The 60948-nt window shown below is 38.8% G+C and overlaps 1 protein-coding gene, 1 non-coding gene and 1 pseudogene across 2 annotated transcripts; 1 reads left to right on the forward strand and 2 right to left on the reverse strand.

Moving 5' to 3' along the window:
* LOC138078644 (lysozyme C-2-like) overlaps window positions 1-22485 on the reverse strand; it is a 53509-nt pseudogene extending 31024 nt beyond the window's left edge.
* A 9852-nt stretch (window positions 22486-32337) lies between these two features.
* On the forward strand, window positions 32338-32440 carry LOC138079357 (U6 spliceosomal RNA). The gene has a single exon (XR_011144841.1). It is a non-coding gene; the product is annotated as a U6 spliceosomal RNA (small nuclear RNA).
* Window positions 32441-34249: 1809 nt separating this feature from the next.
* LOC138077589 (lysozyme C, kidney isozyme-like) lies at window positions 34250-59520 on the reverse strand. The gene is made up of 5 exons (XM_068969673.1): window positions 59425-59520; window positions 40060-40398; window positions 38293-38457; window positions 36377-36455; window positions 34250-35149 (listed from the first exon to the last, which is right to left on the reverse strand). The coding sequence occupies exons 2-5, from the start codon at window positions 40193-40195 to the stop codon at window positions 35083-35085; spliced, it is 447 nt and encodes a 148-aa protein (XP_068825774.1). The 5' UTR covers window positions 40196-40398; window positions 59425-59520; the 3' UTR covers window positions 34250-35082.
* Window positions 59521-60948: the final 1428 nt, after the last annotated feature.

Here is a 60948-nt window from a genome sequence, read left to right on the forward strand (position 1 = left end):
TAAAGGTCCTAGAAGGTAAAGAGAGAGAGAGAGGATATGTGAAAATATTTGAAGAGATAACAGCTGAAAACTTCCCTCACGTGGGAAAGGAAATGGTCAACCACATCCAGGAAGCACGGAGAGTTCCAGGCAAGATAAACCCAAGGAGAACACACGGAGACACACAGTAATCAAACTGAAAAACTTAAGGATAAAATATTAAAAGAAACAAGGGGAAAATGACAACATACAAGGGAACTACGACAACATTATCAGCTGGTTTTGCAACAGAAACTCTACAAGCAAGAAGGGAATGGCACGATATATTTAAAGTGATGAAAGAGAAGACACTACAACCAAGAATACTCTACCCAACAAGACTCCTGTTTAGATTTGATGGAGAAATCAAAAGCTTTCCCAGACAAGCACAAGTTAAGAGAATTCAGCATCACCAAACCAGTTTTACAACAAATGCTAAAAGGACTTTTCTAGGCCGGAAACACAAGAGAAGGAAAAGACCTACACAAAATAAACCCCAAACAATAAAGAATGTGGTAATAGGATCATGCATATCAATAATTACCTTAAATGTGAATGGATTAAATGTACCAACCAAAAGACATTTCATGTACACATTTCCATTTATAACATCACTCTACTTACCTCCCCAAATTGTATGTAATTATTTTATACTGTTAGGTTAATCATGTTTCCATTATGGCTTGCAATTGTAATTCTCTTTTATTTTTTGTCTGGCTATTGCTTGTAGAAACTGATAGGCATTTTTACTATTGTGGTTATGTAATTATTCACTTAATACCACTGTATCATGATTGGTCTACAGAAAATAATAGAATTCTATATCACTAAAACTACCATTTAATAGAAAAATCTGTAATAACTTTTGAAAATCCAGGTGCATATCAGAATTATCTTGGAATTTTTGAAAAATATAAATGTCCAGTTAAAGTTTTTTTTCTCCAAAACTCCAGATATGTTTCTAATGAGCAGCCATGTTTAAAAACAACTGGGCTATATGATAATGTTTTACTTGTATCTAGTTTGTTTCACTTTTTAAATTTCATATTCAGTGCTCTCATTTCATTTAGCTTATGTTTTCCAATATCTCCCATCTCATCTTTATCTTTATCAATGTTCTTTCTCAAGCCTTTATCAAGTGTAGTAGAAAAGCTTTTGTAAACATATTATATAAATAGTATTTATAATATACATTTTTTAAAGTTGTAAATGTTTACCTAGCTAAAAAATTTACAACATTTGATTTCACTTGTTTGACTTAGTATGAATAGAATGCTAAATTTCTAATTAAAAAACAAATGCACAACAAGCAACATAGTTTTACTGTATAGAACAGGGAACTATAGTCAATATCTTGTAATAACCTATAATGGAAAATAATCTGAAAAGTAATATATGTATATATGTATGACTAAATCACCTTACTGTATACTTGAAACATTGTAAGTCAACTATACTTCAATAAAATATATATATTAAAAGGAAAAAAAGTTTAAAAATGTATTATGTAAGCAAAAGATATAAAAGATACACATCAGAGTGTTTACAATGATTATCTATGAATATGCCTCAGAATTTTTATTTAATTTGTATATTTTGGCATTTTCCAAGTTTTATTCTTTCAGCATATATTACTTTTGCAATTAGCAAAATAATAAATAATTACACATACAGAGAAGAGTGTGCAGAATCACTAAAAATAGAGTGATTTTTTTTTGAAGTCCTCAACATTCCTCTGTGTATATGAACTCAGCTATATTGGTAGAATTATTCTGCCATTTAACTTTAAAATTAACCTTCTCTTATGTAGTTCATCTGTATCCAAATCAGTGGTCTCTTAAGCTTCAATGGAAAGGAGCTTCCTTTGTTTATTATTATTATTCACTGAAATATTATTTTTCACTGAGCTTCATGAGCTGGATTAAAATGGCATGTAAGTTACATAAAAAGAAACATGAGAGACTATCTCAGAACAATGCTGTTTGGTTACGATCATTTTTATTGAATAGTTAATTTATTTAAAAGTCTAAAAATACTCTTGTAAGGATATAATTTATAATTCTTGGAGTGAAGGACATGTTGCCAAGCTTCTAGAACACTGTCCTATCCAGGCTTTCATTTGGGAGATTGTATCATTGAAGGAGGATAAGCTGGGGAGAATGATTTCCTAAGGCCAGGGATAACTGAAGAGGCAAATCTGGCAAGATCTAAGATGACAGTGGTAGCATCCTTGAAAAATGGGAGGACCCTGCATCCCACTCCCATGTGGGGTCCAGAGCGATGGCAAGACCCTACATGGGGTCTTGGATGGCGGGTAGCTGCTGGGGAAAGCGAACACGAATTGCCCCACTTGGGAATCAATGAAGATTTGAGAAGGAGTTTCTGTCTTCCAGTGAACCATGTCAACTGGGGTAATAACTATTGTATGAACATCTCAGTGATGGACCGAAACTCTAAGGTCTTCCTCAAGCTTTCTGTTCTTTCTTGAGATGCTGCAAGTTTCTGGGCAGGGGATTACCTAAAGAAGTTTCAAAAAACTATCGTTGACTCATCTTTTGGGGAAGTTGGGCTTAGAAACAAATTTTGTTTGATTTAGAGAAATAAAGCAAAGTGGTGGTTCTTGCACCCATTTGCTGCTGCTGCTGCTGCTGCTGCTAAGTCACGTCAGTCATGTCCGACTCTGTGAGACCCCATAGACAGCAGACCACCAGGCTCCTCTGTCCCTGGGATTCTCCAGGCAAGAACACTGGAGTGGGTTGCCATTTCCTTCTCCAATGCATGAAAGTGAAAAATGAAAATGAAGTCGTTTAGTCGTGTCCGACTCTTAGCAACCCCATGGACTGTAGCCTACCAGGCTCCTCCGTCTGTGGGATTCTCCAGGCAAGAGTCCTGGAGTGGGTTACCATTGCCTTCTCCCTTGCACCCATTTACAATATGGCAAATTTATGCCCTTTGCACTACTTGACCCAAACTTACCTTCTCTGAATGTAATGGGAGAAATGTGACTGGAGAATGTGACTGGAGAGTGGGAAGTGAAATGGTTTTTGGGTGCCTTAGAGATGAAACTATTTTCCTGAAAAAGGCTCTACCATTCCGTGATTCGGGCTACCATTGACTCTGGAGGTAAGCCTGGGTGTTTCTGTTTTCAGTGACTCAGACCTCTCTGTCTTGATCATCTAGTTGCACTATAATCTGTCCCATCACTTTTTTGTTGTTGTTCCTGCAGTCCTGTTTTTCTCTATGAGCACAAAATTAAAATCTATTTGGGTCAGTATATGAGGGACATGAAAAACTGTATGAAGATAGATAATCTCAGAAAATCACTGACACTAGTAAATTAAAATTGTTTTAATCCTTTGATTAAAACAAAGAAAAGAAAACCTTCCAAGAACACATCTGTTTCTGGGGGAGGGGCGCTGTGGGGCTCCTGGGCTTACCGGAAGAACCCTGTTCTCTTGCCTGGCTTGAAGAAAGAGGACCCAAGGGCTGGCTCAGCAGGCTGCCTCCTTTCCTGCTGAGATCCTCCTGGGGACCCCAGGGGGAGCCATGCCCCATCAGCTTCCCAGCAGGCTCTGGGAAGATAAGTTCAAACCTTTGAGTAGACGGAACTTGCCAGCAAGTGATGTCTCTGCTTTTTCTTAAATTAAAATCTATGTGTGTCAACATATGAAGGACATGAAAAACTATATGAAAATAGCATAACCTCAGAAAGTATTAATAACTGACACTGGTAAGTTAATAGACTGTATTAATGAAAAGAAGCATTGGAATGAGTTTTGTCAAAGACTGTAAATAGTCATTTGCTATGAAGCAGTGCCATTTTCTTGAAGCCATGATGGACCTTTGGAGACCATGGTCAGAGCAGCTGCACTCCTCTCATTACCCAGCTGACACTGTCCTTGTGTAGTTTGGCTCAGGGGTGCAGAGGACCTAGTCTCATCTCTGCTGTGGCAGCATGGCTGCTAGGAGAATTTGGAAGAGGCAGGGGAGATGGGAGGGCTGGCATGTGGGGTAAGGGACACAGCTGGACTCTCCCAGGGAGCCCAGATGCTGAAAGCTGAAGATGGAGTAATTTCTAATGGAGCTGTGTAATAGCCCTGTGAAACAGGACCAGCATCCAGCTGCTCCCAGCAAGTCCAGCATCCTAGCCACAGGTCAGAGTGGCTCTCTGTGGGGACATTCCCTGACTCAGGGCAGTGCTTCACCCCAATCCAAAGCTGGCATTCTGTTGACTAGGTACTGGGTCATTGAAAAATGGTAAATGATTTGGGTCTGCCTAATCCAAACCAGTGTATCCTTTTTGAGGATTAGTGACCACTTTCTGTTCTTTTAGCTCTCAATGTCTCTGCAATTTAAGTTTCCACTCTTTGCAAAATAGATCAAACAAGCAAGATGCTTTCCTACGTCTCCTGACACCACCCAAACTCCAGAAATCATCTAACTTTTGTACTTAATTTACTATGTAGTCTTGGTGTTTTTGTGTTTTGAGTCAAATACTCTTGGTTCATGGTCTTCTCAGGTGGCTCAGTGGTAAGGAATCTACCTGCCAAGCAGGAGATGTGGGTTTGATCCCTGGGTCAGGAACATCCCCTGGAGAAGGAAATGGACAGGGTATTTCCACTCTGAGTATTTATTTCCTCCAGTATTCTTGCCTGGGAAATCCCATGGACAGAGGAGCTTGGCAGGCTACAGTCTATAAGGTTGCACAAGAGTCAGACACGACTTAGCAACTAAACAACAACACTGTGTTCATATTGAGAAAAAAATATTACTACTTAATACACACAGGAGAAATTATTTCTACTATGGAGTCGATATTGTGCTATAAGAGTTACTGTGGTCTAGCACAGAGTTACTGACCCATGAATGATCTTTAAGCCTAAAACAGTACCAGCCTAGTAAATCTGCCAGGTACTTTACTGCTAATCACAGAGATTTTACCTTTCTTCGTATTAGCCATGCTTCCCCAGGGGCTTAGCGGTAAAGAATCCACCTGCAATGCAGGAGACATGGGTTTGATCCGCAGGTGGGGAAGATTCCCTGGAGGAAGTCATGGCAGCCCACTTCAGCATTCTTGCCTGGAGAATCCCATGGACAGAGGAGCCTTATGGGCTACAGTCCATAGGGTCTCAGAGTCGGACGTGGCTGAAGCAACTGAGCGCTCAAGCATACTTGCCATGCACTCACTCTCTTCTGCCTTCCTTGCTGTTGTCTCCTCAATGTGCTAGGCAAACAACGAAAAAACTATCAGGTTGTCTGGTGGCAAAGAGAACACTGGAGGGTGAGCAGAACCAGACTGGGAAGCTTAATCCCCAAAACAGTGGGGTTCAGCAATTAATCTCAAAGACAATGGAAACTACTCATGACTATTAAACTGGAGAGTAACTGGATCAAAATTTTTAAAAAACAAAACAAAATAACACTCTCAGTTGGATTCAGGGACTACTGCTAGAAAACTGACAAGTAATCCAGATGGCAGATGTAGCAGGGAATGGATAATAGAACTGGGGGGATTCAAGGGAAATTTAGGAGGTTTGAATAATCAAGACTGGAGATTATTTTGGGACACAGCAGAAAAGGAAAGGTAAAAATACTAGCTTTTTTTTTTTTTGTCAAATGCTTGCAGAGTGTTAGCCACTTAATAAACATTATTTATAATTCTTACAGGGGTCTTAAAGATAGGTATTATGTTCATTTTATAAATGAAAAACTATGCCTCCAGAGAAGAAAAGTCACCTGCCCAAAGACATATAGATAGTGAGTGGGAGAGCTGGGAGTTAGATTCAGGTCAGGTCCATGGTCTTTTCAGTTTTCCTCGTTACCTTGAAGTTCAAATGAACGGGAAGAAATTCCAATGCAACACTATTCTCAGCCCTTAACACACTATGACTTCTTTGTCTACCTCTTGCTGATTTTAGTTCCTAATATAGTTGTGCCAACTCATTTTATGTTTTTTTTTTTTTAAGTCTGATTTTCCTCTAAGAGTTTCATCTAACTTCAGGCAATACCATTAAACAATCAGAGACTATTTAAAAATCAGTATTCTTTTTTTTTTCTTAATCAGAGATGTTTCTTATTTATTTATTTCAGGCTGTTCTGGGTCTTAACTGCTACATGTGGCCTTTCTCTACTTGCAGTGAGTGGGGGCTACTCCCTAGTTGTGATGCTTGGGCCTCTCGTTGACATGGCTTCTCTTGTACCACATGGTTCTAGGAACTCTGGTTTCAGTAGCTGCAGCTTCTAGGCTCTAGTGTGTGGGCTCAGTAGTTGTGGCGCAGGGGTTTAGTTGCTCAGTGGCATGTGGGATCCTCCCAGACCAGGGATCCAACACATGTCCCCTGCATTGACAGGCAGATTTTTAACCCCTGGACCACTAAGTTCAGTTCAGTTCAGTCGCTCAGTCGTGTCCGACTCTTTGTGACCCCATGAATCGCAGCATGCCAGGCCTCCCTGTCCATCACCAACTCCCAGAGTTTACCCAAACTCATGTCCATCCAGCCATCTCATCCTCTGTCATCCCCTTCTCCTCCTGCCCTCAATCCCTCCCAGCATCAGAGTCTTTTCCAATGAGTCAACTCTTCGCATGAGGTAGACAAAATATTGGAGTTTCAGCTTCAGCATCAGTCCTTCCAATGAACACCCAGGACTGATCTCCTTTAGGATGGACTGGTTGGATCTCCTTGCAGTCCAAGGGACTAAGAATCTTCTCCAACACCACAGTTCAAAAGCATCAATTCTTTGGCGCTCAGCTTTATACCACTAAAGGAGCCCCTTAAAATCAATATTCTTAATGTATCTACAACTGACAATTATGGAAAGCTTTTGATTTCTTTGTGCATACTTCCTGTGCACTATTATATCTGTTGTATTTAAATTTCCAGTGAAGGTTGCTCAGTCGTGTCCGACTCTTGGCGACTCCATGGACTATAGAGTCCATGGAATTCTCTAGGCCAGAATACTATATAGTCTTTCCCTTTCCCAAGAGATCTTCCCAACCCAGGAATTGAACCCAGGCCTCCCACATTGCAGGAAGATTCCTTACTATCTGAGCCACAAGGGAAGCCCAAGAATTCTGGAGTAGGTAGCCTATCCCTTTTCCAGCAGATCTTCCCAACCCAGGAATTGAACTGGGGTCTCCTGCATTGCAGGTGGATTCTTTACCATCTGAGCTATGAGGGAAGCCCTTAAATTTCCAGGGTCAATGCAATCAGAACTTAGGGTGGATTTCACTTCTTTTCACATTGTGAACAAATATTTCCCTTTCCATATGTGTCGGGTTACAAAAATCATTTCTCAATTTGCACAAAAAGTGGGCGTTCATCATTGAGAAACTATCATGAAATAGGTAACCAATTTTTCAAACATGTGATAAAACATAATCCTATTTACAAAGAGATGGAAATGTTCCTGTTTTAGTTTCCTCTTTCTATAAGAGTATTCTGATTTCATTTCTCTATTAAGTATGACTTTTGGGTTTAAGGATTGGTTTGATCCTTTTATATATGTCAGTGCAACGGCAAGATCATTAAATTTCTCTCACTGAACTAGAAAGCAGTGATTTCAATCTATAAATCAGCTCTGGTAACATCACAAAGTGTTGGGAGAGAGAATAAATTGTTGCAAATAGGGGAATAAGTTCATGTACTTGGGTTGTATTTTTGTCCCACTCAGCAAACAAACATTTTATTTCTCCCCTTAGGAAGCAAATAAGATAATATGCTAATCTTATTAACAACAATTTATCTGTACACACTGAATTAAAGATGATTCTGTTCTCCCTTTGACATCACTCCAACTTGTTTAAGATGCAGCCACACATTTTTCAGCCCAACCCCTCACCTCAAGTCAACTTCATACCTCTCTGAGTTGGCTGGTTGCTGGCATGTGAGTGGTCTATTTCCAACTCAGTCAAATAGGAACTGAACTCACAAACATAGGACCATTTTCACATGGTCTCACGTGACCTGACCCAAAGATGATAAGGGCTAGTATTGGTGCCTTACACTTTTATTTTGGGAAATAGTTTTCTTGATTGTCAATTCAAAAGGATCTTCAATTAAAGAATAACTTAGTAAATTAAAAATGCTATATGAACATATAGAATGATAAACTCTAACTTGCTTTTTATTTTTTTATTTTTTTTTTAATATTTGAGAAATTTATTAGCATTTCATTCCTCTATTATAAATACCAGATTTTGAACAAAAATCTAGTTTTTCACATATTAAAAAATTGCTTCTGGGTTAGATAAACATCTAAGAATTTATTGTGTGATTTAACTCTTATACATTAAATGAATGAATCAGTGAACATCAAAATCTGTACTTTATCTTGTGCTATGTACCTTGCCATATTGAATAGCAGTTAAGAGCATGGGCTTAAGAATTACAGTGACCTGGGTTCAAATCCCAACTCAAGCACTTAGTAGCTGTGTGACCTTGGGCAAATTACTTCATGTGTAAGATGAGAATAACAAGAGTACCTATTCCATAAGGCTATTGAGAGAATAAAATGAGTTCAGTTCAGTTCAGTTCAGTTGCTCAGTCGTGTCCAACTCTTTGAGACCCCATGAAGTGCAGCACGCCAGACCTCCCTGTCCATCACCAACTCCTGGAGTTCACTCAGACTCACATCCATCGAGTCGTTGATGCCATCCAGCCATCTCATCCTCTGTCATCCCCTTTTCCTCCTGCCCCCAATCCCTCCCAGCATCAAAGTCTTTTCCAATGAGTTAACTCTTCGCATGAGGTGGTCAAAGTACCGGAGTTTCAGCTTTAGCATCAGTCCTTCCAAAGACCACCCAGGGCTGATCTCCTTCAGAATGGATTAGTTGGATCTCCTTGCAGTCCAAGGGACTCTCAAGAGTCTTCTCCAACACCATAGTTCAAAAGCATCAATTCTTTGGCGCTCAAGTTTCTTCACAGTCCAACTCTCTCATCCATACATGACCACTGGAAAAACCATATCCAAAAGTCAGCAAGCAATAAATGCTGGAGAGGATGTGGAGAAAAGGGAACCCTCTTACACTGTTGGTGGGAATGCAAACTAGTACAGCCACTATGGAAAACAGTGTGGAGATCCCTTAAAAAATTGCAAATAGAACTGCCTTATGACCCAGCAATCCCACTGCTGGGCATACACACCGAGGAAACCAGAATTGAAAGAGACACGTGTACCCCAATGTTCATCACAACACTGTTTATAATAGCCAAAACATGGAAACAACCTAGATGTCCATCAGCAGATGAATGGATAAGAAAGCAGTGGTACATATACACAATGGAGTATTACTCAGCCATTAAAAAGAACACATTTGAATCAGTTCTAATGAGATGGATGAAACTGGAGCCAATTATACAGAATGAACTAAGCCAGAAAGAAAAACACCAACACAGTATACTGACACATATATATGGAATTTAGAAAGATGGTAATGATGACCCTGTATGCGAGACAGCAAAAGAGACACAGATGTATAAAACAGACTTTTGGACTCTGAGGGAGAGGGAGAGGGTGGGATGATTTGGGAGAATTGCATTGAAACATGTATACTATCATGTAAGAAACAAAGTGCCAGTCTATGTTTGATACAGAATACAGGATGCTTGGGGCTGGTGCATGGGGATGATCCAGAGAGATGATATGGGGTGGGAGGTGGGAGGGGGATTCAGGGTCGGGAGCTTGTATACACCCGTGGTGGATTCATATCAATGTATGGCAAAACCAATACAGTATTGTAAAGTAAAATAAAGTAAAAATAAAATTAAAAAAAAAAAAGAGTGAATGGAGTGAGAAGGAAGAAAAACATGTGTAAAGATGTCTTTTAAAGAGTGTTGTTTTACATGCATTAACTCAGACGCTTACTCCTTGGAAGGAAAGTTATGACCAACCTAGATAGCATATTCAAAAGCAGAGACATTACTTTGCCAACAAAGGTCCGTCTAACTTGCTTTTTAAAAATGAATGAATGATGTAACATCTAGGAAGTTAGGATACTTCTACTTTTCCTCATATGTATGCATCTTCTAATGAGAAAATTTATACACACTCACATATGTACCCACATGACTAATTTTTGTGAAAAATAATGGGAATAAAATAAACCTAAATATAGAAAAATTACACTTAAAATTACCTTCCTCATGTAAAAAATTTAATCCACTGCAAGTCAAATATCCTCGATGTTATCTGGTTTAGATCTGAATTTCATGCCAGGACTACTGACTTGGCCTGACTTGGCTTTCTAAGTAGTCTCTTTCCCTCCAGTTTCTCTTCCCTCCAACCCACTCTTCGTCCAGAGTATGCCAACCTTGAGTTCAGAGAACACAGAGTTTGTGGCAGACATCTGTCAATCACGCATAATCTATGACTTTACTGTCTGTTCTGAGGTTTCCTGTCATGTTGTCCTCAGATTCATCATGATGAGGTGCTTGAGGTCTTATGCCCCTTTGAGGTTTCTCCTCCGCCCTCTCAGAAAGAAGGACATTCATGTGTATAGTGTAGACATTCAACAAAATTGGTAAATTCCTGTATATAAGTATACTCCACCTACAATTAAGGTGTTATTCTTCTCTCTTGATCACCTGCGTTACAATAATGTTTTGATATAACAAATGATACAGGGAAGTAATCCAAGCTTACAAATAAATACTAGCAACATACTACAGAATGATGTGCTTCTCCAACTTGAGGTAAAAATTACAAAAGGTAACCTAGAATTTCAAAGACAGAATCACTTTTTAAATAAAGAGTCAACTTAGGTCTCCAGAATAATTAGAAATAAGGCCATATGTTTGAGATAAAAGATTACTTATGCCAATATACTCAAGCCAATTTAGAAGGTATGATTTAACACTAAAGTTAGTAAGAGAAAAAATTTTCTACTTCAATTGTCAAGAAATTATGGATGAAGAAAAAGAGATCAAAACACAAACACAGGAGTAGACACAGAACCAAGAGGGAGAACCACCAACACCCGAACCCACAGAATCCTAAAACAACACTTACACTGTGTTATTTACAAGACCAGAACAGGAAGACAAGTGGGAGAAGAGAAGAATGCTGCTGATGAGACCAAGGTTTCAGAACTTTGGAAATGAAGGACACATCAACTACTCTCATTTCTAGAGAACCCCTGACAGTTACAGACAGATAACACTTCCTCTTTTCAAGACCACCCTATTTTTCCTTAGTATCATATAATGTCCTCAATTCTTAGCAGAAACTGGAGCTGGCAATACCTACTTCTGCTTCTCAAACTGGAGTATCATTCTTTATGTACATTATATGTGTGTTTTAGGGCTTCTTGGGTGGCTCTAGTGGTAAAGAACCTGACTGCGAATGGAGGAGATGTGAGAGACAAGGGTTTTATTCCTGGATTGAGAAGATCCCCTGGAGGCGGGTATAGCAACCCACTCCAGTATTCTTGCCTGGAGAATCCCATGGACATAGGAGCCTGACATTATAACTGTATACAGTCCATGGGGTCACAAAGAGTCGGACACGACTGAAGCGACTTAGCATGCATGTAAGTTTTAAATAATCCTGACTCAGTATCTATTGTATATATATATCTTTTTAATGTCTAAGGAAATGTACAGCATAGTGCATTCCTTTTGTATCACACGTACACAATGGGGCATGTAGTCATGGTGAAGTCTCCAGAAGACTTCCAGTTACAGCCTTTGAAAACAGAGATTCCTGGAAATAACATTACTGATTATAAGCTAAACTTCTTTTGAAATTTACTAAAGATTAGGTCTGTGCTTGGTATCACTCCAAAATTGGTCACTTTCCTATTATGTACCACATGCTCAAAATAAAAAGCATTTGCTGGGCAGGGGGGGGGGGAGGGGGGAGGGGGGGCGGCGGGGAATTTACAGAATGTTCCAGTGTTCATGGGAAATTTTTCTTTCTAGCCCCCAATGGAGGTTGGAAGGAAGGTTTTTTCAGTAGCAGTAACCTCTTGTACTTCTGCTTTATTGACTACACCAAAGCCTTTGACTGTGTGGATCACAACAAACTGGAACATTCTTTAAGAGATGGGAATATCAGACTGCCTTACCTGCCTCCTGAGAAATCTGCATTCAGGTCAAGAAGCAAGAGTTAGAAATGGACATGGAACAACAGACTGGTTCCAAATGGGAAAGGAGTACATCAAGGCTGTACATTGTCACTCTGCTTATTTAACTTATTTGCAGAGTATATCATGCAAAATGCTGGGTTGGATGAAGCACAAGCTGGAATCAAGATTGCCAGGAGAAATATCAATAATCTCAGATACATAGATGACACCACCTTTATAGCAGAAAGTGAAGAACTAAAGAGCCTTTTGATGAAAGTGAGAAAGGAGAGTGAAACTCAACACTCAAAAAGCTAAGATCATAGCATCCGGTCCCATTACTTCAGGGCAAATATATGGGGAAACAATGGAAACAGTGATAGACTTTATTTTGGGGGGCTCCAAAATCACTGCAGATGGTAACTGCAGCCACGAAATTAAGATGCTCACTCTTTGGGAAAAAAAAAAAAAAAAACTATGACCAAACTAAACAGCATATTAAAAAGCAGAGACATTACTTTACCAACAAAGGTCCATCTAGTAAAAGTTATGGTTATTCCAGTAGTCATGTACGGATGTGAGAGTTGGACTATAAAGAAAGCTAAGGGCTGAAGAATTGATGCTGTTGAGTTGTGGTGTTGGAGAAGACTCTCTCAAGAGTCCCTTGGACTGCAAGGAGATCCAACCAGCCCATCCTAAAGGAAATCAGTCCTGAATATTCCTTGGAAGGACTGATACTGAAGCTGAAACTCCTATACTTTGGCCACCTGATGTGAAGAATGGACTCATTGAAAAAGACCCTGTTGCTGGGAAAGACTGAAGTCAGAAGAAGGGGACCACAGAGGATGAAACAGTTGGATGACATCACTGACTTGATGGACATGAGTTTGAGCAAGTTCTGGGAGGTGGTGATGGACAGGGAAGCCTGGTGTGCTGCAGTCCACGGGGTTGCAAGAGTCGGACTTTACTGAGTGACTGAACTGAGCCTCTCTTGTTGCGGAGCATGGGCTCTAGGGCACGTGTGCTTCAGTAGTGGCAGTGCTCATACTCGATTAGCTTTTTATCTGAATTTCTCCTTAGTTCATTTTTAAGAAAACAAACAACAACAACAAAAGAACTTCTCTTGTTGTCCAGTGGTTAAGAATCCACCTTGCCAAAAAAGAAGCAGACTCACAGAGAACAAAGTAGTGGTTACCAGTGGGGAGAGGGAAGGAGGAAGGGTAACACTGGAGTAGGGAATTTTAAAAAGGTTATTATGGGATTGTATGAAATGTGTGTGAAACTGCTGAAAATTGTAAAGCACTGTGAATTTTTTTAATAAAATAAAATACAAATTTTAATTAAAAAAAAATCCACCTTGCAATGTGGGGGACTCAGGTTCGATCTCTGGTCAGGGAACTAAGATCCCACCTGCTGCAGATCAATTAAGCCTACATGCCACAGCTAGGACCAAATGCAGCCAATTGAATAAGTAAACAAAAGAAAAAACCCAAGACTTTCCTTGTGGTTCAGTGGATAAGAATCTGCCTGCCAATGCAGAGGACATGGGTTCGATTCCTGGTGTGGGAAGATTTCACATCTGCTGGGCAACTAAGCCCAGGTACCACAACTACCGAGCCTGCATGCCTTGGGGACCAAGTGCCCTTACAGCCCATGTGGCACAGAGCCCTTGCTCCACGAGAGAAGTCCCTTCAGCGAGAAGCCTGACACTGCAACTGGAGAGTAACCCCCAGCTTGCTGCAACTATCGAAAGCCCAAGGACAGCAGCAAAGAACAAGCACAGCCAAAAGTAAAGAATAATTTTATTTTTAAAGAAATGTTTTAACAGTTTTATGGAGGTGTAAATAACATACAATAAACTACACATTTTTTAAAGCATACAATTTGATACATTTTTATGTATTCATACACTCATGAGGTCATCACCACAGTCAAAAGAATGAACATATTCTTCACTTCCAAAAGATTCCTCTTGTTCCTTCACCAGGCATGTGCTTTGAAAAGATTTTCTTCCAATCTTTTCATTATCTTAGCAGTGTTTTTCTTAAAGCATAAGTTTTATAAATTATGTTAAATATCAAGTTATTTATTTGTTGTTTTTTTTTATTGTGCTTTTGCTTTTGTATCTAAGAAATTTTTGCCTAACAGGTCACAAGATTTTCTCTTATTTTTCTTCTTAAAGTTCTACAGTTTTAGGTTTTTTATTTAGATCTAAAATCTGCCTTGAGTTATTTTCTGTATGCAGTGTGCAGTACTGATTCAAGTTCATTTTTTTTGCATACAGATGTCTAGTTGTTCCACCACCACTTGTTAAAAGGCTATCCTTTCTCCACTACCTTTAAATTGCCTTTGTGCCTTTAAAACATTTTTCTATACTTACAGAAAAGTTGCAAAAATAGTGCAAACAGTTCCATCACTAAGTTTCCCCAGTGTCAGTTTCTTAGTTTTGATAAACAGAGTTACATAAGATATAGACATTAATAGATTATTACTAACTAAACTCTAGGCTTTATTTAGATCCCACTAGTTTTCCCACTAATGTTCTTTTTCTGTTCCAGGATCCAATAGGGGCCATTACATTACATTCATTTTCTTGTCTTCTTATGTTTTCTTTTTTTTGGTTTACTCATAAATCAAATAAAAATGCCCTTAGACCAAAGTCTTAACACTGATCAAAAAAAGAACATTATTATTCTAAAGTGCTAATGGTTGCAGCTATTAAAATTTTAAAGCAAAAAGCACTTCCTTGGCAGTCCAGTGATTAAGACTCCGTGTTCCCAATTCAGGGGGCCCGAGTTTGATCCCTTGTCAAGGAACAAGCCTGCATGCCACAACTGAAGATACTGCAAGAAGAAACAGACTCATTGCAGCCAAATAAACTAAAAAAAAACAACAAAAAAAGGAAGCCAACTGTATTTTTAAAAAAGATTTTAAAGCAAAACTATTTTCTTTTAGAGTTCATAATGAACACTGGCATTCTTAAATAACAAATATTTCATAGGAATTATCAAAATAGCTGCTGCTTTCAATCCAGGAGCATTTGAGAAAATACTAAAATGAGAAAAGCTAATTTAACATTTATCCAAATCATGTTAATAAAAATTAATTTTAGAATCAGAAAACATGTATGAAATTAGGTGGTAAATAAGAGAAATTAGACAGCGAATAATAGCCCATTACTGGAGATGTTAAGATGTGACAGCCCTGCTCAGTGGTTGATTGCTGTGTAATATGGTTAATACAGAAACCCTTATGAGTGATTTTTAACTTCCTTATCAACTGAAAACCAGCTGTGGCTTTATTCAACAGAGTGGGGCAACTCCTGGGTGATTTGAACCTGTTGTTGAATGACATTTGTGATCAGTTTTATGATAAGAAAGCTATAGTGAAAGATGTGAAAAAGTATTCTTTTAAGACATGAACAAGTACACATGTGCTCTGTCTAGTTTCTTTAAATTCATTGAAGAAAATGTCACTTCTTCACTACTGGGATTTGTTGAGTTGGATTCAACATTTTGCAACTATTATTTGTGTTCTTTTCAGGTCCATCTGGCAGATGAAGTATTTTAAACATGCATGCCAACTTAGATGATCTACCCATGATAAAACTGTTCAAACATTGCAGCAGGAGTTCAAAAACATGCTAAGGTCTCTGAACTATATTTTCAAAGATTTGAAGAGAAAATTGACAATAAAGAAAGTGCAGTGTTAGAAAGTGATCTAGTTTCATTCTTTTACAAGTGGTTGACCAGTTTTCCCAGCACCACTTGTTAAAGAGATTGTTTTTACTCCATTGTATATTCTTGCCTCCTTTGTCAAAGATAAGGTGTCCATATGTGTGTGGATTTATCTCTGGGCTTTCTATTTTGTTCCATTGATCTATATGTCTGTCTTTGTGCCAGTACCATACTGTTTTGATGACTGTGGCTTTACACTAACACATATATATGGAATTTAGAAAGATGGCAATGACGACCCTGTATGCAAGACAGGAAAAAAGACACAGATGTGTATAACGGACTTTTGGACTCAGAGGGAGAGGGAGAGGGTGGGATGATTTTGGAGAATGGCATTCTATCATGTATACTATCATGTAAGAATTGAATCGCCAGTCCCTGTCTGATGCAGGATACAGCATGCTTGGGGTTGGTGCATGGGGATGACCCACTGAGATGTTATGGGGAGGGAGGTGGGAGGGGGGTTCATGTTTGGGAACACATGTAAGAATTAAAGATTTTAAAATTAAATAAATAAATAAATAAATAAATAAATAAATAAATTTCATCCATGGACCCAAAAAAAAAAAACAAAAAAAGAAAGTGCAACATGTTTTTTTCTAAAAGTTGATAAAGCTCAAATAAACAATTACAATTTTTAGACAAGCATAAATTTACAGGAAAGTTTAAAGAGAATATTATAAAGAACTATTTTTCCTGAATCATGTCAGAATGAATTGCTGAACTAATGTCCATTATATTCAGTTCAGTTCAGTTCAGTCGCTCAGTCGTGTCCAACTCTTTGCAACCCCATGAATCACAGCACACCAGGCCTCCCTGTTCATCACCGACCCCCGGAGTTTACCCAAACTCATGTCCATCGAGTTGGTGATGCCATCCAGCCATCTCATCCTCTGTCATCCCCTTCTCCTCCTGCCCTCAATCCCTCCCAGCATCAGAGTCTTTTCCAATGAGTCAGCTCTTCTCATGAGGTAGACAAAGTATTGGAGTTTCAGCTTCAGCATCATTCCTTCCAATGAACACCCAGGACTGATCTCCTTTAGAATGGACTGGTTGGATCTCCTTGCAGCCCAAGGGACTCTCAAGAGTCTTCTCCAACACCACAGTTCAAAAGCATCAATTCTTTGGCGCTCAGCCTTCTTCACAGTCCAACTCTCACATCCATACATGACCACTGGAAAAACCATAGCCTTGACTTTTGTTGGCAAAGTAATGTCTCTGCTTTTGCATATGCTATCTAGGTTGGTCATAACTTTTCTTCTAAGGAGTAAGCATCTTTTAATTCCATGGCTGCAATCACCATCTGCAGTGATTTTGGAGCCCAGAAAAAGAAAGTCTGACACTGTTTCGCCAACTACTTCCCATGAAGTGATGGTACCAGATGCCATGATCTTCGTTTTCTGAATGTTGAGCTTTAAGCCAACTTTTTCACTCTCCTCTTTCACTTTCATCAAGAGGCTTTTTAGTTCCTCTTCACTTTCTGCCATAAGGGTGGTGTCATCTGCCCATTATATTAGGTGTATTCTTATCAAATTATTTACTTTTAACGGAAGGATAATTGCTTTAGAGTATTGTGTTAGTTTCTGCCAAACATCAACATGAATCAGCTGTAGGTATACCAATGTCCCCTCCCTCTTGAACATCCCTCCCACCTCCTTCCCCATCCCACAACTCTAGGTTGTTACAGAGCCCTGGTTTGTGTTTCCTGAGCTGTATTCTTAGAAACAACAACATTCTCCTACATAACCACAATCAAAATTAGAGAACACTGATACTTTACTACCAACTCAAACCCAATTCAAGTGTTTATAATTATTATGTTTAGAGAAAAAGAATCCAATTTACTATTCACTATCTCACATTGACTTTGCCAATGTCTCTTTAGTCCATTCAGGCTATAACAGTTCCTAAGTATTTCTTGACTTTTATGACTTTGACAATTTTAAAATCACAGTAATTTATTTTGTAGAAATGTCCCTCAATTTCAGTTAGTCGACTTTTCCTCATGACTAGATTCAGGTTGTGTATCTTTGGCAGGAATATTACAGATACTAGGTTGTATTCTTTTCAATGAATCCTATCAATTAGCACATGGCTTTCATTTGTCCCATTACTGATGATAATCACTTTGATCGCTTCAATTAAGACAGTGTCTGTAAGGCACTTCCAATATAAAACTGTTTTCCCCTTGATCATTAGTAAGTACTTTGTGCAGAGATATTTGAAAGTATGCCAATAACCCATTCCTTCTCAGTTCACCCATAAATTCAGCTTATTTGTTTATATCTATGTAAGCTCATGCTTATTTTTACAGTGTGGTTCATAAAAGTTCATACAGTTCAGTTCAGTCACTCAGTCGTCTCTGACCATTTGTGACTTCATGGACAGCAGCATGACAGGCTTACCTGTCTATCACCAACTCCCGGAGCTTACTCAAACTCATGTCCATTGAGTCAGTGATGCTATCCAACCATCTCATCCTCTGTCGCCCCTTCTCCTCCCACCTTCAATCGTTCCCAGCATCACCGTCTTTTCAAATGAGTCAGTTCTTTGCATCAGGTGGCCAAAGTATTGGAGTTTCAACTTCAGTATCAGTCCTTCCAATTAATATTCAGGACTGATTTCCTTTAGGAAGGACTGGTTGGATCTCTTTACATCCAAGGGACTCAAAGAAAGAGTCTTCTCCAACACCACACTTCAAAAGCATCAATTCTTTGGCACCCAGCTTTCTTTATAGTCCAACTCTCACATCCATACACGGCTACTGGAAAACCCATAGCTTTGATTACACGAACCTTTGCTAGTAAAGTAATGTCTTTGCTTTTTAATATGCTGCCTAGGTTGGTCATAGTTTTTCTTCCAAGAAGCAAGCAGTCTTTTAATTTCATGGCTGCAATCACCATCTGCAGTGACTTTGAAGCCCAAGAAAGTAAAGTCTGCCACTGTATCCATTCTTTCCCCATCTATTTGCCATGAAGTGATGGGACCTGATGCCATGGTCTTAGTTTTCTGAATGTTGAGTTTTAATCCAACTTTTTCACTCTCCTCTTTCACTTTCATCAAGAGGCTCTTTAGTTCATTGCTTTCTGCCATAAGGGTGGTGTCATCTGCATATCTGAGGTTACTGATACTTCTCCCAGCAATCTCGATTCCAGCCTGTGCTTCACCAGCCTGGCATTTGACATGATGTACTCTGCATATAAGTTAAATAAACAGGGTGACAATATACAGCCTTGATGTACTCCTTTCCCGATTTTGAACCAATGTGTTGTTCCATGTCCAGCTCTGTTGTTTCCTGACCTGCATACGCATTTCTCAGGAAGCAGGTCAGGTGGTCTGATATTCCCATCTCTTGAAGAATTTTTCACAGTTTGTTGTGATCCACACAGTCAAAGGCTTTGGCATAGTTAATAAAGCCGAAGTAGATGTTTTTCTGGAACTCTCTTGCTGATTTGGTGATCCAGCGGATGTTGGCAATTTGATCTCTGGTTCCTCTACCTTTTCTAAAACCAGTTTGAACATCTGGAAGGTCACAGTTCACATCCTGTTGAAGCCTGGCTTGGAGAATTTGAGCATTTCTTTGCTAGCATGTGAGATGAGTGCAATTGTGTGGTGGTTTGAACATTCTTTGGCATTGCCTTTCTTTGGGATTGGAATGAAAACTGACCTTATCCAGTCCTGTGGCTACTGCTGAGTTTTCCAAATTTGCTGACACACTGAGTGCATCATGTTTTAGGATCTGAAATAGCTCAACTGGAATTCCATCACCTGCACTAGCTTTGTTCATAGTGATGCTTCCTAAGGCCCACTTGACTTCATATTCCAGGATGTCTGGCTCTAGGTGAGTGATCACACCATCATGGTTATCTGGGTCATGAAGATCTTTTTGGATAATCCTTCTGTGTATCCTTGCCACCTCTTCTTAATATCTTCTGCTTCTGTTAGATCCATACCATTTCTGTCCTTTATTGTGCTCATCTTTGCATGAAATATTCCCTTGGTATCTCTAATTTTCTTGAAGAGATCTCTATTCTTTCCATTCTTTTGTTTTCCTGTTTCTTTGCATTCCTCACTGAGGAAGGCTTTCTTATCTCTCTGTGCTATTCTTTAGAACTCTGCATTCAAATGGGTATATCTTTCCTTTTCTCCTTTGCCGTTCGGTTCTCTTCTTTTCTCAACTATTTGTAAGGCCTCCTCAGACAACTATTTTGCCTTTTTGCATTTCTTTTTCTTGGGGATGGTCTTGATCACTGCTGCCTGTACAATGTCATGAACCTCCACCAATGGCTCTTCAGATACTCTATCAGATCTAATCCCTTGAATCTATTTGTCACTTCCACTGTATAATCATAAGGAATTTGATTTAGGTCATATCTGAATGGTCTAGTGGTTTTCCCTGCTTTCTTCAATTTCAGTCTGAATTTGGTAATAAGGAGTTCATGATCTGAGCCACAGTCAGCTCCCAGTCTTGTTTTTGCTGACTGTATAGAGCTTCTCCATCTTTGGCTGCAAAGAATATAATCAATCTGATTTTGGTATTGACCATCTGGTGATGTCCATGTGTAGAGTCTTCTCTTGTGTTGTTGGAAGAGGGTGTTTGCTACGACCAGTGCATTCTCTTGACAAAACTCTGTTAGCTTTTGCCCTGCTTCATTTTGTACTCCAAGGACAAATTTGCCTGTTACTCCAGATATCTCTTGACTTGCATTCCAGTCCCCTATAAGGAAGAGTAAATCTTTTGGGGGTGTTAGTTCTAGAAGGTCTTGTAGGTCTTCATAGAACCATGCAACTTCAGCTTCTTCAGTAAAAGCATTACTGGCTGGGGCATAGACTTGCATTACTGTAATAGTGAATGGTTTGCCTTGGAAACAAACAGATTGATCTGTCGTTTTTGAGATTGCATCCAAGTACTGCATTTCAGACTCTTTTATTGACTCTGACAGCTACTCCATTTCTTCTAAGGATTCTTGCCCACAGTAGTAGATATAATGGTCACCTGAGTTAAATTCACCAATTCCGGTCCATTTTAGTTCGCTGATTCCCAAAATGTCAATGTTCACTCTTGACATCTCCTGTTTGACTACTTCCAATTTGCCTTGATTCATGGACCTGATATTGCAGGTTCCTATGCAATATTGCTATTTACAGCATCAGACTTTACTTCCATCACCAGTCACATCCACAACTGAGTGTTGTTTTTGCTTTGGCTCCGTCTCTGCATTCTTTCTGGAGTTATTTCTCCACCAATCTTCAGTAGCATGTTGGACGCCTACCGACCTGGGGAGTTCATCTTCCAGTGTCCTATCTTTTTGCCTTTTCATACTGTTCATGGGGTGCTCAAGGCAAGAATACTGACGTGGTTTGCCATCCCCTGCCCCAGTGGACCACATTTTGCCAGACCTCTCCATCATGACCTATCTGTCTTCCGTGGTCCTACACAGCATGGCTCATAGTTTCATTGAGTTAGACAAGGCTGTGGTCTATGTGATCAGTTTGATTAGTTTTCTCTGATTTTGGCTTTCATTCTGTTGACCTTCTAATGGATAAGGATAAGAAGCTTATGGAAGTTTCCTGATGGGAGAGACTGACTGAGGGGGAAACTGGGTCTTGTTCTGATGGGCAGAGCTATGCTCAGTAAATCTTTAATCCAATTTTCTGTTGATGGGTGGGGCTGTGTTCCCTCCCTGTTCTTTGACCTGAGGCCCAACTATGGTAACAATGAAGATAATGGCAATCTCCTTTAAAAGGTCCCATGCATGCATTGCTGCACTAAGTGCCCCCGATCCTGCAGCAGGCCACCACTGACCCATGCCTCTGCTGGAGATTCCTAGACACTCAAGAGCAAGTCTGGGTCAGACTCTTTGGGGATCTCTACTCCTTTCTCCTGGGTCCTAGTGCACACAAGGTTTTGTTTGTGCCCTCCAAGAGTCTGTTTCCCCAGTCCTGTGTAAGTTCTGGCAGCACTGTGGTGGGGTTAATAGCAACCTCCTCTAAGAGGGCTTATGTCATGCCCAGGTCTGCTGCACCCAGAGCCCCTGCCCCTGCAGCAGGCCACTGCTGACCTGTACCTCTGCAGGAGACACTCAAACACAATCTGGCTCAGTCTCTGTGAGGTCTCTGAGTCCTGGTGCACACAAGGTTTGTTTGAGCCCTCTGAATGTCTCTGGCAGATATGGGGTTTAACTCTAAATGCGACTTTGCCCCTCCTACTGTCTTGCTGGGGTTTCTCTTTTGCCCCTAGACATGAGGTATCTTTTTTTTTTTGGTGGGATCCAACATTCTCCTGTCAACAATTGTTCAGCAGCGAGTTGTAATTTTGAAGTTCTCAAATGAGAAGATGAGTGCACATCCTTCTACTCTGCCATCTTCCTCCACCATGGACACCTTGGCTGAAAGACTAGTGCAGAAAGTGTAGCAAGAGGAGGAAGTTTGGGGAGATCGATGGTGGGGCTCCAGGTCCAGGGAGGCGAGGAAAGGCACTGGAAGCCTGGTTGGCGGTCCTTCGCATACCCAGTCTCGTCCGCTCACTCACTCCACTGAGCAGGGGCCAAGCTTGGGGCCAGTGGCACCCAAGGCCACAGTAGAGGTGCCCAGCTGGCAGGTCGGCCAGCCAGCTGCCTCAGCCCACGATGGGGAGAGCTCAGGGCAGGAGCTGGATGAGCGGGTCATGCTTTCTCTCCCTCAGGAACTAGTAAAATCCTTTATTACCACTTTTTTTTTTTTTGCAACTAACTGTATCCACAACATTCATTGTTGTGCCATAGGTCTCTAGAACTTTTCATAAAAAAGTGAACTTCATATCCACCCAGAAACAACTTTCTATTTCCCTCTCCTGCAAGCTCCTGGCAACCAATAGAAACGACTTTCTGTTTCCATTATATTTATGGGAAATTTGGAATCATAAGTTTCACTGGGGACTAAACTAGATGTTTCATGAACGTGGAGTAATACAGTACTTTTCCTTTTGTGACTGGCTTATTTAACACAGAGTAACATCCTCAAGGTTTATTCATGTTGCACCATGACAGCATTTCCTTCTTTTTAAGACAGTAATATTCCATTGTTGTTTTTGTGGTGCACTGTTACAGCAGTGCTGGGAAACAAATACAGAATGTGTCTCCCCTGTCTCCTTGTTCCTTTCAGTTCAGTTCAGTCACTTAGCCGTGTCCGACTCTTTGCAATCCCATGGACTGTAGCCTGCCAGGCCTCCCTGTCCATCACCAACCCAGGAGCCTACTCAGCAACTCATGTCCATCATGTTGGTGATGCCATCCATCCAACCATCTCATCCTCTGTCATCCCCTTCTCCTCCTGCCTTCAATCTTTCCCAGCATCAGGGTCTTTTCCAAGGAATCAGTTCTTCACATCAGGTGGCCAAAGTATTGGAGTTTCAGCTTCAGCATCAGTCCTTCCAATGAATATTCAGGACTGATTTACTTTAGGATGGACTGGTTGAATCTCCTTGCAGTCCAAGGGACTCTCAAGAGTCTTGTCCAACACCACAGTTCAAAAGCATCAATTCTTCTGCACCCAGCTTTCTTTATAGTTCAACTCTCACATTGATACATGACCACTGGAAAAGCCTAGTAGCTTTGACTAGATGGACCTTTGTTGGCAAAGTAATGTCTCTGCTTTATAACATGCTATCTAGGTTGGTCATAGCTTTTCTTCCAAGGAGCAAGCATTTTTTAATTTCATGGTTGCAGTCACCTTCTGCAGTGACTTTGGAACCCCCCCAAAAAAAAAACAAAGTCTCTCACTGTTTCCATTGTTTCCCCATCTATTTGCTGGTTCTAAACGGAAGATAGAAGGCACTTTGGTTCTTTCAGTTATCAAGTTCATTGCCCAGTATAATTCTCTACTTCTACAAAGAAATTCTATCATTAGAACTACCTACATGATTTCCCAAAAAGAACTAGATTCTAATTCCATATGCTGACTCACAAATTATCCTGAATAAATAAATATATATAAGGAGTATATCTGTGTGCATGCTCAGTCATTCAGTTGTGTGTGACTCTGCAACCCCATGGCCTGTAGCCCACCAGGCTCCTTTGTGCATGGGATTTTTCAGGCAAGAAAAATGGAGTGGGTTGCCATTTCCTTTTCCAAGGGATCTTCTCCATCCAAGAAAATGGAGGCAAATCAACTTCTCCATAGTATAAGTATGACTGTAATATGTAAGACCAGAGTTATTGTGAGAGTTTGTGTCCCTGCCAAGTGCTTGCACTGTTACAAACATAAGCTCTTCTTAAGTAGATAGACACAAAATTCTAGTAAAAGTTCATTATGCCCTTCAAGTCCCCTATGAGGACACAGGCTTACTATGTGAGAACAAATGGAGGCTCCATTGTTATGTCTATGGAGTCTTGATGAGGTCATTATATGAAAACTTTATATACCCTCACTACTCCCTGACCAGTCGTAGCTCACTGGGAGGTGGATATCTTGTAAAACTTTGGGCTTCTTGTGGAGGCTTCAATTATATACAAGGTAACATGTGGATGATGACCTTTTAAATGTGGCTTGGCCATTCCTGAATACAACATGACAGTAAGTTTGTGTAAGACTCTCAACATACACTGAATAATAACATGCCCTTCTAGTTACTTCCCATTTCTTTGCTTTTTACAACACTACTCTTTTAAGAACTTTCTCTCCAACCATTTCCTCCTGAATTCACTCCAGTCATCAGTTTATCTTCAACATTCCATTAAAATCATTCCACTCAATGTCACCAGTGAATTAAAGATGTCAGACCAAAAGATCAATTCAGTCTTCATTTTATCAAAACCCTCAGTAGCATGTGACACACTTCACTCCCTATTTTGTGAAACTTGGTTTCTGAGACACCCAACTTTCCCTTCCCTCTACCTTCTTGCTTCCTCTACTTTCCTTCCTCTTTATCCCTCACTCTCTTTTTGTCCTCCTGGTTTCACCCTCATCCTTCTCTTCCTTCTCTCCTCCTTTCTTCTTAGGTTCTCTTACCTCACAAGTTGCTATCTCTGTCTTTTTGGTTGCATCATTCTATTTCACCTATTTCTAGGCATAGGAGTCCCCTATGGTTCAGGCTGCTGACCTTTTTTTACATAATTTGTCTTTCTCCTGGTGATCTCACCCAATCCCACTGCTTTAAATACTATTTAGACACTGATACCACACACAATTGTATCTCTAGCCATAAAATTGTCATGAATTCCAGATATGCACAAACAAATGAGTACTTGCTATGTCCACTTGGTAGTCTAATCATTTTCTCAAACTCAACATGCCCAGCACAAAACTTTTTATTCCTTCTCTCATGACAAAAACGTTCCCACCCTACCCTCCAGTCTTTATCTCAGTAGAATATGACTCCATTTTTTTTTTTTACTATAGAGATATTCTTGATTTCTCTCACATTCACTTTTTGTCCATCAACAAATGAAGTTGACTTTATCCTTAAAATATATTCAGTCTAACTGCTTTATCACTGCTATTACCTCAATCAAACCACTTTAATTTCTAACCTACACTAATGATGCAAAATCATTCCAATTGTTCTGCCTGCTCCCACACCTGCTCCCTAACAGCTTCTTCTTCAGATAGCAACCAGTGATGAAAGGGGGATTTTGTCCCTCCTCTATTCATACCCTTCCACGTTTCCTGGAACAGCATGAGTAAAAGCTAAAATCTTTACCATTCCCTATAAAGCCCTACCAATTCAAATACATCCCAAAATCCATTTCCAACCATTCTCCTCTTCCCTCATTCTACTATCCTTTGCTGCTTCAAGGCAATGCAAAAGAATGCTCAAACTACCACACAATTGCACTCATCTCACATGCTAGTAAAGAAATGCTCAAAATTCTCCAAGCCAGGCTTCAGCAATACATGAACCGTGAACTCCCTGATGTTCAAGCTGGTTTTAGAAAAGGCAGAGGAAACAGAGATCAAATTACCAACATCTGCTGGATCATTGAAAAAGCAAGAGAGTTCCAGAAAAACATCTATTTCTGTTTTATTGACTATGCCAAAGCCTTTGACTGTGTGGATCACAATAAACTGTGGAAAATTCTTCAAGAGACGGGAATACCAGACCACCTGACCTGCCTCTTGAGAAATCTGTATGCAGGTCAGGAAGCAACAGTTAGAACTGGATATGGAACAACAGACTGGTTCCAAATAGGAAAAGGAGTACGTCAAGGCTGTATATTGTCACCCTGCTTATTTAACTTATATGCAGAGTACATCATGAGAAACGCTGGACTGGAAGAAACACAAGCTGGAATCAAGATTGCCGGGAGAAATATCAATAACCTCAGATATACAGATGACACCACCCTTATGGCAGAAAGTGAAGAGGAACTAAAAAGACTTGATGAAAGTGAAAGAGGAAAGTGAAAAAGTTGGCTTAAAGCTCAACATTCAGAAAACTAAGATCATGGCATCCGGTCCCATCACTTCATGGGAAATAGATGGGGAAACAGTGGAAACAGTGTCAGACTTTATTTTTTGGGCTCCAAAATCACTGCAGATGGCGATTGCAGCCATGAAATTAAAAGACGCTTACTCCTTGGAAGAAAAGTTATGACCAACCTAGATAGTATATTAAAAAGCAGAGACATTACTTTGCCGACTAGTCAAAGCTAGTCAAGGCTATGGTTTTTCCTGTGGTCATGTATGGATGTGAGAGTTGGACTGTGAAGAAAGCTGAGTGCCGAAGAATTGATGCTTTTGAACTGTGGTGTTGGAGAAGACTCTTGAGAGTCCCTTGGGCTGCAAGGCGATCCAACCAGTCCATTATGAAGGAGATCAGCCCTGGGATTTCTTTGGAAGGAATGATGCTAAAGCTGAAACTTCAGTACTTTGGCCACTTCATGCGAAGAGTTGACTCATTGGAAAAGACTTTGATGCTGGGAAGGATTGGGGGCAGGAAGTGAAGGGGATGACAGAGGATGAGATGGCTAGATGGCATCATTGACTCAATGAACGTAAATCTGAGGGAACTCCGGGAGTTGGTGATGGACAGGGAGGCCTGGCGTGCTGTGATTCATGGGGTCACAAAGAGTCGGACACGACTGAGTGACTGAACTGAACTGAACCCCCATCTTGGCCTGCCCACCTAGTGGTAGGTGCTTCCAACATGCTAGGGCCCCATTCTCTCCCAAGAAGTCTTGTTCTGGTCATCTCCATCTTAGCTAATTTCTTCAAAAAGCAGATTCCAACTGAGGTCATCATTCCAAAATCTGGAATACGTTAACATGAATAGCTGTTTTTCACGACAGTTTTTGAAAAAAAGGATGTACCACATCACATAAAGAAGATAGAAATGGCTTGGCACAGGTATATTACTAAGTGCAGAACCTCACCCACAATGGCTCTAGAGGCAGAAAACTCCAGAACAGTCCGCTCAGTGAGGGAGGGTGACTATTCTGTCCACATCCATATACATTGATTGTATCGCCCACTGCATCCCATCTAAGAAAACGAATACACAGAATGTACTTTTGTGTAGCCTCACATGTAACTCAAATTTCAGAATGCTTATCTTGGTACTGACCATTGTTGGTAACTGCACTTCTCCCAACACCCACTCCATTGCCCTGGGACACTGCTGACCAGGCAGTCATCTTCCTTTAAGCCATACTGTATTTTAAGGCTGTTCTGAGAGAAAGTAGTGTCATAAGCTCACTTCTGATATATATAAACCTTATGTTTTACATTCATGTTATTTGAAAGTTTGAAATAAAACACATCAAAGCAATAGTAGTTTTAAAATATGCTTTTCCAAGCTACACATGCTTCTTTCCTTCTTGCTGACAATCTGATAGACCAGGAGACTGGTTATAACATTATCTATCTCTTACCGCCACAGCCTCAATGGACTATCTCCCCCTTCAAGTTAACTCATACTCAAACAAATCTTCAGATCTAAATATGAAATCAATTGTTTCAAAGTAGCACTTGTAATGTTTTTGAAGATATACCTTAAGTAGCTTAAACATTTGTTAGAAGCATTATCAAGTTATGATGGTAGCTTGATCTAGAATTCAGCTGGACTTATGTAACAATAGGCTATTTCTACCAAATTTTAATGTGTATTAAATATACCTAAAATGTACATTAACAGTTCAAACCATTCCCATTAACAAATACGATATGCCACCTTAGGAGCCTCCTGCGGCATTCTCCCTTCATCGCATTCCACTGCCTCCCTGCCTCCAGAACTACTATGCTAAGTGCTGTTCATGATTTCTTTGATCTTTTCTACTGTTTTCCTTACATGCTGCTGCTGCTGCTGCTGCTAAGTTGCATCAGTCGTGTCCAACTCTGGGCGACCCCAGAGACGGCAGCCCACCAGCCTCCCCCGTCCCTGGGATTCTCCGGGCAAGAACACTGGAGTGGGTTGCCATTTCCTTCTCCAATTGTGAAAGTGAAAAGTGAAAGAGAAGTCGCTCAGTTGTGTCCAACTCTTTGCGACCCCTGGACAGCAGCCCACCAGGCTCCTCCGCCCATGGGATTTTCCAGGCAAGAGTACTGGAGTGGGGTCCCATTGCCTTCTCCGATTTTCCTTACATAGGAATCTCTAATACACACTCAAAATTTTACCTGTTTTGGAACTTCAGACGAATAAAATAATACCGTGTGAATTCTTCTGTAACTTGCTTCTGTTGCCCATTTTTCTGTTGAATTTCTGTTCTCTTATAAATCTGTAGTTTATTATATATTCTTGATATTAATCCTTTGTCAGTTTTATGTTTCAAGTATCTTTGCCCACTTTGGGGCTTGCCTTTTCTCTGTCTTTGTGGTGTCTTTTAACAGAAGTTCTTAGTCTAATTTATTCACATTTTTCAGTATTTTCCTTTATGATTTGTACTTGCATCTTAAGAAATCTTTCTCTAAAAGAGAATTAATTTTTATAAAATAAATAATAATTTTATTCTCATAAAATTATTTTTCTGTGTTTCCTTCTTAATAGTCTAGCCTTGCCTCTCCCATTAAGTCCACATTTAATCTACTTAGAATTAATATTCATATGTAGTATTAGGTTAAGATCCCATTTTTCTATTCCTGTATAATTCATAGCAATTTCCATCTTAGCCTAAACTCTACTTTTCATATACATATGGTTTCTGATACCTCTATATTGTTCCATGGCCTATTTATTTATTCCTGTAGAAAATCTGCACTATCTTATTATAGGTATTCATATGCGATGGAGCAACTCTTCCCTTGTCTCTTTCTTGGTTATCATTTGCTTTTAATTCCATATAAAGTTTAGAATTAGACTGTCATATCCAGTAAGATGTGAAAAACCTCTTGGAATTTTAATAGGCTTTGCATTAATGCTAAGTCACTTTGGAGGGAATTGTCATACTTACTACATTAAACTTTCCTGTTCATGAACTTGATATGTCTGTTGACTTTGGGTCTATATTAGTGCCTTCCGTTAAAGTTTTAAAACTTTCTCCAAAAGGGCTTGCACATGTTGCATTAGATTTAATACTAGCTACTTTATATCTGGTTTCTGTACTGATGTTGATTCTGATACTTTATCTGTAGTCTTCACGCCGCCCGCCGTCTTCTGTATAAGTAATGGCCGCTAAGTCCCACTGTCACATGCTCTAGATCAGCTCTTCTGATCCTAAGTGGATTAGTGCTTTGCTACTGAATCTTCCTAAATTTATTTCCTCATCTGTAAAATGAGGAACACCAATGGAATTGATTTGATGCTTACATTAAAAATACCACATGGGAAAGTGGCCAGTATGCACTTGTCCTTTCAACTGCTTTCTTCCAAGACAACACATGGTTTTCTTTCTTTGTGTGCTCATGGAATTTTGCACATTGCAGTCATTTTCAGTAATCGTTGGGTATGTATTATCTTATTTTCTGACTCTCAAAGGGCAGAAAGAGTTTTATCTGCTTTATATCTCCTTTCTGAATGCAATGTATAGTATTCCATGCTATATGTGGCATTCAGAAAGGGGCATTTTGTTTCCTTCCTAGGGTTAAAAACAAAACTGATATCACTTAGCTAAGTAAAATTAAGCCTACAATCTTACACCTACCCTGAGAATTCTATTCATAATGATATTACATGAACCGTGAACTTGCAGATGTTCAAGCTGGTTTTAGAAAAGGCAGAGGAACCAGAGATCAAATTGCCAACATCCACTGGATCATGGAAAAAGTAAGAAAGTTCCAGAAAAACATCTATTTCTGTTTTATTGACTATGTCAAAGCCTTTGACTGTGTGGATCACAAGAAACTGTGGAAAATTCTTCAAGAGATGGGAATACCAGACCATCTAACCTGCCTCTTGAGAAATCTGTATGCGGGTCAGGAAGCAACAGTTAGAACTGGACATGGAACAACAGACTGGCTCCAAATAGGAAAAGGAGTACGTCAAGGCTGTATATTGTCACCCTGCTTATTTAACTTAAATGCAGAGTACATCATGAGAAATGCTGGACTGGAAGAAACACAAGCTGGAATCAAGATTGCCAGGAGAAATATCAATAACCTCAGATATGCAGATGACACCACCCTTATGGCAGAAAGTGAAGAGGAAATAAAAAGCCTCTTGATGAAAGTGAGAGAGGAGAGTGAAAAACTTGGCTTAAAGCTCAACATTCAGAAAACGAAGATCATGGCATCCGGTCCCATCACTTTATGGGAAATAGATGGGGAAACAGTGGAAACAGTGTCAGACTTTATTTTTTGGGCTCCAAAATCACTGCAGATGGTGACTGCAGCCATGAAATTAAAAGACGCTTACTCCTTGGAAGGAAAGTTATGACCAACCTAGATAGCATATTCAAAAGCAGAGACATTACTTTGCCAACAAACGTCCACCTAGCCAAGGCTATAGTTTTTCCTGTGGTCATGTATGGATGTGAGAGTTAGACTGTGAAGAAGGCTGAGAACCGAAGAATTGATGCTTTTGAACTGTGGTGTTGGAGAAGACTCTTGAGAGTCCCTTGGACTGCAAGGAGATCCAACCAGTCCATTCTGAAGGAGATCCCTGGGATTTCTTTGGAAGGAATGATGCTAAAGCTGAAACTCCAGTACTTTGGCCACTTCATGCGAAGAACTGACTCGTTGGAAAAGACTTTGATGCTGGGAGGCATTGGGGGCAGGAGGAGAAGGGGACGACAGAGGATGAGATGGCTGGATGGCATCACTGACTCGATGGACATGAATCTGAGTGAACTTCGGGAGTTGGTGATGGACAGGGAGGCCTGGCGTGCTGCGATTCATGGGGCAGCAAAGAGTCGGACGCGACTGAATGACTGAACAGAACTGAACTGATACTCTTCAAAGAGATGTTAAATATATTCCCTAATTAATCTGTATATAAATAGAAAATATGTTGCTACAAAATTCCTTCCCTTCTGTTTTTATGTGCACTAAGCAAATTTAGAAAGATTTTCAACATAAAGATAGAAAGGTTTTATTAAAGCTTTCATCAAAATAATCAGAGCATATTCTCATCATCATCTGATCTTTTGGTTTGACTATACTGCTGTGACTTAACAGGGACAATGATAAAGAAAAGAATCTTTCAGATCTTGGATGAGAGCCTGGCTTGGATTTGTCAGCTCTTGAGTTTGCCCTTAATTGGTTATATTACTTGGGGTCTGAATGCATACACTTAATTGTTTCCTCAATTACAAGATGAAATTACTAAATTATGACTTATTCTTTTATTTCTTACATAAAGTTGTCACTAGATGACAGCAAGCTAACATTTAAAAAAATTTTTAATACAATATCTTTTAATGTTTGAGTTTAAAGCTAAGCTAACATTAAAAAAAATCACAAAATATTTTAAAAGATACCAATTTTCACCACTAAAAATCAGTATATTTTAAAGCACCTATTACTGAAAAAGATGTGAAGAAATATGCATTTTCACATACAGCTGTGGTGAAGGTTAGAGAGTGACATCATGTGTCAAAAATTCAATTGTTCAGATAAACAAACAGAAAAACTCCACAACAAATAAAATTAAGAAAAAAAGAAAAAACAAACAAACAAAAATTCAATTGCTCATACTTATTAAATCAAGCACCACAAGAAACTGCTTTTTGGAAAATGCATTTAGATTTACTTATAAAGAGAGTCATTATAGTATCCTTTATATAAATCAAAAATGTAGTGAAATAACCTGAATATCCAATGATAAGAACTGATTAAAATACCCTCCACATAACCTGCCATTCATGGGAGTTGCAAAGAGTCAGACACAACTGAGCCACTGAACAACAACAACAACACATAACCTAGCATTACAGTTTGTCTATAAAACTGACTTACTCACACATTTATGTCCAGGAACTTTTATTACTAATTACTTTCCATGAGACCCAGTGCATGTGTCCCTAAACTGCATCAATAGTACTTTTTCCTGTGATTTCATAGCTTAATATTATGTCAACCAACAAAACATGAGTGCAAACACAAAGAAAATTTTGTTAAATGGTTTAGAAAGACTGGCTAAAGATGAGTTGCTTTAAAAATCACAGCTGGTGCTTGCTTTGGCAGCAAATATACAAAAATTGGAATGATACAGATAAGAAGAGCATGGTCCCTGCACAAGGATGACACACAAATTTGTGAAGCATTCCATATTTTTAGACATGAAAGCCCATTTTATGACATAAAAATAATCATAGTTGATAAGTACATTCATTACTGAGAAGTACATTCATTACTGAGAAGTACATTCATTAATGAGAAAGGGGTCAATTCTCCAAGAAGACATAACAATTCTTAATGTTTATGTGCCTAACAACAATGTCAAACTACAAGAGGCAAAAACAGAACTCAAGGAAAAAATAAATCAATAAAATCATAGTTCAGAATGTCATACTATAAACCCAACAAGATGGCTATTATAAGAAAAAGAGAAAATAACAAGTTTAATCAAAATGGCTAGAAATTTTCATGCATGGCTCATGGAAATATAAAATGGTACAGCTGTTGTGGGCTTCCCTTATAGCTCAGTCAGTAAAGAATCTGCCTGCAGTACAGAAGACCTGGGTTCGCCTCCTGGGTTGGGAAGATCCCCTGGAGAAGGAAATGGCTACCCACTCCAGTATACTTGCCTGGAGAATCCCATAGATAGAGGAACCTGGCAAGCTACAGTCCATGGGGTCGCAAGAGTCGGACACGATTCAGCGACTAAACCACCACCACCACCACAGTTGCTGAGGAGAAGCTTCAGGGTTCTTGAGCCACCAGGAAGATAGTTGCAGTAAAGTGAAGTGAAGTCGCTCAGTCGTGTCCGACTCTTTGCGACCCCATGGACTGTAGCCTACCAGGCTCCTCAGTCCACGGAATTTCCCAAGCAAGAGTACTGGAGTGGGTTGTCATTTCTCCAGGGGATCTTCCCAACCCAGGGATCAAACCCAGGTCTCCTGCATTGTCAGCAGACGCTTTACCGTCTGAGCCACCAGGGAAGCCTCAGTTGCGGTAAAAGGGAGTCTAAAATGATGTTGTACCTGGAGGGCTATTTGCAAGATGAAAGGTTACCAGGGCAGTCCTTACAGTAAAAGGGATGATCCAGCACAGAGGGAGAAACTCAGGATCGGGAAACCCTCAGCCTAAACTGGAGTAGGGAGAGGGCTGTGATGAAGACTGCATGTGGAGACACTGCCATCGGCAGGAGCAAGGCCCTTCATCCCAGTGATAAGGGGGAAGGAAGGGAGGGTGAGCCCACGGAAAGACATGAGCTCTGTTATGGTGGCCAAGAGGGGAGGGTTTTATATGAGTTGCTTCTGTTCTGTCAGTGTAATGTGAGGCTGGGTCGTCTACCATGGGCAGAGTGTGGAAGGCCAGTGGTTGGCGTGTGCGCCAGGACTTTGAAATGAGAGAAGTAAATAGTGACAGTCATTTTGGGGAATTGGGACACCAACACAGGATTTCAGAGAAGTGACTAAGATGACCAGGCTGATTAGAGGGCCCATTTGAGATTTGTGTTTATGAATTTAGTGTGCGGGAAATTCCCTGGAGGTCCAGTGGTTAGGGCTCCAAGCTTGCGCTGTGGAGGATGCAGGTTCAATCCCTGGTCAGGGCACTAAGATCCCACAAACCTAGTAGCATCGCTAAAAAAATTTAAAAATAGAGATCTGTCAGCATGCTTATGTGTTTTTCTTCAGCAATATTTAGCTATTTTTGGTTTTTGTAGGAACTTTCTTTTTAAGATGATATATACCCTATCCCTTTATGATTAAATCCATTGAGGAAAAAATGTTACTTAATGTGAATGTGCATTCTATGATTAAAGAGAATATACACACAGAAAAAAATCTAGCTGTTTTGGTACAGGTGAGGATGTAGGAAATACTAAGTGTCAGATAATCTTTTTCTCAAATATATATGTATGTATTTTTTCAGAGACGCTAAATGACTTAACAAAGAAAGACGAAGTATAAATTGCAAAGCTTTTACTGAAAATGTACTTTTTATAGCATTCATGATTTCACACCTGTGATTAACTAGCAATGATTTCAATACTTACAAACTCTTCTGCCTCTGAATTTGTCATAATGCATGAAACTAAGCTTATAACATTAAGAAAAAACAACAGCTCATCTAATCCATCTTTATATCCTTCATGACAGCAAGATGCACAATTGAGTTCTTTAAAAGGGCTAAAAGTGATTGACATAAATTCTGAGCTTATTTTTAAAGCTGTGTAAATGCAACATTTTTAAGACAACATTTAAAACAAAGGTCACACTTTATGAAAACAAAATTCTTAAATCAGGCTTTCTTCATTCTTAGTCATTTGGCATTCTGCTCCATTTAACATTTTATATTGCCCAACAAAGAGTGATTATCTTTTACTGTTTTTGGAGATGACTGATCAGAAGATGGTGTTACATGCCTACTACACCGATGGGATCTTGCCTAAGATCAGTTTGCTTAAAGATATTATTTTGCTATATTTTGGTTGAATATTGGGGAGTACTTGTATGATTCAAGATTAAGTCTGTGCTATTTCTTTAAGAACTGAATGCTCTGGATATATATTTGATAATTAAGATTTTAGACAAATATTCACCAGCATTAGGTCTATTAAACTGAGATACACTGTGGGCCTAATATCAAATAATAAATACATGAAGTAAACATTAAGTATCTTAAAAGAAAGACCACATGATCCTTCTTCTGTAAAAAAACATTATTTGTTTGAAAGTATGACCTTTCCCTCAACTATTACTTCCTTAATATGAAAAAGAGACAAAATAGGTTGAAGTAAAAACTCCAGCGTTACACTCCACAGCCCTGAATGTAACTGGTGAGATCTTGGTTTTGACAATGACTTCTCCATGCCACCCTGTAGAGAAAGATGAAACAAATGGTAATAAGGTTGAAACATAGCTTCACTGTATTACATATATTTCAAGTCCTTTGGGAAAACAACATAGTTTATCAATACATGAAATAAAAGCTACAGACAGATCCAAGTATTGCTATTTATTAACTGGAGATATGTATACCAAGGACTTCACATCTCCCCCAAACCTTCGCTGGGGCACAGAACATCTGAGTACAAATGTTGAGTCCTGTGTAGTTCACAGCACAAATGCAAAGTGCATTCCATATTTACTTAATTACAAAAATAATGTCAAGATATGACAAGGAATTAGTATAAGGTGGAGAATCTTAAAACCTCTAGAAATTCCCAAAAATAAATTGAGGAGTAAAAGAATAAGATTTTGAATCCGTTAAAGTAGATTGTTTCTATGTTAAACACCATTTAGCATGAATCCAAAGCTGCAATTTTCAGTTCTCAGTACCATACTTTGATCTTTGGAAATATTCTCTCACCTCTTTCATAACAATAGGATAAAACAGCTCTCTCCTTTAATACTTAACACATACCACAGTCTGTAATGGGAACTAACATAGTGTTGTACATCCATTATATTTCAAACACAAACAAACAAAGCAATAAAGTCCTAGAAAAAGAGGTCAAATTTGTGGTTAGGTAGAGTGAGGGAAGGGGAATTGGATGAAGGCAGTCAAAGGTACTACAAACTTCCAGTTATAAGATAAATAAATACTAGGGATATAATGTGCAGCATGGGGCTTCCCTGGTGGCTCAGCAGTAAAGAATTTGCCCGCAATGCAGGAGATACAAATTCAGTCCCTGGGTTAGGAAGATCTCCTGGAGGAGGGAAGGGCAACCTGCCTCAGTATTCTTGCCTGGAATAATCCCATGGACCTGGCAGGTAACAGTTTATTGATCACAAAAGTCAGACAGGACTTAGTAACTAAAGAGCAAAAACAAATATAAAACATGATAAATATAATTAACACTGCTATATTTTATAAATGAAAAGTGTTAAAAAGAGAGTAAATCCTAAGAATTTTCACCACACACAAAAATTTTTTTTATTTCTTTAATTTTGTATCCATGTGAGATAATGGATGTTCACTAAATTTATTGTGATACTGTTTCCTGATGTAAGTCAAATCATTATGCTATACACCTTGAACTTATATAGTGCTTTACGTCAATTACATCTCAATAAACTGAAAGGGGAAAAAAAACACATACCATGCTCTAATGCCTTGTGGATCACTGACAACCCTCTTTGCACATGCTACAGCTTGAGTGATGTCATCTTGCAGCAAAGCTGAAAAAGAGGTGGTGAGAAGTGAAAATAACATTCATAGAAATGTTAAGTTTAGGCTCAGTCAGCTTTATTCTGTTAGGCTGAGGAAAGAACAACTAAAATAATTTTTAAGGGTCTGTTTATCTGTTGATGTTGGGGGAAACTCTTCATTCCATCCCATTTGGCATCTGTTTCTCATTTACCAAAGTCATTGGAAGCTCTGGAATTATTAATTAGCATGATAGAAGGTTTTCTTTTTACTAGGAACTATTGGAAAAAAAAAAAAGACAAACAAGCAGAAACTGGTCTAGCAGGTTTTTGCTCAGCAATTCAATGCTGGAAATTGATTCTAAAGAAATAATAAGAGATGTACTGAAAGACATGTATACAAACTGTTTCATAGCAATTAATAAAGGGCATAAATGGAACTAGCCTAAATGTTTAACAGTAAGAGTTAGGTTGATACATTATAGAGTACTTATATTGTGAAAATCTATTCATTTTTAAAAAACAATAAGGATTGGTATTTGTTGACAAAAATAATTTTGTGTAATAAAGACAAAATTGTAAAGCAGTGACTATAGTACAATTTCACTTTTGTTATGTGGGTACAAATGTGTATAATATAGCTTTACATTCATGTCCGGGATTGTTGTGTATTCCAAAAGAACATGTGGATACCAAAATTTCCCAATGGTCATACATGTCTGGGTAGTAAGAATTTTTATTCAATGACAACAGGTTATTCCATAATACAAATTTTTTAAAATAAATTAACTGGATACAAAAGTATATTCTTAGACTCATCTTCACTATTAGGATTTGTAATATTTAAAAATTTAGCAGTATCAATTCTGCTATATTTCTCCAATATTTCAGGCACTCAAGATTCTACATGCTTTGGGAGGTTCAAAAAAAATGTAGGGGATATATGTGTACCAATGGCTGATTCACACTGAGGTTTGACAGAAAAGAACAAAATTCTGTAAAGCAATTATCCTTCAATAAAAAATAAATAAATTAAAAAAATTTTTTTTTAAAGATTCCACATGCTTTCTCTATTTTAAAAGGAAATCAATAGAATACTTGTTTCACCTCAATTAAGCAAATTTAGAAATTAACTTGTTAGAATGACAATTTTTATATAGGAGCTGTGTTTTTGGAGATTTGTTCTAAAGAATTTATAAATGAAATGTCATAATGTTTCTAATTCACCTTAAAATCACTCAGCAAAAAGAAGTTTATATATATATACACCTAAGTAAATATGCCAAAATGTTAACAACTGTTAAAGTACGTGATGAGCATATTTATGCTTATTATAGTAATGTTTCTAATTGTCCATATATTTAAAATATTTTATAGTAAAAAGTAAAAACAATTTTTTAAAAATACCACGCATATTCCTCCACTTTGATTAACTAGTAATTCTTTTGTTTTCCAATAAAGGAGGGTAGATTTTTAAAAAAACACCACCCAACAAAATTATCGCTAATCCTCCCCAAACAAGGAAAGTAGAAGGAATGGCATTGTTTTCCAAAGTATCAATATGTCCAGTTATGATAAAGTGATAGGTCATTCCAGCAACTCCTGTATGTTAGCAAACAGCAAACTTTTATGATTAGAAACTTAAGAAATTAGGAGGAGGAGAATAGAGTTTCTAGATATTAAAATGGAGTTTTTATAGGTCCCTGATGAACCCTTCAAGATTTTTTTATTTCTATTGAATCTTGACCTATAGGATTGTTCCAATTTTCCCATAAGATGTTTATGGAAAAACCTGAACGAACTTTTTGGATAACTCAATAGGTATAACCAGGTGAGTCCTGTGCCATCACTCCACATTATCTTGTCTTACCGCTGCAGGGTATATGACAGGCATTAACTGCTCCTGGGGTTTTGCCATCATTACACCACCAGTGGCTATTGATTTGAAATATCCCATAATCAGTGCTTCTGTCTCCACTATTGTAGTTTGTAGCTTGTGTGTTATAACTGCTTTCCCATCTGGCCAAACACATCCCTGAAAAAAACATATTTTGAGTAATAAAGAGTGAATCATGTGACTTACAGTTCATAGCATAATCAGTTCTACTTAACTAGTTCTATTTTACTAACGACTTACTTTACAAGTATAAAGATGCATTTTACTTGTAAAGTGTTTTAACACTTTGGTGTTAAAGGTCCCTTCAGAGAATTCTTTTATTAGCAAATGATTTGGTAATACAAATGAAAAAGATAACATATTTTTAAAAATATCTTCCATTGCTATTACACTTTCCTTAGTACTAACACCCAGGTAGGATTAAGCCTAGAACAGAAAAATCAACAGAGTTGTTGAGTGGGTTTGGTCATTAGCAGCAGATGCATATGCTAATGGAAAAATGCTTTTTATCAGAAAAAAATAAGGATTTTCTGGGAGAAAGAAAATGTATGATACCGAAGGTGAATTTGGGTATCAAATTATAATGCAGGCAAGAATCATAGAATAGGAAAGGCTGGGTCATCCATCCATCCATCTAGCAATTGGCTAACTCATTCAAAAATATTTATGGGGGAGAAATGTCTGAATTCAGTACGAAAACTACAGTGATGACATTGACAAATATGGACTAAAATACAAAGGAAATTTTCCTTACGGCACATCTTAAATTCTGTGGAAGAAAATGAAAAATAATTAATGAACTAGAGTCAGAATAATAAAATGTCATTTCATGCTGCATTTCAGGGATCCTTATATAGATATTGATTGAGGGGAAATAGTTCTACTGTCCCTGTTTTAAGAGTTCAATGGAATTTTTAAAAAACCTTGATGTTAAAAGTGCAACATCATGTTAGAGGGATTAAAAATGAGAAAAATACTGCCTTATTCAGAACCCAAGATCCAAATTAGAAATGGCTAGAGTCAAACAACAAGGGCTTGACAGACATGTTCCAGGTGCTAAAATGTATCTTATAGTCAGTCTACATGTGCCAGTTGTCAAATTTAGTAGCACTAGAGGAGTACATGGGAACCTTGCATGCTTAGAATGATGTAGAATTTGACCCACCATGCCTCATTCCTTCACCTGGTACATCTGATTCTAAAAGAACAAGTTGATACTTTTAACCATTGTAAGTGTATAAGCTTTTGAACTGTGGTGTTGGAGAAGACTCTTGAGAGTCCCTTGGAGTGCAAGGAGATCCAACCAGTCCATCCTAAAGGAGATCAGTCCTGGGTGTTCACTGGAAGGACTGATGCTGAAGCTGAAACTCCAATGTTTTGGCCACCTGATGCGACGAGTTGACTCATTGGAAAAGACCCTGATGCTGGGAAAGATTGAGGGCAGGAGCAGAAGGGGACAACAGAGGATGAGATGCTTGGATGGCATCACCAACTCAGTGGACATGGGTTTGGGTGGACTCCGGAAGTTGGTGATGGACAGGGAGGCCCGGCGTGCTGTGGTTCATGAGGTCGCAGAGTCGGACACGACTGAGTGACTGAACTAAACTGAACTGAAGTGTATAAACCCTCCAAGAAAGAAAAAAACATTCACTCAAAGACCCTTTCTTTTGGTTCATCCTCTATTAGTATCTGTTCTACACCTAGCTAACTATTTGAAAGGATGAAAAAGAGTTAACTTACAGTTTGCCAGGCTGATTCCCCTAAAGCCATCCATTCCAAATCTTTTCAGAGTTCTGGCAAGCTCACATCTCTCAAAGACCTTGCCTTGGACAGCGACCAAAAGGAGGAGAAGCCCCAGAATAAGGAAAGCCTTCATGTTGACTGAGAAGCCAGACCTCCAGGCTGACCAGGGGAGCTGGCCCTGCTTTTTAACATCTTTTCACTTCCTTCTTATGTGACTGGTTTGGGAGCTCCACCCTCTGAGACATGTGGAAAACAGGAAATGTTTATTGGTTCACTAACTTTAAAATTTTCTTTCTTATGTTTGAAGAGGGAGATTCTGACGTCCTAAGAATTAATCTGCAATAAAATAGTGAAATAACATTACTTAAAGACATTGCTCAGGACTAATTGGGATTAGCACTATTGCCCAAAGCGGAACTTTTTCCTATTTTATTATGAATTTGAGCAAGTATAAAAAAAACCTGAATGAACATTTGACTCAACTGAAAATGAATTCCAATCTTTCATTAAATTTTTTTTCATTAAGTTGCTTTATGTGCCTCCTGTATGTTGCCTTCATCTTTTTCCTTTAAGATTATTTTATATACACTTTCCACAAAAGAACATTGCCTGTTGTTCAGATAGGTATATAGTACAACACTATGTTGTTCGGCCAAATTCCATTCCTAACTTCTTGGTTACTCTTGTAAATTCTTAATTTATAAATCAATGTTTCGCTATTAGAAGTAAGCCTCGTGCAAATAACATTCTTAACTCCATGAACTGTGAACTTCCAGATGTTCAAGCTGGTTTTAGAAAAGGCAGAGGAACCAGAGATCAAATTGCCAACATCCACTGGATCATGGAAAAAGCAAGAGAGTTCCAGAAAAACATCTAGTTCTGCTTTATTGACTATGCCAAAGCCTTTGACTGTGTGGATCACAACAAACTGTGGAGAATTCTTCAAGAGATGGGCATACCAGACCACCTAACCTGCCTCTTGAGAAACCTGAATGCAGGTCAGGAAGCAACAGTTAGAACAGGACAGGGAACAACAGACTTGCTCCAAATAGGAAAAGGAGTACGTCAAGGCTGTCTATTGTCACCCTGCTTATTTAACTTATATGCAGAGCACATCATGAGAAACGCTGGGCTGGAGGAAGCACAAGCTGGAATCAAGATTGCCGGGAGAAATATCAATAACCTCAGATATGCAGATAACACCACCCTTATGGCAGAAAGTGAAGAGGAGCTAAAAAGCCTCTTGATGTAAGTGAAAGAGGAGAGTGAAAAAGTTGGCTTAAAGTTCAACATTCAGAAAACGAAGATCATGGCATCCGGTCCCATCACTTCATGGCAAATGGATGGGGAAACAGTGGAAACAGTGTCAGAATTTATTTTTGGGGCTCCAAAATCACTGCAGATGGTGACTGCAGCCATGAAATTAAAAGACGCTTACTCCTTGGAAGAAAAGTTATGACCAACCAACATAGCATATTCAAAAGCAGAGACATTACTTTGCCAACAAAGGTCCATCTAGTCAAGGCTATGGTTTTTCCAGTGGTCATGTATGGATGTGAGAGTTGGACTGTGAAGAAAGCTGAGCACTGAAGAATTGATGCTTTTGAACTGTGGTGTTGGAGAAGACTTTTGAGAGTCCCTTGGACTGCAAGGAGATCCAACCAGTTCACTCTAAAGGAGATCAGCCCTGGGTGTTCTTTGGAAGGAATGATGCTAAAGCTGAAACTCCAGTACTTTGGCCACCTCATGAGAAGAGTTGACTCATTGGAAAAGACTCTGATGCTGGGAGGGATTGGGGGCAGGAGGAGAAGGGGACGACAGAGGATGAGATGGCTGGATGGCATCACTGACTCGATGGACATGAGTTTGAGTGAACTCCGGGAGTTGGTGATGGACAAGGAGCCCTGGAGTGCGATTCATGGTGTCGCGAGTCGGACATGACTGAGCAACTGAATTGAACTGAACTGAACTCCTTTCTGACAAAGCCTTACTTCACATTTTCATGTTAGAACATAAAGAGTCATTGTAAAGCAAGGGAATTTTACAGCAAAAAAAAAAAAAAAACAGAAAAACAGAATATGCCACCCCAAGAATCTTCCCCTTTGACACAAGAAAAATTTTGAGCTGAAGGCAATGCAGAAGAAGATCCAAGAAAAGTTCTCTGTTCTCCCCCTATTTTCCTGAAAGCAGCACATAAATTTGTGCAAGAATTAATCATCAACATCCGTAGACACATATTAGGCCCAAGTCAGGACTAGAGAACTCTGGAAAACAACCTATACTGACTAGCTATTATTTTCCATTAGTTTCTGATGTATTTATTGTACCACTATTTGCTGCCCTTGGAAGCCCAGTACTCTTTGCCTCTGTCTTGTAGTTCCCCTAAAAATATATTGTTCTTTGGTTAAGATGATCTGTAAGTCCAAGTCCTAGACACCTCTTTGAGTTACTCACCACTTTCATTTCTCGTAAGTATATATGAGATGTACATGTTAATATACTCATTTCCTTTTCTCTTGTTAAGCTTTTTGTTACAGAGTCCCAGCCAAAAACCTAAAATAGTGAAAGGAAACAAACATTTCCCCCTGTACAGTTTCTGGTGAGGAGGATGGGACCGTGAAAGGCTAGAACACTCCATTCTCCCTGGAGACTGCAATTGAAATATGGGATAACAGACAGCAGACCAGCAGAAGGTACAGATTCTTACCATGTCAGTCTCCCAGCTCTTTCTCTGTAGTGCACAGACAAGAGAGGAGGATAAAACTTTCTCCTTTTCCCTTCCTTTCCAAATTCACAGTGGCAGAAGAAAAACATTTGTGAAAACAGACCTTGAATTGTGATTCTCGTGAATCTGTTTTTGTTAATCAGCCCCTATGGTTACTGACTCTTAGCCTCGCAGGAAGAGTTACGTTTTCCTTTGTCGTCTGTCATAAGGACGAAAAACCGTAAGATGAGAATCTCCATTTGTTTTGTTTTCTCTTCTGAGAACTTGGCTTTGTCACCAGTGAGAATACTCCCTTTGTGGGGTTGGCGGGGTGCAGGTTGTCAGGCTTGCATCAGCAGTTAGCCAGCCAGCCAGCTAGCAGCCGAAGACATGAAGGGGACAGGCAATATTCTCTTTGTCCAACCATGCTGGCTGTCAGGGAAATTTGTCTTAATGAAGTGTCTCAGGTCATAAGAGGCCTTTAGGGCCTCTACCTTTGCTGCCTGGTTTGTGAAGGAAAAATTCTCCTCTCAGTATCACCTTTCTGGTAGCATAGGTTAGGAGGTCAGTTATGTAAGGTGTCCCACTTTGCAGGACATAGAGCTTTCTTTGTCACCTGAGACAAGGAAGGTCTTTGTTTCTTAGGCTTTCTCTGGAGTGGCTCTGCATCTTGAGAGGCCTACGTTTCTTAAGGGACAGCTCTTGCGTCCTAATAGTATAAGCTCTAATATTGGTGTTAAGCTCTTGTAAGCCCTAATATTGGTTTTAAGCCATGAAAAAGGCTCACTGGCTCAGACTCACAGTTGGAATAGATATATTGAAGACTTGAACTTTTACACCTAAAAGGACTTTTAAGATAGCTCTCATCTTAAACAAGTGTCCTACAGGTACCAATGGGAAGATCAAATTGAGAAAAAAAAAAAAGGAAAGAAAGAGAGAAAAGATAGAAATAGATACAGAAGGTACAGGGTTTTCCTGGTGGCTCAATGGTAAAAAATCTGCCTGCCAATGAGGGGGACCCTGGGTCAGGAAGATCCCTTAGAGAAGGAAATGGCTACTCACTCCAGTATTTATGCCTGGAAAATCCCATGGACACAAGAGGAGCCTCGTGGGTTACAGTCCACAGGATTGCAAAGTCAGACATGACTGAGCGACTGTGTGAAAGAAAAACAAAACACTTCCTTAACTTTCTCAACAAGGTTAGGAGGGGAACATCAGAGGACTGTCAAGAGCTACAACTGGCACTCAAGCAGGTATAAAACTTACAGAAATATTGATAGCCAGGAAATAGCTTTGACAAAGGTCCAGAAAAGGCACATGAAGGTTTGATTTATTGTCCTTTACTTTGTAAAGCCAACCCCACCAGGTCCAGACATCCCATATTTTGGGCCTGCACTACCAAAAAAATGTCAAAATTGTTGAGTTATCCTATCCTACTGTTAAACAAAGGAAAAATGTAATAATAATGATCTTAGATTTCTGATAAGGGCAAATATACCCTTGAGTTCTATCTCATATAAGACCTACAGTCCCTTCTCTGACCCTTGGAAATATTGATCTTACTGTATCTTTGAAATGTAAGCACCCAAAGAGATCCTTGTTGCTAAAGCAATTCAGTTCAATTCAGTCACTCAGTTGTGTCTGACTCTGCGGCCCCATGAACCACAGCACTCCAGGCCTCCCTGTCCATCACCAACTCCCGGAGTCCACCCAAACCCATGTCCATTGAGTTGGTGATGCCATCCAACCATCTCATCCTCTGTCGTCCCCTTCTCCTCCTGCCCCCAATCCCTCCAAGCATCAGGGTCTTTTCAAATGAGTCAGCTCTTCGCATCAGGTGGCCAAAGTATTGGAGTTTCAGCCTCAACATTAGTCTTTCCAATGAACACTCAGGACTGACCTCCTTTAGGATGGACTGGTTGGATCTCCTTGCAGTCCAAGGGACTCTCAAGAGTCTTCTCCAGCACCACAGTTCAAAAGCATCAATTCTTCAGCACTCAGCCTTCTTCACAGTCCAACAATCACATCCATACATGACCACTGGAAAAACCATAGCCTTGACTAGACAGATCTTTGTTGGCAAAGTAATGTCTCTGCTTTTGAATATGCTGTCTAGGTTGGTCATAACTTTCTTTCCAAGGAGTAAGCATCTTTTAATTTCATGGCTGCAGTCACCATCTGCAGTGATTTTGGAGCCCAGAAAAATAAAATCAGCCACTGTTTCCACTGTTTCCCCATCTATTTGCCATGAAGTGATGGGACCAGATGCCATGATCTTCGTTTTCTGAATGTTGAGCTTTAAGAAAACTTTTTCACTCTCCTCTTTCACTTTCATCAAGAGACTCTTTAGTTCTTCACTTTCTGCCATAAGGGTGGTTTCTTCTGCATATCTGATGTTATTGATATTTCTCCCGGCAATCTTGATTCCAGCTTGTGCTTCCTCCAGCCCAGCGTTTCTCATGATGTGCTCTGCATATAAGTTAAATAAGCAGGGTGACAATATACAGCCTTGATGTACTTCTTTTTCCTATTTAGAACCAGTCTGTTGTTCCCTGTCCTGTTCTAACTGTTGCTTCCTGACCTGCACACAGGTTTCTCAAGAGGCAGGTTAGGTGGTCTGGTATGCCCATCTCTTGAAGAATTCTCCACAGTTTATTGTGATCTACACAGTCAAAGGCTTTGGCATAGTCAGTAAAGAAGAAATAGATGTTTTTCTGGAACTCTCTTGCTTTTTCCATGATCCAGCAGATGTTGGCAATTTGATCTCTGGTTCCTCTGCCTTTTCTAAAACCAGCTTGAACATCTGGAAGTTCATGGTTCACATATTGCTGAAGCAATTACAGGACCAGAAACAAACAAATATGAGAGATAGTTTTTTAAGAAAACAAACCGTTTGATATTTTCATAAGCTCCCTTGCCCCAAATTTTGTCCATAGCCTCCACAAGATTATTCATTGAAGACAAGTAAAATTCTTAATAGTCTTTTCCACAAATATTGGCAAAAGGCTTTAGCCACCTGAGTGGGTAAATTTAACTTGTTCTATCTGCCAAAAATGCCATTTAGGTCTTCTATAAGCTAGAAAGTTTTTGTACTACTGTACTGGATATGTGGCTAAAATTTTTAAATGAAAGCTATGAGATCACAGTTTGCATCAGTCTCTATCTATATATCCATGTATATCTATGTATGTATGTTATGTATGTGTGATATTTTTATTCCTCTGGATAGTATTTGTAAAAACTTGTGAAAGACCTCTATTTAACTGGCTTAAAGACAATACAAGCACTTATTTAAACTAAGACTAGTCAAATAAGTTTATGTTGTCTCTACTTTATGCTTGAAATTATAAAATTATAAATTCTACCCAAGAACTAAATTTACAATAGAAATTATTTCCTTAATGTATGTCAATATGGTAGAGAAAAAAGTCATCTTTAAATTATTAGATTCTTTACTTCTGTAAGTTTTGCTACTTGCCTAGTTTGTCAACAAGAAAAATAACATAAAATGATGGTTAATTTTTAATATCATTAAATTTTCATGGCGACTCAAGCATAATTGTTAAGTACACATGAATTAAATAGATATAAGTGGTAGAAATGTTCGTAAATGAATTTTGCAGGTATCATTAATAAAATGTGTCTGCTTAAAAATAGTTTTCAAAATCTTTTTGTAACATTAAATGATATTCATTGATATCTAGTTCATTTCCAAATAAAATAGTGAAATATTAATTGCCAAACACATGTTTAAGTTTATATGCTTTTCACCTCTTATTACAGAGAAACTAAAGGTATTTGGGTCTGTTAATAACATGTTGTTTTTACCACTTAAAAAAAATTGTACTATGAAAAGGCATATGTCTTTAAAAATCACGAAGAGATATATTCCTGGAAATTCCCTGGTAGTCCTATGGATAGGACTTGGCGCTTTCACTGTTGTGGTCTGGGTTCAATTCCTGGTTGGAGAACTAAGATCCTGTGGCGTCCACACAGCACAGCCAATAAATAAAGATATAAAAATTTAAAAGAGCAAATAAGATAAAAGATAAGGGTTCTAGTAAACAGGATTTTAATACAGGAGAAAGGAGAAGGGAAATTATTGAGATGAAGGGAACAGTAACCCTAAGGACTCCCTGGGGCAAAGCCAAGTTAAAGAAGTCCTGGAAGACTTCCCTAGTGGTGCAGGGGATAACAATCCTCCTGCCAACAGCGGGCATGCGGGTTCAATCTCCAACTGGGAAGATTCCACATGCCAGAGCAACTCAGCCCGGGTGCCACTACTACTGAGCCTGCCAGCGGCAACTACCGAAGCCCAGGTACCTAGAGCCTGTACTCTGCAACAGAAGCCAGCACAGTGAGAAGCCCAGGCACCACAATAAAGAGTAGCTCCCCACTCACTGCAACTAGAGAAAGTCCACGTGCAGCAGCAAAGACCCAGCACAACAAAAAATAAACATTAGTTAATTAATTTTTAAAAACCCTACTACAAATGTGTGTAATAGACAAGCTTAAAAAAAAAAATGTCCTGGAATGTTTGAAACTATTGAAAGGAGTTTGACAACTCTGACTGAGATCTGGGGCGATGAATTAATACATGAATAAGTAAATGGAAGACTATGCAAACAAAAAGTAAGGCAATTGTCAATTCCAAGAAAACTAAAACACAAGAAAAGAAGATATACAACCAAATTATACAATCATAGTATACTCATCTGTGAGAGTTTGTACATGCTTGTAAAGGGGAATAAGACATGGGGAGTCCAGAGAGCTAAATCTTCATCTTCCTTGGTGGAAATCAGTAGAAAATACCCATGATTGAAAATAAAAAATGAATAGAATAATCATACTCTTGACATATATGGCCATAATAATAAAATAGAACTAAAGAAGCTAAAAATACCTAAGAAGTTGAAAGACATTGCCTCTAGTGTTGGGAATTGGATAAGAAAGTTTAGGGCTATCTCTCAGCATTTAACTTATAACACCTCATTTGACTTTAAAAAATGTGCGTATGTATTTTATGATTAAAAAAACTTTAAAACGTCTTATGTAAGAAAAAGGACTAAAAGATACACACCAGAATGTTTATACTGACACTCTTCAGAATTTTATTCAACTTGTATATTTTGGCATTTTCCAAGTTTTGTTCTTTCAGCATATATTACTTTTATAATTAGCAAAATAATAAATAATTACACATACAGAGAGGAGTGTGCAGAATCACTAAAAAAAGAATGATTTTTTTCAAGTCCTCAACATTCCTCTGTGTATATGAACTCACCCATATTGGTAGAAATAGTCTGCCAATTAACTTTAAATTTATCCTTCTTTCATGCAGCTCATCTGTACCCAGATCAGTGGTCTCTTAAGCTTCAATAGAAAGGAGTTAAATATTAATTTTCAATGAACTTCATGAGATGCATTAAAATGGCATATAAGCTATAGAAAAAGAAACATGAGAGAATATGTCAGAACAATCCTGTTTTGTTTAGGATCATTTTTATTGTATCATTAACTTTCTTAAAAGACTGAAAAATACTCTTATAAGAATAGAATTTATATTTCTTGGAATAAGAGATAAGTTGCCAAGCTCCTGGAACACTGTCCCATCCAGGCCTTCATTTGGGAGATTATATTATTGAAGGAGGATAAAGCAGGAAGAAACATTTCCTGAGGCCTGGGTACTTGAGGAGGCAAATTTGGCCAGATCTGAGATGATAGTGGTGACAGGCTTGAGAAGTGGCAGGGCCCTGCATCCCACTCCTTGGGGGTCCCAGAGCAGTGGTAAGAGGTCTCTTGGATGGCATGCAGCTGCTGGGAAAGTGAACATGAATTGCTCTCCCTTGGGAATCAATAAAGCTTTTTTAAAAAATATTTATTTATTTGGTTGTGCTGGGTCTCAGCTGGAGCAATGTGAACTCTTAGTTGCAGCATGTAGGATCTAGTTCATTGACCAGGGATTGAACCCAGGCCCCCTGCATTGGGAGCACAGAGTCTTAGCCACTGGACCACCAGAAAAGTCCCTCAACGAAGCTTCGAGAAAGAGCTTCGGCCTTCGAGTGAACCATGTCAGCCTGGGTAATTACCATCATATGAACATCTCAGTGATGTACTGAAACTCTAAGGTCTTCCTCAAGTTTTCTGGGCTTTGTCCTTTCTTGAGATGCTTGTAAGCTCCTGGGCAGGGGATAAGCTAAAGAAGTTTTACAACACCATCTTTTGGGGAAATGGGGCTTAGAGACAAATTTTGTTAGATTTAGAAAAATAAAGCAAAGTGATGGTTCTTGCACCCATTTATAGTATAGCAAATTTAGACCCTCTGCACTATTTGACCTAGACTTACCTTCTCTGAATGTGACTGCAGAGTGGGAAGTGAGATGGTTCTTGAGAGCCCTAGAGATGAAACTACTTTCCTGAAAATGGCTCTTCGATTTAATGATTTTGGTCACCACTGACCCTGGAGGTAAGCCACGGTGTTTTTAATTTTCAGTGACTCAGACCTGTCTGTCTTGATAAGCTTGTTTCACTATAATCTATCCCATCACTTTTTTGCTGTTGTTGTTTCTGCAATCTGGTTTTTATTTTCTTGTCATTCAGTCACTCAGTTGTGTCTGACTCTTTGCAACCCCATGGACTGCAGCATGCCAGGCTTCCCTGTCCTTCATTATCTCCTGGAGCTTGCTCAAACTCATGTCCATTGAGTTGATGATGCCATTCAACCATCTCATCCTCTATTGGCCCCTTCTCCTCCTACCCTCAATCTTTCCCAGCATCAGGGTCTTTTTCAATGAATCAGCTTTTCGCATCAGGTGGCCAAAGTATTGGAGCGTCAGCTTCAGCATCAGTCCTTCCAATGAATATTCAGCACTGATTTCCTTGAGGACTGACTGGTTTGATCTCCTTGCAGTCCAAGGGACTCTCAAGAGTCTTCTTCAATACCACTATTCGAAAGCATCAGTTCTTAGGCACTCAGCTTTCTTTATGGTCCAGCTCTCACATCCATACATAACTACTGGAAAAACCACAGCTTTGACTACATAAAACTTTGTTGGCAAAATGATGTCTCTCCCTTTTCTAAATTAAAATCTATTTGTGTCAATATATGAAGGACATGAAAAACTATATGAAAATAGCATAACCTCAGGAAGTATTAATAACTGACACTGGTAAAAAAAAAAAAAAAGACTGTATTAATGAAAAGAGGCATTGGAATGAGTTTTGTCAAAGATTGTAAATAGTCATTTGCTATGAAGCAGTGCCATTCCGTGGTCAGGGCAGCTCCTCTCATTAGCCAGCTGACACTGTCCTTGTGTAGTTTGGCTCAGGGGTGCAGAGGACCTAGTCTCATCTCTGCTGTGGCAGCATGGCTGCTAGGAGAATTTGGAAGAGGCAGGGGAGATGGGAGGGCTGGCATGTGGGGTAAGGGACACAGCTGGACTCTCCCAGGGAGCCCAGATGCTGAAAGCTGAAGATGGAGTAATTTCTAATGCAGCTGTGTAATAGCCCTGTGAAACAGGACCAGCATCCAGCTGCTCCCAGCAAGTCCAGCATCCTAGCCACAGGTCAGAGTGGCTCTCTGTGGGGACATTCCCTGACTCAGGGCAGTGCTTCACCCTAATCCAAAGCTGGCATTTTGTTGGCCAGGTTCTTGGGTCATTGAAAAATGGTAAATGATTTGGGTTTGCCTAATCCAAACCAGTGTGTCTTTTTCGAGGATTAGTGATCACTTTCTGTTCTTTTAGCTCTCAATGTCTCTGTAATTTCAGTTCCCGCTCTTTGCAAAATAGATCGAACAAGCAAGATGCTTTCCTGCATCTCATAACACCACCCAAACTCCAGAAATCATCTAACTTTTGTACTTAATTTACTATGTAGTCTTGGTGTTTTTGTGTTTTGAGTCAGATACTCAGTTCATGGGCTTTCCAGGTGGCTCAGAGATAAAGAATCTGCCTGCCAAGCAGGAGACGTGAGTTTGATCCCTGGGTCAGGAAAATCTCCTGGAGAAGGAAATTGCAACCTACTCCAGTATTCTGGCTTGGGAAATCCCATGGACAGAGATGCCTTGCAGGCTACAGTCCTTAGGGTCGCAAAGGAATCAGACACAACATAGCGACTAAAAAACAACAATCTGTTCATACTGAGAAAAAATACTACTACTTAATATACACAAGAGAAATTATTTCTACTGTGGTGTCAATACTGTGCTATAAAAGTTATTGTGGTCTAGCACAGAGCCACAACTTACTGACCCATGAATTGATCTTTAAGCCTAAAACAGGACCAGCCTAGTCATCTGCCAGGTACTTTACTGCTAATCACAGAGGAGATTCTACCATTCCTCACCCTTGCCACGCATCACTCTCTTTCGTCTTTGTTCCTGCTGTCTCCTCAATGTGCTGGGCAGACAATGGAAGAAATAATAGGTGCTGGTGTCAAAGACAACGCTGGGGGGTGAGCAGAACCAGACATAAAAGCTTAATCCCCGAAACAGTAAAGTTCAGCAATTAATCCCAAAGACAATGGAAACTATTCATGAGTATTAAACTGGAAAGTAACTGGATCAAAATCTTAAAACAAAGTAAATTAACACTCTCAACTGCATTCAGGGACTGCTGCTAGAAAACTATACAAGTAATTCAGATGGCAGATGAAGTGGGGAGTGGATAATAGAACTAGGAGAATTCAAGAGATATTTAGGAGGTTTGAATAATCAAGATTGGAGACTATTTTGAGACACAGGGATAAAAGGAAAGGTATATAATGCTAGCTTTTTTCTTTTATCAAATGCTTGCAATGTGTTAGCCACTTAATAAACATTATTTATAATTCTTTCAGGGGTCTTAAAGATAGGTATTATGTCCATTTTACAAATGAAAAACTAAGTCTCCCAGAGGAGAAAAGTCCTGCCCCAAGACATACAGATAGTGAGTGGGGGAGCTGGGAGTTAGATTCAGGTCAGGTCCATGGTCTTTTCAGTTTACCTCCTTACCTTGAAGTTCAAGTGAAAGGGAAGAAATTCTCTCACAACACACTATAACTTCTTTGTCTACCTCTTGCTGATTTTAGTTCCCAATATAATTATACAAATCCATTTTATGTGTTTTAAGTGTGATTTTCATCTAAGAGGTTAATCTAACTCCAGGCAATGCCGTTAAACAATCAGAGACTATTTCAAAATCAGTATTCTTTTTTTGTTAAACAGAGATGTTACTTATTTATTTTTGGCTGCATGGGTCTTAATTGCCACAGGTGGGCTTTCTCTAGCTGCGACGAGTGGGGGCTGCTCTCTAGCTGCAGTGCTTGGGCCTCTCATTCCCGTGGCTTCCCTTGTTGCACAGCACTGCTCTAGGCACTCTGGCTCCAACAGCTGCAGCTCCCAGGTTCTAGAACACGATCTCAGCGGTGTGGCACTGGGGTTATCTGCCTGGTGGCACATGGGATCTTCCTGGACCAGGGATCAAACCCATGTGCCCTGCATTGGCAGGTAGATTTTTAACCACTGGACCACCAGAGAAGCCCCTAAAAATCAATTTTCTTAATGTGAGTACAACTGATAATTGTGGAAAGTTTTTTATTTCTTTGTGCATACTTTCTTTGTACTATTTACAAAGTACATTTAAACTTTCAGATTCAATGAAATTATAACTTTAGAGTTCACTTCCCTTTTTCACATTATGAACAGATATTTCCCTTCCCACATGGGTCAGGTTACAAAAATCCTTCCTCAATTTACACAAAAATTGGGCATTCATCATTGAGAAATTGTAATGAAATAAGTAACTGATTTTTCAAACATGTGATAAAACATAATCTTGTTGACAAAGAGATGGGAATGTTCCTATTTTCGTTTCCTCTTTCTAGAAGAGTATTCTGATTTCATTTCTCTGTTAAGTATGACTTTTGAGTTTAAGGTTTGATCTTTTTATTTGTGCCAAATCAACTGCATACCATTAAAGTTCTTTCACTGAACTAAAACACAGTGATTTCAATCTGTAAATTAGCTCTGGTAACATTACGAAATGCTGAGGAGAAGAGAAGAAATAGTTGGAAATATGGGAATAAGGTAATGTACTTGGATCGTATTTTTTTTCCCTTTCTTGACAAACAAACATTTTATTTCTCCTCTTAAGAAGCAAATAAGATAATATGCTCAACTTCATATTAACAACAATTTATCTGTACACACTGAATTGAAGATGCTTCTCTTCTCTCTTTGGCATCACTCTAAATGAAGATGCAGCCACAAATTATTTCACCCCAACACCTCACCTCAAGTCAATATCATACCTCTGTAAGGTGGCTGGTTGCTGGCATGTGAGTGGTCTATTTCCAACTCTGTTAAATAGGAAGTGAACTCACAAACACAGCATCATTTTTCACACTGTCTCACATGAGCTGAACCAGAGATTATGAGGGCTAGTATCAGTGCTTTATACATTTATTTTGGAAAATAATTTCCTTGACTGCTGATTCAAAAGGATTTTCAATTAAAGAGTCACTTATTAATAGTAAATGAAAAATACTGTAAGAATATGGAATGATAAACTCTGCATACAGAATCTATGTGTTATCTTAGTAATTTTTATGTAAATCTCAAACTATTCTAAAATTAAAAGGTTCAGTTTAGTTCAGTTTAGTTCAGTCGCTCAGTCATGTCTGACTCTTTGCGACCCCATGAATTGCAGCACGTCAGGCCTCCCTGTCCATCACCAACTCCTGGAGTTCACTCAAACTCATCCATCAAATCGGTGATGCCATCCAGCCATCTTATCCTCTGTCATCCCCTTCTCCTCCTGTCCCTAATCCCTCCCAGCATCAGAGTCTTTTCTAATGAGTCAACTCTTCGCATGAGGTGACCAAAGTACTGGCATTTCAGCTTCAGCATCATTCCTTCCAAAGAACACCCAGGACTGATCTCCTTTAGAATGGACTGGTTGGATCTCCTTGCAGCCCAAGGGACTCTCAAGAGTCTCTTCCAACACCACAGTTCAAAAGCATCAATTCTTCAGCGCTCAGCTTTCTTCACAGTCCAACTCTCACATCCATACATGACTACTGGAAAAACCATAGATTTTTTTTTAAAAAAGTATAAGAGAGAACATAGTATGTTCTGGAAATCCCCTTTGAAGTGGGGAGTGGAAGTGAAGAATTTGGCTAGGTAGGCAAAAGACCTTTTATGCTATTCAAAGGAGATTCAATACATAAATTGTATAGGCTGGATGAGGATTCCTAGATCTGTGGATGGGCTTCAGGGGTGTTGCAAAACCTCCTGAGTTGTATAAGATTATATTGTCTGTATGTGTATATGTATGTTTTTCTCTGAAGAAAGTTAAAAACTTTCATTATTATTCAATTATTCTTGAAGGGAAAAGCACATAAAATGTGTTAATAATCACTGCTAAAGGTAATGTCGAAATTGAAATATTTCAAGCAAGAGATATGAAACAATTCTATTTTTGTGTGCAAAAAAGATCCCTTCTTGGTAGTCCAGACTACAGTGATCATGTGTATGTATTTGGAGAAGGAAGGCAGGAGTTAAAGCCAAGATGGTGATAAAGACCATGATCTTCAGACTCTTTTGAATTGTGGTCTACTTTGCAGGGGAAAGGAATGACCCCATAAGATACCCTACCCTACTGTTGCCATTTTCCTGCGAAAAAAATTACTGAGTCTTTGGGATGAAATGTCATTTTTGTAAACCAAAGTTTGATGGGATTATATATACATCTACCTTATCATTGTAGATAAATGCACTGTACAAAAAAGGTCTCAATGACCCATATAACCACAATGGTGTGATCACTCACCCAGAGCCAGACATGCTGGAGTGTAAAGTCAAGTGGATCTTAGGAAGCATTACTAAGCTAGTGGCAGTGATGGAATTCCATCTGAGCTATCTAAGTCCTAAAAGATGATGCTTTAAAGTTCTGCACTCAATATGGCAGCAAATTTGGAAAACACAGCAGTGGCCACAGGACTGGAAAAGGTCAGTTTTCATCCCAATTTCAAAGAAGGGCAGTGCTAAAGAATGTTCAAACTACAGTACAACTGTACTCATTTCACATGCTAGCAAGGTAATGCTCAAAATCATTTAAGCTAGGCTTTGACAAGATGTGAGTCGAGCTATTTCAGATGTACAAACTAGATTTAGAAAAAGCAGAGGAACCAGAGATCAAGTTGGTAACATCCGTAGGATCATAGAAAAAGCAAGGAAATTCCAGAACATCTACTTCTGCTTCATTGAGCACGCTAAAGCCTTTGATTGTGTGGATCACAACAAACTGTGGAAAATTCTTAAAGAGATGGGTATACTAGACCACCTTACCTATCTCCTGAGAAACCCGTATACAGGTCGAGAAGCAACAGTCAGAACTGGACATGGAACAATGGACTGGTTCAAAAATGGGAAAGGAGTATGTCAAGGCTGTATATTGTCATCCTGCTTATTTAACTTATATGCGGAGTACATCATGTGAAATGCTGGGCTGGATGCAGCTCAAGCTGGAATCAAGATTGCCAGAAGAAATATTAATAACCTCAGATATGCAGATGACACCACCCTAATGCCAGAAAGCAAAGAGGAACTAAAGAGCCTCTTAATGAAGTTGAAAAAGGAGAGAGAAAAAGTTGCTTAAAAGTCAACATTCAAACAACTAAGATCATAGCATCCAGTCCCATCATTTCATGGCAAATAGATGGGGACGGGGGTGGGGGGGGCATGGAAACACTGACAGATTTTATTTTCTTGGGCTCCAAAATCACTGCAGATGGTGACTGCAGCCATGAAATTAAAAGATGTTTGTTTCTTGGAAGAAAAGTTATGACAAACCTAGGCAGTGTTTTAAAAAGCAGAGACATCACTTTGCCAACAAAGGTCTGTCTAATCAAAGCTAAGGTTTTTCCAGCAGTCATGTATGGAAGTGAGAGTTGGACCATAAAGAAGGCTGGGCAATGAAGAATTGATGCATTTGAACTGTTATGCTGGAGAAGACTCTTCAGAGTCCTTCGGTCTGCAAGGAGATCAAATCAGTCCATCCTAAAGGAAATCAGTCCTGAATAGTCACTGGAAGGACTGATGCTGAAGCTGACGCTCCAATATTTTGGCCATGTAATGCAAAGAACTGACTTACTGAAAAAGACCCTGATGTTGGAAAACACTGAGGGCAGGCGGAGAAGGGAATGACAGAGGATGCGATGGTTGGATGACATGAGTTTGAACAAACTCCGGGAGATAGTGAAGGACAGAGAAGTCTGGCATGCTGCAGTCCAGGGGGTCACAAAGGGTCAGACATGACTGAGAGTCTGAACAACAACATGGGTCACTATGCATCAGCATCCTGGCAACAGAGAAGAAAAACTCTTCCCCCCGAACAGGGATTCCCACATGCTGCAGCAGCAACTGTCTCCAGGCTGGTGAAAGGTAAAGCCCACTAACCTCTTCTGGAGAAGGACTGAGGCTTAGCAACAGTGACAGCAGCTTTACGATCAACAGGTCATTTTCTTGAGCTGTCTGGAATGTCCAGTTTCAGGATGAAGTTAGAGTAACTATAGATACCGTGGACTGAGTAAGTATCCTTGGATTCTTTGAACTTCAAAGGAAGAATTGTTTAATAAAGAAGATAGAACACAATTTCCTGTTAATGTGGCCAACTGGGATCTTAATTAGGAAAACATCTCAGAATGGTGAAGCCCAACACTAAGGCAGGCCACCTTTCAGGATATAGAAGTAGCTATAATTCTATTGAGTTATCTACCTGTAACTCAGGTACTGGATAAATATCCTTTCTTTTCAACCTCACCTTACCATGAAGAGGTCATCTACAGTTGAATTAGCACTATCAGAGCCCACATTTCCTATAAGTGATATAAACTTGGCTCCAAGTGCTTTATACATATTTGCCCAAGTAACCTATCTTAAAAAAAAACAAAAAAAAAGGAGGAAAGATTACAAAGCTGCAGTAATCTCTATGATCCTGGCCAAGATCATTCTCATGAAGTTATACTTTATAAAGTACATGCTTATGCTCATAATTTATACTCTATGAAGCTCAATCTTTTCTTCTATAAAATGAGAGTACTAATGTTCATCCCGTAGCTTTGTTGAAATCACACCATGAAGATTACAGCAAAATTTAAACAACCAAGAAATGACAGCTCCTTTTCTACCCTCTTAGTTCTTTCTCCTCTCTAAACAAGAAAAACAAATTATTATTTTAATATATCACATGCCATAGCATTTACATAGACCACTCTTGACGATCTCAACAAACCACAAACCCAGAGGTAAGAAGATTTTTTCATAGTTGATGAATCTTATACTACAATAAGAGTGAGAGAAAACAGAAAATTTGTTACCTTCGTGGCATCTATTTATTAGTTGATTTTAGAAGTGTTTGAGGAAAAATAAATAATAAGAAATACCACCTGGAAAGACCACTATTAAAAACTTAGCACAGTAATCAAGATAGCATAATATTGAAGGGAAAATAAGACACGTAGGTCAATGGAACAGAACAGAAAGCCCAGAAACAGACTCTTACAAATATGCCCAGTTAATTTTTGACTAAAGAGCAAAAACGACTAAATGGAGGATGGACAGCCTTTTCAATAAATGGAACTAGAGAAATTGAGATTCATCAGCAAAAAAAAAAAAAAACTTGACCTAAAAAATATCACACTTTATGCAAAATTGTACTGAAAACAAAATTTTAATTTAAACTATAAAACTTATAGAAAATAACATAGGAGAAAATCTTTCAGACCTAGAATTAGGTAAAGAATTCTTAGGCTTGACACCAAAAGCATAATTCATAACAGGAAAAAACAGATAAATTGATCCTCATCAAAATAAACTTTTGCTCTGCAAATAGACCCTATTCAAAGGATAAAAAGACAAATTAGAGACCAGGGGAAGATTTTGCAAATCACTTATCAAAATTCTTTTGTCTAGAACACATAAAGATCCTTCAAATCTCAGCATTTAAAAAATAATAATCTAATTAGAAAACTGGGCATGGACAAAGAAAAGACATTCACAGACATTCCTCCAAAAAGGACAGGTATACAGCTGGCAAATAAACAACTGAAAAGACTTTAACATTATCATCCATTAGACGGATGCTAATTAAAACTACAGTATCCTGTCAAAATTAACAATGGACTTATTATACAACCTAGCAATCCACTTTTGGGTATTTATCCTAGAGAAATGTCTTCTTTCCACATAAGAACTTGCATATGAATATTCGTAGCAACTTTATTCTTAAATCGCCAATAACTGTAAACTATCCAAATTTCCTTGAGGTTCCTTAAGATGTTGTCTGTATCAATAGTTTGCATCTTTTTTTAAATCACTGAGTAGTATTCCATGGTGTTTAACGAGTTTGTTTAACCATTCACCCACTCAACGAAATCTTACTAGTTTATGGTTTTTGGCTATTAAGCATAAAGTTGCTATGAATATTCATATACTTCTAAATATCACTTGGGTCAAAGAAGAAATCTCAAGAGAAATGAAAGAATTGTTTAAACTAAATGAAAATAAAAATACAACTTATGAAAATGTATGGAATACACTGAAAATAGTGCTTACAGAGAAATTTATAGCATTAAATACATATATTAGTAGAGAAGACGACGTAAAATTTAAAAAAAAAAAACACTAAAAAAAAACAAACCCTAATATTCTACCTTAGGAAACCAGAAAAAGAAGAACAATTCAAGCCAAACCAAATGCACAAGAAAAGAAATAATACAAATTAGAGCAGAAATCAATGAAATTGAATATAGGAAAATAATAGAGAAAATCAACAAAACCAAAATCTGGCTCTTTGAAAAGATCAATAAAATTGATAAACTTCTAGTAGGCTAAGAGTACAAGAGAAGACACAAATTACTAAATTCTGATATATGTGCTGATCAGTCCAAGAAGAACTTTGAAAAATTATGCTAAGTGAAAGAAGCCAGTCACCAAGGACTACATATAATATGATTCCACCCATATAAGATGCTCATCCCAGGGAAGTACACAGAGACAGAAAGCAGATTGGTGACTGCCAAGTGCTGGGGTTAGGGGTCAGTAGGTGATAGCTGAAGGATACTTCCTTTCTTTTTGAGGTGATGAAAATGTTCTGAAATCAACTTTGGTGACAGGTATATGTATCTATGAATATATTAAAAACCACTTAAGTGTACACTTTAAATGAGTGAATTGATGGTACGTGAACCATCTCAATAAAGGCATCTAAGAGAAACAACAGAGTGCCAAAAATTGTATACAACAGGCTAAATTTTGTAAGAAAAGAATGGGGGGGGGGTGACAAAATGTTTCAGAACAAAAAGCTTATCTATGCATAATATTTCAGGGAGGACCCAGGAAACAGAATATATCTATTGCCTCCAAGGAAGAGAACTGGTGACGGAAGGACGTGCTTGGAGGAAACTTTACATTGTATTATCTTTTTGCATTTTCATGTGCCATATTATTAGGCAGATTTACCATGAAACTAATGAAGCTTAAACTTTGGGCCCCTCACTTGCACAGGCTCTTCATAAGGCCCCAAGAGGGCCCTAAAACATACTTACCTGTTTGTAAAATTGATGCTCATGTTTGTAAAATTTCCAAAAATGAGATGTGTTAACTTCCAACAACTCACCTTGCTATTTCTTTCCACTCCAAATTCCCCTTCTTTTACTTCTCCTTTTGTGATGTGTGAGGAAAGGAGAAGAAAGAATCTGGCTGCAAACATTTTTGGGAGCCCATGCTCTGCAACAAGAGAAGCCACCTTAGTGAGAAGCCTGAGCTCGCCAACTACGGAGTAGCCGGTGCTCGCTACAACCAGAGACAGCCCAAGCGTAGCAAGACCCGGTTCAGCCAATAAACAAATAAATGAAATTTTTAAAAAAGAAATGTTTGACCAGTTTTATTGAGGTATAAATAACATACAAAAACCGCACTTTAAAGTATACAATTTGATATGTTTTTATATATGCATACACCCATGAGGCCATCACCACAGTCAAAAAAAAGATCATATTCTTCACCTTCAAAAGATTCCTCTCGTTCCTTCATCAGATATGTGCTTTGCAAAGATTTTATTCCAATATTTTCATTATCTTAGCAGCATCCTTTTAAAAGCAAAAGTTTTATAAATTACACTGAAGTTCAATTTATTTATTTGTCCTTTTCTTGAGTATGCTTTTGCTGTTGTATCTAACAAACAAGTCACAAGATTTTTGCTTATTTTTCTTGGAGGAGTTCTATTGTTTTAGGTTTTTCATTTAGGTTTACAATCCATCTTGAGTTATTTTCCGTATGTAGTGTGCAGTGTGGATTCAAGTTCATTTTTTTGCATACCGACATCTAGTTGTCCCGGCACCACTTGTTAAAAGGCCCATCCCTTCTCCACTACATTGCCTTTGTGCCTTTAAAGCATTTTTCTATATTTACAGAAACGTTGCAAAGGTAGTACTGACAATTCTGTCACTGAGTTTTCCCAATGTCAGTGTTCTAGTTTTGGCAAATGTAGTTTTCTCTTAGTTTTGTCTACGTAAGATGTAGACATTAGATTACTATTAACTAAGTTCTAGGCTTTATTTGATCCCACTAGTTTTCCCACTAATGTTCTTTTTCTGTTCCAGGATCCAACAGGGGATACCACATTATATTTGTTTTCATGTCTTCTTAGGTTTTTTGGTTTACACATAAATAAAAATGCACTTAGACCAAAGTTTTCAACAGGAACAAGAAAGAACATTAACTATTACTCTGAAGTGCTAACCGTTGTGGCTATTAAGATTTTAAAGCAAAAGGGACTTCCCTGGTGGTGCAGTGGTTAAGACTCCATGCTCCAATGCAGGAGGCCCAGGTCTGACCCCTAGTCAAGGAACTAGAGCCTGCATGTTGCAGCTAACAGCATGCGTGCCACAATTAAAGATCCTGGATGCAGCAACTAAGACACATCACAGCCAAATAAATTTTAAAAGGAAGTTCAACTGGATTAAAAAAAAAGATTTTAAAGCAAAAGAATTTTCTTTCAGAGTTCATAATGAACAGCAGCATTATTAAATAGCAAATATTTCATAGGAATCATCAAAATAGCTGCTGTTTTAATCCAGGAACATTCGGAAAAATACTAAAATGAGAAAAGCTAATTAATATTTATCCAAAACACTTTATT

The sequence above is a fragment of the Capricornis sumatraensis genome, chromosome 4 (genome assembly GCF_032405125.1).
Source record: "Capricornis sumatraensis isolate serow.1 chromosome 4, serow.2, whole genome shotgun sequence".
NCBI classification, from domain to species: Eukaryota; Metazoa; Chordata; class Mammalia; order Artiodactyla; family Bovidae; genus Capricornis; species Capricornis sumatraensis.

Excerpts from the sequence above, each read along its gene's own strand:
- LOC138077589 (XM_068969673.1), bottom strand. The coding sequence starts at position 40,195 with ATGAAGGCTTTCCTTATTCTGGGGCTTCTCCTCCTTTTGGTCGCTGTC. Across the intron at positions 38,458-40,059 it reads GGGAATCAGCCTGGCAAACT|GGATGTGTTTGGCCAGATGG; the intron begins GTAAGTTAACTC and ends TGTTTTTTTCAG. Across the intron at positions 35,150-36,376 it reads CCACAAGGCATTAGAGCATG|GGTGGCATGGAGAAGTCATT; the intron begins GTATGTGTTTTT and ends CTTTCTCTACAG.